Consider the following 72,089-nt stretch of genomic DNA (forward strand, 5'->3'; position numbering starts at 1 on the left):
GCCTAATGCATCTTTTAGTGCATCACCCTGCACAGTGATATATGAAAATGTGTCTGAACCTATCAGTTTACTAAGGTGCTCTCTTGCTGCAGACACTGCTGCATTAATTTGACTGTGTTTCCAAGCCTGCTGACATGAAATCTAAAGCTTTCGCATACCATAACAATCTATCACATGCATCTGTCTCTGGCCACCTGCCATTCCTGAATAAAAGAACACTGCATATTTATTGGAACACCAGGGTGGGGGAATGTTCTGTATACATTTTGTGTACTAAGTATATATATATATGTATAGAGAGAGAAAGAGACTCAGGACAGAGAATGTGCTCACTGTACATATACAAGCTTTGATTCTCGTCAGCTTTGATAACAGGTCAGCAAATAGCGGTCAGAAAATAGAAAATGAAGGTCAGAAAATATCAGTTGTTATGTAAATACACTGCTCAAAAAAATAAAGGGAACACTTAAACAACACAATGTAACTCCAACTCAATCACACTTCTGTGAAATCAAACTGTCCACTTAGGAAGCAACACTGATTGACAATACATTTCACATGCTGTTGTGCAAATGGAATAGACAACAGGTGGAAATGATAGGCAATTAGCAAGACACCCCCAAAAAAGGAGTGGTTCTGCAGGTGTTGATCACAGACCACTTCTCAGTTCCTATGCTTCCTGGCTGATGTTTTGGCCACTTTTGAATACTGGCGGTGCTTTCACTCTAGTGGTAGCATGAGACGGAGTCTACAACCCACACAAGTGGCTCAGGTGGTGCAGCTCATCCAGGATGGCACATCAATGCGAGGTGTGGCAAGAAGGTTTGCTGTGTCTGTCAGCGTAGTGTCCAGAGCATGGAGGCGCTACCAGGAGACAGGCCAGTACATCAGGTGACGTGGAGGAGGCCGTAGGAGGGCAACAACCCAGCAGTAGGACCGCTACCTCTGCCTTTGTGCAAAGAGGAGCACTGCCAGAGCCCTGCAAAATGACCTCCAGCAGGCCACAAATGTGCATGTGTCTGCTCAAACGGTCAGAAACAGACTCCATGAGGGTGGTATGAGGGCCCGACGTCCACAGGTGGGGGTTGTGCTTACAGCCCAACACCGTGCAGGACGTTTGGCATTTGCCAGAGAACACCAAGATTGCCAAATTTGCCACTGGCGCCCTGTGCTCTTCACAGATGAAAGCAGGTTCACACTGAGCACATGTGACAGACGTGACAGAGTCTGGAGACGCCGTGGAGAACGTTCTGCTGCCTGCAACATCCTCCAGCATGACTGCTTTGGCGGTGGGTCAGTCATGGTGTGGGGTGGCATTTCTTTGGGGGGCCGCACAGCCCTCCATGTGCTCGCCAGAGGTAGCCTGACTGCCATTAGGTACCGAGATGAGATCCTCAGACCCCTTGCGAGACCATATGCTGGTGCGGTTGGCCCTGGGTTCCTCCTAATGCAAGACAATGCTAGACCTCATGTGGCTGGAGTGTGTCAGCAGTTCCTGCAAGAGGAAGGCATTGATGCTATGGACTGGCCCGCCCCGTTCCCCAGACCTGAATCCAATTGAGCACATCTGGGACATCATGTCTCGCTCCATCCACCAACGCCACGTTGCACCACAGACTGTCCAGGAGTTGGCGGATGCTTTAGTCCAGGTCTGGGAGGAGATCCCTCAGGAGACCATCTGCCACCTCATCAGGAGCATGCCCAGGCGTTCTAGGGAGGTCACACAGGCACGTGGATGCCACACACACTACTGAGCTTCATTTGGACTTGTTTTAAGGACATTACATCAAAGTTGGATCAGCCTGTAGTGTGGTTTTTCTACTTTAATTTTGAGTGTGACTCCAAATCCAGACCTCCATGGGTTGATAAATTTGATTTCCATTGATCATTTTTGTGTGATTTTGTTGTCAGCACATTCAACTATGTAAAGAAAAAAGTATTTAATAAGAATATTTCATTCATTCAGATCTAGGATGTGTTATTTTAGTGTTCCCTTTATTTTTTTGAGCAGTGTATGTGTATTGACCAAGCATGGTGTATTGCTGATAACTTTGTGTATGCTGCTTCAACATTCAACACTACGCCACCTATTGGTGTGAAATAAGTATTATCATGCGACATCTGGTGAACTAGTACAGCTTCTAGTAGGAAAACAGTTTGTGTAGCATAGAAAATAAAACTGCCTGGTTTACAAATTAGCTGCCATTTATTCTTTCAGAATTTCAAGTTGAGTAAAATCCTCTTTCATAACAAACCTAACAGAAAACATTGGGATATTACATGAATATAAATGTTTTACAAAACATAACTTTTTAGAACTACATATAAACTACATAAAACAGCATAACATTAAAATTGGTGTATTAGACACATTTTATATCTTCAAAGTTCTTTAACATTTCTAAAATTGGATAAAAACCCTCTAAGAAATGATACTATAATTGGTGTCAGGAGAAAAGATGTCGTCTTAAGAAGAATGACATACTTCTCTCTCCATAACACCACCACACTTAAGAGCCATTTAAAACTATTGCAGGTTTGAACTGTGCAACCTGCTTCTCAATTTGAGAATATTTTTTAAGTCAGGAACTGACTGAATCCTGGGTTATTTTGAAGATTCATGTGTCAAGTTAAGATCATTTCAGGCCATGTATACAAGATGGACCAAAGAACAACAGCACATCCTTTCAGCTTTGGAAGTCTCTCTCAGTTCTGGAGTGTCACATATATTTTCCCAGGACTCTTGGGTCCTAGGCATGCACAATGCTCTGTTGTTGTTGTTTTTCAAAGTATCAGTAAATGGCCTCATCCATGTTGTCATCACTGTCCCCTCCGAACTCCTCTCCATTGTCAAAGTACGACATGATATAGTCTGTCTCCTGTGGGAACACAATCAGAGTGGGGAAAAAATGCTACGTATGAGCTCATTCCAACCTTGTGAACTGTGTTTGCTCACTTTCTGTTAAATCATGCATTGGTGTCAATGGAATATGTATGGGGGAAATTGTCTCTAGTAAGGATTCAAGTCAAAGTGATATTATCTCACTGGAGGTTGTGTGGGGCATGAACCCTGATGAAAAAAGTAAGAAAGAGCTTGGATGTGTAACAGTTTGGCATCCATCCCTCTCCTTTCCCTAACCTGAACGAAACGACAACTGTCACCCAGGAAGCATTGTTACCTGTCAATGCGGAGCAATGGAAACAACTACTTCAGGTCTCAGTGGGTGACGTCACCGATTGAACGTTACTAGCGCACACCGCTTACTAGCTAGCCATTTAACATTGGCTACAGATGCTTACCTCTTCAAACTCTTCTTCATCATACTCCTCCTCCCCATCTTGCTGCTCTTCCTCCTGCTTCTTCTTCTCCCCTTCCTCTTCATCTGAGGTCACTTCCTCCTCTTTTTTCTCCAATGTCTGAAATATGACACAAATGAATACAAAATAAACTAAAAGAAAAGGAACATTGATAGTAAAGTAATACACCACCAGGCTTACATTACGTTTGAGGTTTAACAGCAAGAAACATTTCCCTCATCTAGTGTGCCGAGGTTGAGTTGTGTTACATGCCTATAGATGTGGTGAAGAGGTCAATAGAATACAGACTATGGAGTTAATGTCTGATGTACTGGCTGAGTACCTACTATTCCCACCTCTAGTTTATGGATGATCTCCTCTTTGTCCACCCGGGTCTTTTTGCTAGGTTTGGGGTCCACTGGTGTATCCACACTAAGAGAGGTGTCTGTAACAGACGAAAAGGGGCAAAAGCCAATCATTAGTGAAAACCAACTCCCTCTATCTATTCCCCCTCCTCTCCTTTCATTTAAAAGGCCATTCAACCAAAAGCTATATTTATCTCATAATAGAAAATGGCAGATAATTTATGTATAAGTCAGGCAATATTGTCATTGTCAGTAACCAGCAGTAAATTTAATCTTATCCTTCTGTTCAAAGCAGAAGGGCAAATTGATGCATTCATGTCTCTAGGGAGACACAAGCAGTCAGACACAATATTCTTCTGAAGACACCTCTCTCTTCATCACTCCGCCCAGGAAATAGGAAGGAAAAAAATCATGTGGGCGTAATATGCTCTGAAAGAGACAGGTCTTTCGCCAGCAACGTACATGTCATCAAGTCCTGCAGGAAGCAAACTAAACAGAACTGCAAAATGAATGGATTTTTTTTTTGCAATAGCCTTCTGTGATCACATGGTGGTGGGTGGGCTTTCATAGTGAATCTGTATCACTCACAAAAATGTCCTGTCAGTCAATGTGAGGTATAAAACAACACTGTATCATCCACTTACTCTCTTTTAGGGGCTTCTTGACACGGATTCGAAGCTCTTTTGGTAGCCTTTTCCAGTCTGGCGTTAAAAAACAAAAATCAAACATAATCAATCAGCAGACACAGGTTGTACAATAATGTTTTTACACAGCAATGACCTTGTCAAAATGATGGAATGTTGGTTCACATCCGGTAAAGCTGAGGGACTAAAACCTCTAATTGTTTTCCCAATCAGCCTCTATTCAGCAGACCCTAATTGTGATTTCTCCCATCCAATTTCTCCCATTTGAAACGCTTTGGGTCACCTGACAGTTTCAATCAGGACCGTTCACACTCCATTGTGGCTGACATCTCTGGGGCGGCGTAGCGAGTGATTTCATACTGCTTCAGGATTAGATCATTGATTCTATTAATCCCTGTTTAACAGTGTTATGCTGGTAATCAGATCGTACAATGCAATCCTTCTAATACATGTTCCATAGTCTCTATCTCCTTTCAGTTACATTTTTTGAACAGGAGGTATGATGCAGCTGACTCACCTGGATTCCACTCAATGGTGTTGTCTGACGGCTCACTGTTCTGATATTTATCAGAATACCGCTCCACATCTGGAAGTCAGACAAGAAGCTCATTCATTTCTTAAACATAGTACAAGAACAAACATGTCTTTGAAAAGAAAGCCTCTGTGTATTATCATGTCTACCTCATTTGCTGCTCCCAAATGTTCTTATCGAAGCATAATTGCTTGATTGAATAATTGAAAAATATTTCCACCCCTGAATTAGGTAATGTCAGCCAAACCTTGTATCACCTAAAATCTTGTATCATTTTAATAAAATAACACCATCGGGAGCTGCTGACAGTGTTAAGACATTGACTGTCTAATTTCTGCTACGTTTGGATGTCTGTAATGACTCTTTTCATCGCTAACACACAGAGATGGTGTCTTCCCAGGCTTAAGTACCTTTCTTGGAGACGGCTTGGCGGACATAAAATGGTAGGGTCTTCATGTTTCCCCTGAACTCCTGCTTCAGTGCCAACATGTACTCTGCTTCCTCTCCCATCACCAAAGGGACAGGCTTGTGTTCCATGGGCTACATGTGCACAAAAAACATAATACATATTAGTCTAGTCCTTAAAACGACAACAAAAGGCTCAATGCATGCTTTCCCAAAATAGCATGCTCTTATTTGCTCCCAACCAAACACATATCTTAACTGTCTCAATACATTTAAACAAAAAATGTCAGCCCTGGATGTTGCTTAGACAAATAGAAAAATCAAGAGAAAAGACTGAGAATAGCCTCTAAATAAAGCCAATATTTGACAACAATGAGGTGCATCCAAAATGAAAAATGACAGCTACAGGGTCAGTCACATCACCCCTTACTCACAGGGAACAGAGGTGTAGGCTGGAGAATTGAAGGGGGCAGGTTCTCCCCTTTCCCAATCCCGACTGCCTCGATACTGAAGCTCATGTACCCCTTGCCGCGACCTCTGCCGCGGCCCAGGCCAGCCATGGAGCGAGCACACAGCGGGGGGGTTCACAGGTAAATCTGTCAAGGGAGGAAGAATGCAATGGGCACTAAAAGAGTACTGAGTAATAGCACTTATATTTTCCCAAACTATCTGTGTAAAGCTACAGTTGAAGTCAGACGTTTACATACACTCAGGTTGTATATCATTAAAACTCATTTTCAACCACTCCACAATTTCTTGTTAACAAACTATAGTTTTGGCAAGTCGGTTAGGACATCTACTTCATGCATGACACAAGCCATTTTTCCAACAATTGTTTACAGACATATTATTTCACTTTTAATTCACTGCATCACAATTCCAGTGGGTCAGAAGATTACGTAAATAAATCATTCTCTCTACTATTATTCTGACATTTCACATTCTTAAGATAAAGTGGTGATCCTAACTGACCTAAGACAAGGAAGTATTACTAGGATTAAACGTCAGGAATTGTGAAAAAAAATGTATTTGGCTAAGGGGTATGTAAACTTCCGACTTCAACTGTATATAAGCTTATTTTTTATCCTGGCCAGTGCCTTGCAAAAGTATTCACCCTCCTTGGCATTTTTCCTATTTTGTTGTAAACTGTCGAAACTTCCTCTCACTGTCAACTGCGTTTATTTTCATCAAACTTAACATGTAAATATTTGTATGAACATAAGATTCAACAACTGAGACATAAACTGAACAAGTTCCACAGACATGTGACTAACAGAAATGGAATGAAGTGTCCTTGAACAAAGGGGGAGTCAAAATCAAAAGTAACAGTCAGTATCTGGTGTGGCCACCAGCTGCATTAAGTACTGCAGTGCATCTCCTCCTAATGGACTGCACCAGATTTGCCAATTCTTGCTGTGAGATGTTACCCCACTCTACCACCATGGCACCTGCAAGTTCCCGGACAATTCTGGGGGGAATGGCCCTCCGATCCAACAGGTCACAGAAGTGCTCAATGGGATTGAGATCCGGGCTCTTCGCTGGCCATGGCACAACACTGACATTCCTGTCTTGCAGGAAATCACGCACAGAACGAGCAGTATGGCTGGTGTCAGGCGGGAAGGTCATGTCAGGATGAGCCTGCAGGAAGGGTACCACATGAGGGAGGGGGATGTCTTCCCTGTAATGCACAGCATTAAGATTACCTGCAATGACAACAAGCTCAGTCCGATGATGCTGTGACACACCGCCCCAGACCATGACGGACCCTCCGCCTCCAAACCAATCCCGCTCCAGAGTACAGGCCTCGGTGTAACGCTCATTCCTTTGACGATAAACTCGAATCCGACCATCACCCCTGGTGAGACAAAACCGCGACTCGTCAGTGAAGAGCACTTTTTGACAGTCCTGTCTGGTCCAGCGACGGTGGGTTTGTGCCCATAGGCGACGTTGTTGCCAGTGATGTCTGGTGAGGACCTGCTTTACAACAGGCCTACAAGCCGTCAGTCCAGCCTCTCGCAGCCTATTGTGAAATGTCTGAGCACTGATGGAGGGCTTGTGCATTCCTGGTGTAACTCGGGCAGTCGTTGTTGCAATCCTGTACCTGTCCGCAGGTGTTATGTTTGGATGTACCGATCCTGTGCAGGTGTTGTTATACGTGGTCTGCCACTGCGAGGACGATCAGCTGTCCGTCCTGTCTCCCTGTAGCGCTGTCTCACCGTATGGACTCCTCATGCCTCCTTGCAGCATGTCTAAGGCACGTTCACGCAGACGAGCAGGGACCCTGGGCATCTTTCTTTTGGTGTTTTTCAGAGTCAGTAGAAAGGCCTCTTTAGTGTCTTAAGTTTTCATAACTGTAACCTTAATTGCCTATCATCTGTAAGCTGTTACTGTCTTAACGACCGTTCCACCCCTAAGCAAGGGACACAACCAAGCGGCACTATGAAGACCAAGGAGCTCTCCAAACAGGTCAGGGACAAAGTTGTGGAGAAGTACAGATCAAGGTTGGGTTATAAAAAATATCTGAAACTTTGAACATCCCACAGAGCACCATTAAATCCATTATTAAAAAATGGAAAAAACATGGCACCACAACAAACCTGCCAAGAGAAGGCCACCCACCAAAACTCACAGACCAGACAAGGAGGGCGTTAATGAGAGGCAACAAAGAGACCAAAGATAACCCTGAAGGAACTGCAAAGCTCCACAGCGGATATTGGAGTATCTGTCCATAGGAACACTTTAAGCTGTACACTCCACAGAGCTGGGCTTTACAGAAGAGTGGCCAGGAAAAATCGAATGCTTAAAGAAAAAAATTTGCAAACATGTTTGGTGTTTGCAAAAAGGCATGTGGGAGACACCCCAAATATATGGAAGAAGGTACTTATAAATGCCTCCTGAGCTAAGTTCACCTGTCATACCCCATCACAATTCAATCAAAATTCTAAGCTTTTTTACTCCATTGTTTGTAAACAATGTCATAGTAAACAAACACTGTATAGACTAAAAACTAAAAACATGGATAAAACTATAATTTTAGTCTCATGGATGGTCTGGGTACCAGTCTGGAACTATTTTCTTTTGCATGTGACACGGAGTAAAAGGAATGGAATATAGCCAGATAAGGATATAATGAGATGCTTGTCTCCACCCTAACAATAGGATTAGTTGTCCACAGAGTGGAACGGTGGGCTGTCAACTCTTTGGATTGGTGGATACATTTTGTTATTTGAATAATTTAAAAAATATATTAGATTAAGGGTGTTGACATCAACCACTAGTATTCAATGGAGCTTGAGATGCTATGCTAGCTTCATGAATATGCATAGACCTGCTCTAATTTCAACAGGGAAGTGTATCACACTTTTATCAGTACACTCATAGCAACCTAAGCATTAGAAAATGTATATTAGATTAAACAAGCCTCACGAAACAAAATAACAATTTATATTTATCTGGAATAAATGCAACACTATCATTTCGCCCCCATTCAAAAACTCCTCATCTGCTTAATAATTAAGGATATGCTTAAGTGGACAGATTTTGGGCAGAAATAGGGCTCTCTGGTAACCAGGCTACCATCCTCCAGCTGCGTACCAAATCAACGCCAGGTGTTGCAGGAAGGCCAAGAAGATCATCAGGGACCCCGTAGCCTAAGCATCTCTGAATGGTGGGGTCCCTGCTTTGTTGTTGTTTGAATCGCATTCTGCCCCTTTAACAGCTACCAGCAAGTTACCTATCTAGTTTTGTGCGGCTTGCTAACTTGCTCCATCTTACCTTCTAGTGATTTCAGTGATATTAACTTGCTTGCTCAGATAACTTGGTTGCACAGTAGCTACATGACAGCTGTAGCTAGTAAGAACTTGCTAGAAAACGACTAGCGCCTAACGTTACTATCTAGTTAGCTAGATAACGACGTTAGCTAGTGCTGTCAGATTTATCACGACAAAATATCGGTCACCAAGACAACGTGCTTACTAACTAACCATATCAACTTATTCACGACCTCCCACCTTCTGCGCCATAGCTAGCTACTCATCTTTAAATATAAAAAATATTAAAACATCGAAGTTAACGTTAGCTAGTTTACAAATCCGCGGGCTACGTTATTGTTTACCAAACACTATGTTGTTTGCGGAACTCCAGCGACTTGGGGTCGACTACCCTGCGCTACACTGCCCCCTGCTGTATTGGAGTTGAATACATTACAGAACCTCATTCCAGATGCAGTGTCTCCCCAAAAATGATGGTCACACTTTTGTTTGCCATCTGAGAGATCAATATGTCTGTACCATACATTCATTTCGATTAGCTGAATGTCATGGCTAAATGTCATGGCTGAAATGTTATCTAATGATCATTAATGACTAATGACCATTGTCAGGTGCAATTGTAAATGAGAACTTGTTCTCAACTTGCCTACATGGTTAAATAAAGGTGAAATAAAAAATAAAATAAAAAATTAAGGTTTGAGCCACCAAGTAGGAACCTCCGAGGGGAGTGAGTGTGATACAACATAAAGTAGATATATTTGTTCCCTGGTGTGGGAGCTGGGTTGGCATGCATTAGCTCAAAATACTTAATTTTGCTGACATTGTAAAGGTGGTTTGTCTTGGTCTGGATATTACCACATCCTGGTGATGTTTATTATTAATCGTTGTTCTTGTTTCTACAGTTGAAGTCGGAAGTTTACATACACCTTAGCCAACTACATTTAAACTCAGTTTTTCACTATTCCTGACATTTAATCCTAGTAAAAATTCCCTGTTTTAGGTCAGTTAGGATCACCACTTTATTTTAAGAATGTGAAATGTCAGAATAATAGTAGAGTGAAGGATTTATTTCAGCTTTTATTTCTTTCATCACATTCCCAGTGGGTCAGAAGTTTACATACACTCAATTAGTATTTGGTAGCATTGCTTTTAAATTGTTTAACTTGGGTCAAACGTTTTGGGTAGCCTTCCACAACCTTCCCACAATAAGTTGGGTGAATTTTGGACCATTCCTCCTGACAAAGCTGGTGTAACTGAGTCAGGTTTGTAGGCCTCCTTGCTCGCACACTCTTTTTCAGTTCTGCCCACACATGTTCTATAGGATTGAGGTCAGGGCTTTGTGATGGCCACTCCAATACCTTGACTTTGTGGTCCTTAAGCCATTTTGCCACAACTTTGTAAGTATGCTTGGGGTCATTGTCCATTTGGAAGACCCATTTGCGACCAAACTTTAACTTCTTGAGATGTTGCTTCAAAATATCCACCTAATTTTCCTACCTCATGATGTCATCTATTTTGTGAAGTGCACCAGTCCCTCCTGCAGCAAAGCACCCCCACAACATAATGCTGCCACCCCCGTGCTTCACGATTGGGATGATGTTTTTCAGCTTGCAAGCCTCCCCCTTTTTCCTCCAAACATAACGATGGTCTTGATGGCCATTATGGCCATTTTTGTTTCATCAGACCAGGGGACATTTCTCCAAAAAGGACAATCTTTGTCCCCATGTGCAGTTGCAAATCGTAGTGTGGCTGTTTGATGACGGTTTTGGAGCAGTGGCTTCTTCCTTGCTGAGCGGCCTTTCAGGTTATGTTGATATAGGACTCGTTTTACTGTGGATATAGATACCTTTGTACCTGTTTCCTCCAGCATCTTCACAAGGTCCTTTGCTGTTGTTCTGGGATTGATTTGAACTTTTCGCACCAAAGTACATTCATCTCTAGGAGACAGAACGCGTCTCCTTCCTGAGAGGTATGACGGCTGCTTGGTCCCAGGGTGTTTATACTTGCGTACTATTGTTTGTACAGATGAACGTGGTACCTTCAGGCATTTGGAAATTGCTCCCAAGGATGAACCGGACTTGTCTCGGCTTATTTCTTGGCTGATTTCTTTTGATTTTCTCATGATGTCAAGCAAAGAGGCACTGAAGGTAGGCCTTTGAAATATATCCACAGGTACACCTCCAAATGATTCAAATTATGTAAATTAGCCTATCAGAAACTTCTAAAGCCATGACGTCATTTTCTGGAATTTTCCAAGCTGAGGCACAGTCAACTTAGTGCATGTAAACTTGTGACCCACTGGAATTGTGATACAATGAATTATAAGTGAAATAATCTGTCTGGAAACAATTGTTTGAAAAAGTACTTGTGTCATGCACAAAGTAGATGTCCTAACCAACTTGCCAAAACTATAGTTTGTTAACAAGAAATTTGTGGAGTGGTTGAAAAACGAGTTTTAATGACTCCAACCTAAGTGTGTGTAAACTTCTGACTCAACTGTATCTATTTAAGGAGGATAAATACGTTTTTGGCCAAGTCACCCTAAAACAACTACAATCTCAAAGCACTTGGTGATGATTCCCCTCCCATCTGGGGGATTGGTGGATAGGGACACTATCACTTTGATAGAACCTTACAGCTGTGTGTGTGTGTGTGTGTGTGTGTGTGTGTGTGTGTGTGTGTGTGTGTGTGTGTGTGTGTGTGTGTGTGTGTCAGTCTGTCTGTCTGTATCTGTGTGCCTGCGTGCATGCAGCGTGTGTCTGTGAACTTGTGAGCATGCTTGCCTCGGTGAGTGTGTCACCGTGGGAACATTTCTGTAGGAATCCAGCAAATCAGTTGCCATGGCAACTGTGTTCCATAATAGCAACAGTCGCTGAATAAGTATTTTATGCATTTGGGGGAGTACACGTATTTCCTCCTCTCCATCTTTAGTAATGCAAGTTTCTCATTTATTTTGAGCTTTTAATGTGTGTTTCAGTTTAATATACTATTTATAACACCAAGTGAGACCAGACTTGTCAGTTGAAGCAGAACAGTTAGGCTACTTCTTCAATTGTGTGTATTAGGCTATATGTTCACAACGCTCTCACATTCACCATTAGGTAGGCCTACCTGTTGTATACATCTGACTTTGCATTGAAACAATATCTAATCTATACAGCAGGTGACTAATCATGGGCTACCACCAAGGATATGTGGGCCACTTCCTTCCTCTGCAAATTTGCAATGACTGAATTCTTATGACCTTATTTAAGAACCAGGAACTCATACGGCAACAAAATGGGGCCCTGGTGCAGATTAGTTTTAGCTGTGATCACAAGTGGAAATAATAGATGTGCTTACTGCAGAGGTGCAAAACCCCTTGCTACAGAGGTGCTAAAAGGCATAGAGGACTACAGAATCAGTCTATATAAATCTAAATGAAATCACATTTTATTGGTCACATACATACATTTAGCAGATGTTATTGCGGGTGTAGCGACATCTATACCAACCAAGCCATTGAGCCTTGTACACATTCTTTATTTTCCCTTGAGGTAACAGGACAGGAATAGTGTCATAAGCACAGAACAGACAACATTGGGCCCATACTTACAGCTCAATCAGGTTTAAATATAGCCTATCCTTTGTTGATATTTCTTATAATAGGCTGTGTGGAAACTTGTATGCCTATCAAGACACCAAATTGTGTGTATAACATTGTATAGGCTACTGTTTTAATGAACAACAGTCATATGGTTCCTGCACATGATGTCTATATACAGCAGGTCTCTCTCTCTCTCTCTCTCTCTCTCGTGTTTCTTTATCTGTCTGTCAAGCGCAGGGATCATCATAGCGCATCGTCTGCGCGCAACATATCCACCGCGTTCGTATTCACTCCCACCACGCGACCCACTCCCCACCCCCGCTGCGACGCTCCGCGTCTTCTAAACTAGTGGTTGCGGGAGAGATACGGGTGAAGAGGGGGAGGGGGAGAGAGGCTCGACGTTATCACAATATCGGGGGGATATTACAGACTGAAGTCTGGCTTTTATGTCAGAAAAGAAAACATATGCCAAATGGATCTGAATTAAACTTGTTTCATCCATGGTAAGGATTTATATGTTCTCTTTATATCGTGTTTGCAGCGCATGGTGATAGAAGGCTACATTTGCATATTGTAGATTACATAAATATTTGTTGCCATTAAATTATTCCTTATGAGTGGTTAATGTCATGGCCAAATGGCTTGACAAAGCAATATCGACATGAACTGAGAACAGTGTTTTGGTATTCCATGTGAAAAAAAATAAAACAAGTTGAATTTGATGAAAGACCAACAATAAAAAAAATATGCAATTCAACTGAACTTATTCAGATTTTATAATTAATTGTTTCTTACCATATTTGTGTAAGAGATAAAATATGCTCTATAGCCTAAAATCCCGCAGACCAACGAACACGATTCGTTTGGCAGTTGTAATCAGATTGGTTGAGCCTTGCTATATGCAAAGACTAATCAATAAACTGCTACAAAAAGCAAATAGATTCAGCTGATTCAGATTTGCTGTCACAATTTTTCCATATTATAAACACCACATTTCTTGCCTGAGAGGCAACCCCTGTAACCTAAATCATGAACCAATCTGCATTGTCATGAAATTCTGTCACTTGGCTTATTGCGGTCCTATAAAATCAGCCGTATGATGGAATGTGGCAAAAAGAGAAGCAGACAGTCAGCTACATTTTATGTGTGTGAGAAAGGCAATAGATGCAGCGATGTATTTTATTATCTCTGCTAATGCATAGGCAAGGCTACATTCAGTGTGGAGAAACATGTTTTCTATCTGTTGAAACGGCTGTTTCTTTTTACTGGCGCAGTTACTGTTTTTGTCCAATAACCTGGAATAGTATAACTTCCCTGCTAGTTTAATATTAGAAGCAGTACGTCAGAAAACCAATTTACGTAGTGATTGGTCACCGAAACAGGTTTGAATTAGATTTTCTTGGAGCCGATATGATAACACTGATGCTGCGTCTCGGTTTCATTCAATATTGCCAACACCATCACGAACTTGAATTGAAAGCATGAATTCCTTTACATTGCTTTTCTCAGTTCTCGGAAGGTTGGCGTCCGGCAGAACGACCGAATCAGCACCATGGATAGCGATCGTAGATTGGAATGGATTTAAGTTTCTTGCAACATTTCACATAATAGTTTCTCTGAATCTTTTGCTATTAGGCCTGTATGATATTGTAGAATTGTATACATATACACCTGATTAAGTTTATTGGAAACAATAATATGAAACGCTTGGGAACGATGTTTGCTTGTATTACGAATTTACATTATACACAGAAATTTCCCTTGTAATTCATGTTCCCGAGAATAATCATTATACTTCTGCATTATATGTATATCTTTAAATGTATTTCACATAGTGATATTGATTAATAGCTTATGTACTGTAGCAATTAGATGTATAGCTACTGAACTATGGGTTTTGTAAATGTTACAGAGAGCACTGCAATTACTACTCAGAAACAACAGGTTCACTAAGGGACAAGGGCATAAGACAACTATGACACGTGGATGGCTTCTTACAGGCGTTCTATGGAGGAAAGGTTAGGTGTAGGTCACATCCACCCCCACAAACCTGGAATTATGAATAATCTGTCTAGAGGGCCAATGGAGGGCACTGTCAGTGCTATATGCCATCACATCCATCGTTCCAACAGGAAGTGTGGCACACTCTGACATGCACAGCTCACCCGAGATGGGATACCAGGATGGCAGATCAGGGGGTACAACAGGGCCAATTATTGTAATGGGTGTTGGGGTGATGTCAGTTCTTGACACGGTGCAGCTGCACACCAGGGGACAGACATGTCATAGAAGGAATATTCTATTCTACTCTAGAGTACTCAGTCCTGACTGTCTCCGCCATGAGACTGTGTGTCTTCTGAGAGCAGATGGAAATGCATGACTTTAGCTGATAGTGAGTCAGTGAGCTGATAGTGAAGGAAAGAGAGAAAGAGAGCGAGAAAGAGAGAGAGAGAAAGAGAGAGAGAGAGAAAGAGAAAGAGAGGGTAAGAGAGAGTGTGTGAGAAAGAGGTCTGATGATGAACGATAAGCTCTTTGGAATGGGGGTGGGGGGGATTTTAATAATGTTGCCCGCCTACACGTACAAATACACACACACACAGATTGATGTACATGTACTCAGACAAGCTTTTACACACTAACTAAGACATGTATACAGTGCCTTTGGAAAGTATTCAAACCCCAAGACCTTTTCCACATTTTGTTACGTTGCAGCCTTATTCTAAAATGGATGGAAAAAAAACATCCTCAGCAATCTACAAACAATACCCCATAATGACAAAGCAAAAACAGGTTTTTAGAAATCTTGAAATACCTTATTTACATAAGTATTCAGACCCTTTGCTATGAGACTCAAAGTTGAACTCAGGTGCATCCTGTTTCCATTGATCATCCTTGAGATGTTTCTACAACTTGATTGGAGTCCACATGTGGTAAATTCAATTAATTGGACATGATTTGGAAAGGAAAACACCTGTCTGTATAAGGTCCCACAGTTGGCAGTGCATGTCAGAGAAGAAACCAAGCCATGAGGTCGAAGGAATTGTGCAGAAAGCTCCGAGACAGGATTGTGTTGAGGCGCAGATCTGGGGAAGGATACGAAAACATTTTTGCAGCATTGAAGGACCCCAAGAACACAGTGGCCTCCATCATTCTTAAATGGAAGAAGTTTAGAATCACCAAGACTCTTCCTAGAGCTGGCTGCCCGGACAAACTGAGCAATCGGAGGAGAGGGCCTTGGTCAGGGAGGTGACCAAGAACCCAATGGTCACTCTGACAGAGCTCTAGAGTTCCTCTGTGGAGATGGGAGAACCTTCCAGAACCATCTCTGCAGCACTCCAACAATCAGGCCTTCATGGTAGAATGGCCAGACGGAAGCCACTCTTCAGTAAAAGGGACATGACAGCCCGATTGAAGTTTGCCAAAAGGCACCTAAAGATTGTCAGACCATGAGAAACAAGATTTATGGTCTGATGAAACCAAGATTGAGCTATTTGGCCTGAATGCCAAGCGTCATGTCTGGAGGAAACATAGCACCATCCCTACGGTGAAGCATGGTGGTGGCAGCATCATGCTATGGGGATGTTTTTCAGCGGCAGGGACTGGGAGACTAGTCAGGATCGAGGGAAAGATGAATGGAGCAAAGTACAGAGAGAGATCCTTGATGTAAACCTGCTCCAGAGTGCTCATGACCTCAGACTGGGGCCAAGGTTCACCTTCCAACAGGACAAACACCCTAAGCACACATCCAAGACAACGCAGTAGTGGCTTTGGGACAAGTCTTTGAATGTACTTGAGTGGCCCAGCCAGAGCCTGTACTTCAACCTAATCAAACATCTCTGGAGAGACCTGGAAATAGCTGTGCAGTGACACTCCCCATCCAACCTAACAGAGCTTGAGAGAATCTGCAGAGAAGAATAGAAAAAACTCCCCAAATACAGGTATGCCAAGCTTGTAGCATCATACCCAAGAAGAATCAAGGCTGTAATCACTGCCAAAGGTGATTCAACAAAGTACTGTGTAAAGGGTCTGAATACTTATGTAAATGTGATATTTAATGTTGTATAAATTAGCAAACATTAAAAAAACTGTTGTTGCTTTGTCATTATGGGGTTTTGGGTGTAGATTGATGAGGAAAAAAACAATTTAATCAATTTTAGAATAAGGCTGTAACGTAACAAAATGTGGAAAAAGTAAAGAGATCTGAATACTTTCCAAAGGCAGTCAGATGCACACTCTTTTTTTAGAAACCCAGACAGACCCAGGTTTACACACAGATAATGTGTGTAAACCAAACAACAGAGATGTTATAAATGGAAAGTCAGGGAGGAAGAGCAATAATGAAGAGACCTGTTGAGAGATGGGGAAAGAAATTGGTATGGAAAAGCACAGACTCTGATATATTAGTAGCCTGAAATATGTTTTAAGAGGGATATCAATAAATAGTTACTGCAGACCTACAGTATGAAATAAAAAATAAATCAACTGCTTATCAATTACCTTTTGCTGTTGTGCTGTGCATGAAATATGTTGTTTTTGCCAATAGATTATCAATATTTAACGCGCGAACAATAGGAGGTTTTAGTGGATTAGTGGATGCGCTATCTACCCAGATTAAGGCATTAAGTCAGTTGAAACTGCAGTGATAGATAGCAGCTAGGATGATACATGTCATGCTATAGCTGAAACTACCCAGCCAGAAATAGCTTCTACTGCCTCCCTTATCAGAGTGGGAGTGCGAAGTGAGGAGTCTGGTTGGAAAATTGCAGGTGGATCGATGTCAACCCCTCTGTCGCTCCTGTCCTTTCCACAGCCCAGAGCAAGGGGTCAAACTGGGACACTCAGAGGCGGCGACAATCATGACACCACTGTGTGAGTTGGCGTGTGTATGTGTTTGCAGCTGCAGCAGGTTCTACCTGAATATTTTTTTCACAACCAAATCTCTATATTTTATGTAAATGGCATGTTATGGAAGGGTCCATACAATTTCTTTTGTGATTTCACATGTTTTAGAGGAATTTACCCCAAACTGCAAATCACTTCCTCATCCTTGTGTATCTTGGGGGCCCTGAAAAAATTATCAAAACACCCAAATACATCATTTTAGAAACAGCAAAGCTCTCAGTATAGTAATGCAGGTCTTTAGATGTTGTACACTTGAAGTTGTGTCATTCCGAAATGTTATATTCCCTTTTTTGCGACTCAAGCCTTCTCAAGCAGTTCCATTTTCCGTGTAGTCTGCTGCTACAGGTAACTTCCAAAAAAAGGAAATACTGTACTAACATATAGTGTCTTAATTTTTGGGCGACCACCCCATGCTTTCAATATACATTGTATCCCTCATTTAATCAAGTGTTTACTTTATTTAGGCAGTTAGGCCTACCTGTAAAATTGACTTTGGAGGTATCGCTCGAGTCGCAACAAAATGAAATATAGCCTAACGTTGAGGATAAATTCGAAATGACACAATTTCATGTGTATGACATCTAAAGACCTGCATTACTAGACTGAGTGTATGACATCTAAAGACCTGCATTACTAGACTGAGTGTATGACATCTAAAGACCTGCATTACTAGACTGAGTGTATGACATCTAAAGACCTGCATTACTAGACTGAGTGTATGACATCTAAAGACCTGCATTACTAGACTGAGTGTATGACATCTAAAGACCTGCATTACTAGACTGAGTGTATGACATCTAAAGACCTGCATTACTAGACTGAGTGTATGACATCTAAAGACCTGCATTACTAGACTGAGTGTATGACATCTAAAGACCTGCATTACTAGACTGAGTGTATGACATCTAAAGACCTGCATTACTAGACTGAGTGTATGACATCTAAAGACCTGCATTACTAGACTGAGTGTATGACATCTAAAGACCTGCATTACTAGACTGAGTGTATGACATCTAAAGACCTGCATTACTAGACTGAGTGTATGACATCTAAAGACCTGCATTACTAGACTGAGTGTATGACATCTAAAGACCTGCATTACTAGACTGAGTGTATGACATCTAAAGACCTGCATTACTAGACTGAGCGCTTTGCAGTTTGATGTATTTGGGTGTTTTTGGAGCCATTCATGTTTTTTGGGGGGGGCCCATCAAGGATGAGGAAGTGATTTGCTGTTTGGGTTAAATTACTCTAAAACATATGAAATCACAAACAAATTGTCTGGATCCTTCTGCAATATATCATTTACATCATTTTTTGTTGTTGATTTGGTTGTAAATGAAAACTTCTCATTTGACATGCCTAAATAAACACAGTATGACAGGGAAGAAAACATTTGGTGTGAATCATTGAGAGATCTCAGGGAAGGAATCTGTGTCGGGGATTCGTATGCTGCAACTATATTGGATTAGCAGCTCCATGAAGCCCCCTGAGCATCGTTATCTGACTGGAGCAGTGTTGCCAACTCCTCAGTAAGGAAAGTAGCTATTGGCTGTCCTAAAAGTCGCTAAATGATGCCATCGCCTAATTTGCATAATTGGCCATGTGCATGTAATTGTGATGGACGAGAGGAATAACGTTGTGGGATAGACAAAAAGTGAGTAGAAAACACCCTAAATATGTTTAGAACTACAAATGAAATTTCTTCTTTCGATTCTTGTTTTTTTTTATATCACAATTCCAACCCACCTCCTTTATCCTGGCTTGGGACCGGCAAAAGTGACCCAAAGAGACACTCTGGCAGAGTTATTTCGTTTTTTATTGTATTATTTATTTATTTGTTTGTTTTTTAGTTTCGTTTTCTTAATTTGGTTTGGTTTTTAACCTTATGGTCCACTTAGGAGCCTACAACAAGTCACAGTAAAACATTTTTAACCATAATATTTGTAACATTTTTTTGTATACAATCTAAATGGACCCAAAAGAGACAATAGAAAAACTGTCAATGGCAATGTGAGAAAATTATGGTAACTAGTCTGGCCCTAATTCAGGTTAATTGTTTTTTTAAAATGTAAGCCAGGGCAGGATCAGCCAGCGACGGCTTCCTGCATGCGCGATTCATTTGTAGTCTGGACGCGGAAGGGTGAACATCTCCTGCTCTGACTGCAGCTGGGAGGGACTGCTGCGCAAGGACTGGGCCCCGCCTGTGAGTGCTTTAGGACGGGGATGGGGCCCACGGCTCGTTGAGAAGAGTCAGAACGATACGTGCTTTCACGTCAGAGTCTCCAAAAGTCTCCAATAACACCAGAAAAAGTCGCTAGATTTGTCGCTAGTCACTTTTTAAAAAATTTGTCGCTAGAGGGATCTGAATACTCACTAAATATAGCAACAAGGTCGCTAAGTTGGCACCACTGGACTGGAGCACTCACACTGTGCCTGTTTTCCTGGTCCATCTTGGCAGAAATGACTAGTGCCTCTGAGCTGGAATCCATAGATCTTAGACAAGACAGCTCTCTCTCCCTCGTCTGCTGTGGGAAAAACTCTGCTCAGACCCACACAATACACCTGGGCCCGGTTTACCGACAGCGATAGAATTGAGTTTTACTAGTGTTTTAATGATGCAGCCGAATATGTAACATGCATTTCCCAAAACACCACGCAGAGTGCATCGTTGGAGCATGTGTCGACACTGATAGGATCGAAAGAAAGTGAGCTCTGCTCTCAGGTCAGCTTTCTCTATTAAAATCTCACCTTAATAACATTATAATTATTTCACAATAATGACGACGGATCAGCAACAGTACCTCTACGATTGTATCCCTGAGTTGTCAAGAGTATCCCAGATGTAAATGGAAAAGGCCATGTCTGCTCTGCCTCATCTCCTGTTGTAGTGAATCCATACTGTCAAGGACCAGGAGATACATACTATTTGTCTACCTCTTTTCTTCAGCACTACAGAGATGTTTATGGTCACACATTACTTCTTCAGAGGTGTTTGACAGATAAATCCACTGGAGAAATACTGAGTAGAGCCGCAGGCTGCATTCAGATGTAGGATCTTAATTTTCCAAGGCAGCAGGTACTCTTCCGGGAGTCCAATCACAATTACATAACACAACACATTATTACACACTACTCTACCATAACATATCTACGATAAGACCGTAAGGCATTAATTACAGAGGGTAGTGAGTACGTACATCACTGGGGGCAAGCATCCTGCCATCCAGGACCTCTATACCAGGCGGTGTCAGAGAAAGGCCCTAAAAATTGTCAAAGACTCCAGCCACCCCAGTCATAAACTGTTCTCTCTGCCTCCGCACGGCAAGCGGTACCGGAGTGACAAGTCTAGGTCCAAAAGGCTTCTTAACAGCTTCTACCCCCAAGCCATAAGACGCCTGAACAGCTAATCAAATGGCTACCCAGACTATTTGCATTGTCCACCTCCCCAACCCCTCTTTTACGCTGCTGCTACTATCTGTTTATTATCTATCCATAGTCACTTTAACTCTATCTACATCTACATATTACCTCAATTACTTCGACTAACCTGTTCCCCCCGCACATTGACTCTGTACCCGTACCCCCTGTACAGTGAGGCAAAAAGGTATTTAGTCAGCCACCAATTGTGCAAGTTCTCCCACTTAAAAAGATGAGAGAGGCCTGTAATTTTCCATCATAGGTACACTTCAACTATGACAGACAAAATGAGAAAAAAATCCAGAAAATCATATTGTAGGATTTTTTATGAATTAATTTGCAAATTATACATTTTTGCCCCACTGTATATAGCCGCGCTACTGTTATTTTACTGCTGCTCTTTAATTATTTGTTATTTTATTTTTTACTTAACACTTGTTTTTCTTAAAACTGCATTGTTGGTTAAGGGCTTGTAAGTAAGCATTTCACTGTAAGGTCTACTACACCTGCTGTATTCGGCGCATGTGACAGATAACATATGATTTGATTTAATAATACAGCAAAATAACAATATTAAAATGTATGTGTGTGTAGAGTGCGTGTGTTAGCATGTGTTTGTGAATGCTGTGTGTTTGCCTGCACAGTCCAAACTGTTCCATAAAGTGTAGTTTTATCAGTTTTCTAAATCAGATTTTACTACTTGACTGAGTTACATGATGTGGAATAGAGTTCCATGTAGAAATGGCTCTATGTAGTACTGTGCATTTCCCGTGGTCTATTCTGGACTTGGGGACAGTGAAGAGACCTCTGGTGGCATGGCATGTCTTGTGGGGTATGCGTAGGTGTCTGAGCTGTGCGCTAGTTGCTTAAACAGACAGCTCGGTGATTTCAACATGTCAATATCTCTCACAAAGACATGCTTTGTTCTGGGCCAATTGTCATTTGCCCATGTGTCTCTTTGTGGCACTTGACCATATGACAGGACAGTGGTCCAGGTGCGACAAAACTAGGGACTATAGTAGTTGTTTTGTTGATAGCGATGTCAAGAAAGCATAGTAGTGCTTTATTATGGACAGATCTCTCCCCATCTTAGCTTTCCCGTTGCATCAATATGTTTCGACCATGACAGTTTACAATCCATGGTTACACCAAGCAGTTTAGTCTCCTTAATTTGCTCAATTTCCACATTATTAATTACAAGATTTAGTTGAGGTTTAGGATTTAGTGAATGATTTGTCCTAAATACAATGCTTTTAGCTTTTGAAATATTTAGGACCAGTTTATTTCTTGACAGCCATTCTGAAACTGACTGCAGCTCTTTGTTAAGCGTTGCAGTGATTTCACTTGCTGTGGTAGCTGACATGTGCCGTGTTGAGTCATCAGCATACCATGGACACACAGGCTTTACCCAGTGCCAGTGACAGGTCATTGGTAAAGATTTGAAAAAGTAGGTGCCTAGACAGCTGCACTGGGGAATGCCTGACTCTACCTGGATTATGGTGGAAATGCTTCCATTGAAGAACACCCTCTGTGTTCTGTTAGACAGGTAAGTCTTGATCCATAATATAGCAGGGGATGTAAAGCCATAACATATACATTTTTCCAGCAGCAGATTCTTATTAACAATTCTTCTCAGCCAATCATCAGTCATTTGTGTAAGTGCCGTTGAATGTTGTTGAATGCCCTTCCCTGTAAGCGTGCTTCAAGTCTGTGGTTAATTTGTTTACTGTGAAATAGCATTGTATCTGGTCAAACACATTTTTTTCTAAACGTTTACTAAGGGTTGTTAACAGGCTTACTCTGGACGGCTGTTTGAGCCAGTAAAGGGTGCTTTGCTATTCTTGGGTAGCAAAATTACTTTTGCTTCCCTCCAGGCCTGAGGGCACACATTTTCCTGTAGGCTTAGATTGAATAGATGGCAGATAGGAGTGGCAATATAGTCACTATCATCCTCAGTAATTTTCCATCCAAGTTTTCAGACCCTGGGTGCTTGTCATTGTTGATAGAAAACAACATTTATTTCACCTCTTCCACACTCACTTTACAGAATTCCAAATTATAATACTTGCCTTTTATCATTTGGTCAGTTATGTATGGAGGTGTAGGTTCATAATATGTTGTTGTTATGTCATTTCTGAATTTTCAATGAAAAAATCTTTGAAGTAGTTGGCAATATCAATGGGTTTTTTGATGAATGAGCCATCTGATTCAATGAATGATGGAGCTGAGTTTGCCTTTTTGCCCCACATTTAATTTAAGGTGCTTTTTAGTATCATTCTTTATATCATTTATTTTTGTTTCATAGTAATTTCTTCTTCTTTTTGTTAAGTTTAGTCACGTGATTTCCCAATTTCCCCCCCCCCACCACAATTTCTCATCAATCCACAGATCCACAGGTATTTAATAGTTTTTACAATAATTTTCTTAATGAGTGCTTGCTTATTAGTAACTGGAATAAGCAATTTCGTAAATGATTTAAGTGCTTGCGTCAGGATGTTCCTCATTACACATTGCCACATTTTCAACATAGGAATCATTGCAAAACCTCTTGTATGATCACTTATACACTATTTTAGGTCATCTTTGAAACTTTGTTTTTCGTAGATATGGCTATTATATTATGATCATTACATCCGATGGGTGTGGATACTGCTTTAGAGCAGATTTCTGCAGCATCAGATGTGATCAATACAAGTGGATGATTTAGTTCCTGTTCTGTTTGTGAATACTCTGGTAGGTTGACTGTTAACCTGAACCAGGTTGCAGGCACTGGTTACAGTTTGAAGCATTTTCTTGAGTGGACAGCTTGACGAAAGCCACTCAATATTTAGGTTACTCATAAAATATGCAAACTTGTAATGTATTTGAGTTTTAAAAAGGCTTCTAACATTTGTAATTTCCACTTTGACATTTCAATTGAAATGATTGATTTGCCTTAACGAAAAATGTAACAACCCCCACAAATTATAATCTGCATAATAATGAACATTTCCTATTGCTGCAGGATTATTTTACTGCGGTAGCAAACTGGCTCAAATTAAGATCCTACATCTGTATGTATACAGTAGTATCAAATCAAATCACATCTTACTCGTCACATGCTTTGTAAACAACAGGTGTAGACTGACAGTAAAATGCTTACTTACGGGCCCTTCCCAACAAAGCAGAGAGAAAGAAAATAGCTAAATACTAGAAAACTAAAACATGTAATAATAGATACACAATGAGTAATAATAACTTGGCTGTACAAGGACTACCAGTACCAGTTGATGTGCAGGGGTACAAAGGAAGAGGTAGATATGTACATATAACGAAGAATAAAGTGACAAATAGTAAACAGCAGCGTATGTGATGGACTAACTATTTATCAGTATTGTGGCTTGGGGGTAGAAGCTGTTCAGGGTCCTGTTGGTTCCAGACTTGGTGCATCGGTACCGCTTGCCATGCGGTAGCCGAGAGAACAGTCTATGACCTGGGTGGCTGGAGTCTTCAACAATTTATTGATGTATTTATTTAATATTGTAGGGGAACAATATATAGAGAAAGGAGAGTCTCTCTCTCTCTCTGTAATTCTGAAACGCTAATAATCTATAATGGTGGTTAATCCAGTAACTGTAATAATACTTTACTACATTGTTTCAAAGGCATCAATCCACTTTGATGCAGATCATTGTGGATCGTCATCCACTTTGATGCAGATCATTGTGGATCGTCAAGTTGCCTTCTGCCCCAGTCGACAGATTGGGTCTTTAGCATGGGCAGACTAGTGTCAGACCCACAGATTCCCACGCACACACGCACGCACGCACGCATGCACGCAACACAAACACACACACACACACACACACACACACACACACACACACACACACACACACACACACACACACACACACACACACACACACACACACACAGAGAGAGCTGTAGGTGGCAGCCTCGTAGCCACATTCTCAGGATAGAGAGCCTCTCCCTCAGCCCATCTCAACTCAGCACCTGTCAACTGCTTCCCACTCCACCCACGGAGTCCCCTGGCAGCGAGCCAGTAATGACAAAGTAACAACTGTTATTAAACTGCCATTGATTCCCAACAGAATTATTTAGGCAAATAGGCCATAATAAAAAGGGGTGGATTAAATGTAATTGAGTGTATTGATCACAGTCTGAATGAAAGAAAGACCGAGCCCTAGCCATTGTAAGGAATTACTCCGACTCACTCAAATTAAACTGTGTTTGTAAATGCTGCACTGTTAAAATGAAGTGCTTTGTAAATCAAATCAAATCAAATCAAATTTATTTATATAGCCCTTCGTACATCAGCTGATATCTCAAAGTGCTGTACAGAAACCCAGCCTAAAACCCCAAACAGCAAGCAATGCAGGTGTAGAAGCACGGTGGCTAGGAAAAACTCCCTAGAAAAGCCAAAACCTAGGAAGAAACCTAGAGAGGAACCAGGCTATGTGGGGTGGCCAGTCCTCTTCTGGCTGTGCCGGGTGGAGATTATAACAGAACATGGCCAAGATGTTCAAATGTTCATAAATGACCAGCATGGTCGAATAATAATAAGGCAGAACAGTTGAAACTGGATCAGCAGCACAGTCAGGTGGACTGGGGACAGCAAGGAGTCATCATGTCAGGTATTCCTGGGGCATGGTCCTAGGGCTCAGGTCCTCCGAGAGAGAGAAAGAAAGAGAGAATTAGAGAGAGCATATGTGGGATGGCCAGTTCTCTTCTGGCTTTGCCGGGTGGAGATTATAACAGAACATGGCCAAGATGTTCAAATGTTCATAAATGACCAGCACCTGTTTAGTGCAGAATTAGATACCTTCTCATTTGGTGGCGTTTCCTCTCTCTAAAACAATGTGTCAAACACATTCTGTGTATTAAAACACTTACGTTAGGTTTACATTCGAACACCCTTTCAAACACCTGATCTCAGCTTAGGTGCATTACTTTTCATGGTTTCATTACACAATCATGGTGTTTTGAGACATTCTATTTTTACAGTGTGTATTATAATATGCATGCTTAGGGATGGTTAGTTAGACGTCTCAATATGTGTTTCAACACAGCCAAAGAAAGACTCTGGTCTATAATATTGTTGTAACAGAAGTCACGAGTCTCTCAACCTATTTCATGTGAGGTTGTTGGATATTTTGCTACACTCAGGGGGAATGAAGAACAAATAATATCTTCCCTCTTCATTCTGGCTTCCCAACTCCCTTCCCCACAACCACCACTAACTACTTCTCTATCATACCCAGATGATTACACTCTGTGTTTCGGTTTGTATAGCCACTGTCTGTCCCCATGCTCGTTGTTCACCTGGGTTATAAAATAGAGTTGTTTATTAACATGAACAGGGCACATTGAATCACCTTAGCATAGAACTAAATATCCCAGTGGACATACGTGGGAAGCTCATTCATTGCTAGACAGCTGTTTATTTCTCTCTGCACAAGATGCATCTCCTTCTCTCCATCCAAATAGATCACTAGATCCCACTGGTGAGCCACAGGCAACCAGTCCCTCCTCCTCTTGGGTCACAGTGAAAGTTGTGGCTGGATTTTTTTTTGTCGTTGTCTATTTGGTGGATAATAATCAATCGTTTGAGATCATTGAAATAGATTACTTAGAGGAAGGTTTGGTAGAATGAATATTCCAAGAACATCATTATGTTGATTTTCAGTCACAGAAAAAAATATTATAATAATTAAATCAGTATTAGGAGTCATTTAAAAGTTTAGACAAGTCAATTCACCGTATATCCTGTTGGATATCAGATTATAATTTTTTGTCATTGCCTCATCTTTCTGTATCTCACACTTGCAGATTTTGAGATAATCTCACTTTCAAGCACCAAATGATTAATTATTCACTGTTTTACATATAACCATGTTACTGCAGCGGGAAGTTACTCTTTTGCTGATGGGAAGGCAAAAAGTCCAAGTCATGCATAGTTAATTCTCTGCAAAGTCAAACTTTATTCAACTCTGCATAGTTATAGTTTAAGAATACCAGGTAAGTTAGTCAAATAAGCCAATCTTAGCATAGTGGGGTCAAGGATCAGTATCATGCATTCACCAATCATGGCAGAGATGTTGTCAATGTTGAGGGAGAAAAAACGCTTTCCCTTTGAAAAAGACTGTCTAAAATGTTTTTGTTACACCAGATGGGTGCTACATCTTGTTGTCATTTCACCTCATGAGATGGCTATCCAGACACTCCCTGTCTTGCTCTTACAGACACACTTCATATCAAAGGCTTCAATTGCAGTCACTCTGAGATGGCATTGGTAATGCAGTATAACTGTTGTACTGCTGCATACTAGACATTAGATATATGCATAGACCAACCAAACTAACCATCTTAACCACCTTTTAGCACTGCCTGTCTGTACTGTACGTTTAGAATTCTGACATCATTTTGTTTTTCATCACAGGTTCACCAGCTTCCTCTTGAAGATGGCCAGTCAGCGCTAAGCTAACTAGCTGGGTGTAGCAGATTTGACTGGAAGAAGAGGTGCCAAAGGCACCATGGGAGATGGAGGAGCCCTCCATACGGAGGGGAACGCCCTCCTCAAAGCCGTCTTCCAGGGCAAGCTGCGACTGACCCGGCTCCTCCTGGAAGGGGGTGCCTACATCAACGAAGGCAACGAGCGGGGCGAGACCCCCATCTCTGCTGCCTGCCTGGCTGGCTACGAGGACCCCCAGAGCCGCCAGAGGATGGTGCGCTACCTCCTGGAGAAAGGAGCCGATCCCAACATCCCAGACAAGTCTGGGCGGACCTCCCTGATGCATGCCTGTGTCGAGCAGGCGGGCAAAGAGGTGGTGACCTTGCTCCTAGAGAATGGAGCTGACCCCAGCCTCAAGGACTACACAGGCTCCTCCGCCCTGGTCCATGCCATCAACAGAGGTGACAGAGACACCCTCCAGGTCCTGCTGGACGCCTGCAAGGCCAAGGGCAAGGAGGTAATCATCATCACCACCGACACGTCACCCTCGGGCACCAAGAAGACCAAGCAGTATCTCAACTCCCCCCCATCACCAGGGGTGGTGGACACGCTCTCACCCGTGGCCTGCATGTCACCCTCAGAGGTAGCGATCCGGACCTCCAATTCCCCAGCAGCAGAGAAGGTTGAGGAGGAGGACAGTATCTTCAGCTTTGCGCTGACATCAGCCTTACCCCTACCCTCCACTAGAACCCTAGGGGAGAAAAGGCCGCCTCCCCGCAAACTCCTGAAGAGGCTCAACTCTGAGCCTTGGGGGCTGGTAGCACCCTCAGTGCTCAGCAGGGTCCCACAGGAGAGGGTTGATGGTGGACTGGAGGAGGAAGGTGGAGGTAGGATCATCACTGAGATGAATGGTCTGTCAATCTCGGGTCCTGGCAGGCCTCTCCTGTCTCGTCGTCACAGCATCGAAACACATGACCCCTGCTCGCCCAAACTCATTGACCGATCCTGCTCAGAGGACTGCGCAGCCCTTTGTAGCTCCTCCTGGGCTGACAAGGTCCAACAGCACCAGATCCTGTACCGCAGGAACACCGCGCCGGAGTCTCAGGAAAATGCAGGCGGACCAGGGGGGGTGGCTTCACGCACCCTGACTCACCCCAAACTTATACGTATGGAGCACTATGAGTCAGACACACACCTGTGTCCTGAGTCCATCCCTGGATCTCCAGACTCGGGGCGCGTGTCTGTGGAGCGGAGGAAGTACAACGCCTCGCCCCTCTCTCTTCTCACCACCTCCTCCCGGGAGTCCCTTGAGAGCATCCCCAATTCTGTCTCCCCCATCACCATGCGCAGACGGCCCCCAGGCCTCCTGGAGCGCAGAGGCTCAGGCACCCTCCTCTTGGACCACATCTCCCACACCCGCCCCGGGTTCTTGCCCCCACTCAATGTCAACCCCCACCGGCCCATCCCAGACATCCGGGCCAATGGCAAGCCTACTTCCCCCGTCCACTCTGGTCCCAAGATCCTGGTTCCAGTTGCCCCTGCCTCACCCAAGAGAGGCCCAGACTTCAAGATGAAGAAGAAACTGATGAGGAGGCACTCCATGCAGACGGAACAAATGAAGCAGCTCTCCACCTTCCAGGAGATCCTGACAGAGAAGGTCATTGAGTCCAACGGGGACTGAGACTTAAAAGGACATGTGAGGGTACAGTGGTGGATCAATTAGTCTATCTAATTAGTCCATCATTATCCTCAACCAGTGCTTAAACCAGGACTACTAACGTGAATTTGGTTCATTCAGAGTGAGGCCTCAGTCCCATCCTTGTTCTGTGTCAAGTGCAGATGGTTATTTTTATTTTTAGGTGACCTATTTTATTTTGTTGTGTTTCCTTTCTGTGCTGTCACAGAAAGCTGGTTGATTGAGTAATACGGTTTGCAGAAGATGTTCTTCTCATTTCTCCTCAAATTATTTATTAATATACCATTTGCAGTCAACAGAAATAGAAATGTATTTCTGTGTTTTTAGATGTTTACACACTGCAAAATGTGTATCAATGTCTTGCCTATTGTTCCGTGTGCTGAATACATTTTCTTCCCTTCTGAAATCAGTCACCTTATCTATGACACTTTAAGTCAAAAGAAAAAAATCAACAGTAGAGACGCTAGCAACAGCTTACCTTGTCATTCTGAATGCCCTGTCTTCCCGATTTTCAATTCTTGCGTTAGCTGCTTTAAAACGTCAAACTTCAATCCTAAAATGCTCTCATGTTGATGGGTTTGTTTGGGGGAGAATAATGCTGCATTCCATGAAATAGTTTTCAAGACATATTGCCCGAAGATTTCACTGTCATTGTATTGTTGCTGTTATCTACTTTCACTGTATTTATTTGCCTTTACCTTTTAATCACTTGAGATTTTGTGTTTTAGAGAGCAATTTAGCTATATGGTCTAACCACACGCCTGACTTACCCTGACAACTACAGTGGGATCAACATGTGGGACTCTTTATGAGTATCACACTGTAATAATGTTATTATCAATTGATAAAAAAAATAAAAAAATAAAAGTCAATTGAGGTGCAATTAATTTCATACAAAATTCCAAAGAAATCCCATGAAAGCATGTTTGTTTACATTGGAGTGTGTGAATACTGTTAGATAGCTTTTAGAAGAATTAACCTCAAATAATTGCACATTGATGCTGTGCCTTTCCATATGGAAAGAGCTCCTAGCACATATTAACTGTAAATAATGTAAAGATAAGACAAACCTAATTTGCTTATGAAATATGTCCATGTGCAATATGCTGTACTGTAATGTCAATGGATTTCCTTCATCTATGGTGGATGTGAAGTTGTCTTTACAAATTGTACATTAAAAGCAATCTGAAGCACTTCTTAACATTTACTGTACACAGATTTGCCGAAAGGGAGAGTTTTAGGCTCACAAAACTAACATTTACAGTTACTTACACATTTAGATTGTCACTTTTGAATAATTCCCATTTGTATAGTGAGATTTAAGAGAAAAAAGTTTGAAAATGTTTACCAAGCTTACAATGTGACTGCTTGTCCCGCTTCCATTTCAAATATTTCTGTCTTTAATGAAATAATGTTTATGTGCTACAAGGTTTAATATTGACCTCCTGTCGATTGAACTGTAATGTAGGTTACTTGAAATTTAAGAGAAATACAAACAAAAAATACATATTTTTGTATGCCTGTTAGGAAATAGAAAAGTAAATTCTAATATGTAATCTATTTTCACGTTTGAACTTGATTGTAATTTGATTGTGAAATAAACATTTGTTAAATGTTCGTAAGTGAATTATAACAACCTTTAGTTGTCATGTGTCTTTAATATGAGATTTGTCATGTCAATTTGACTTAAGAAGTGTAATCATAAAATTAATAATACTGTACTTTCAGTATCAAGAATCAACCAATCTCCATTCATTTGGATATTTGTTCCAAAAAAATGATATGCTTCATTTTCTGTGATGGCAGGAATCACAGTGTGCAAAACACTTTCCATACTAGTCTTAGGTATTCAGTACAGGTTTGAGACTATTAGCCAGCATGAATGACAAAATCATCTCTTAATTGAGCAAAATATCCACCACGACCAAAATTAATTAGAAGCCTGCCTGACTCCGCTGCACATGACGGGAAGTATTTATTTTAGCCAGAAGTGACCTCCACACATTCATCTGTTAAACAAGATGCACTCCAGCACAGGTGGAAGATGTCTTCTTTGGCAAAGGCCTGGAGGAGGGACTTTAGATTGCGTCATCATAGGCTAAGCGTGAGACAACATACACTAACACTGCAATGGATAAAGGAGTCATTTGGTGAGGTAGACTTAATCTCCATAAAAGCATAACTTTGGACATGGTTAATAAAGTATGTTTTGTGAAAGTGACAAACTTTCTAATAGAGTGGGGTCCAAAGTCAATGGATCCCTTGATAAAGATGAGCAAACAAATACAAAAATACAAATACTTAGTTGTATTGTATGCTCAAATAAATGGAAAAAGTATAGTATTTTATACTAATACAATTGCTCAGAGAAAGAAAGCAATTTTGGATCACCTGTTTTGGCCATCTCTGTCTCCGGACTTGAACCCCATTGAAAACCTGTGGCTTGAATTGAAAAGGTTAGTCCATATGTGCAAACAAAGAACATCTAGGATCTGGGAGGGTTCTGTATGGAGGAATGGTCGAAGATCCCTCCCAATGTGTTCACCAAGTCTCATATGCTAATCTTTATCAAGGGATCCAATCATTTTGGATACCACAGTATAAAAATAAATACAAATTCTGGACTTATTCAAACATCACTATTTATCAGGCTGCATCTTTAAGGACATGGCCGGATTAAGAAATCATAGTTTAGTTGGCGCACATGCTGCCCAAATTGCAGCCTTCCCGACTATTGGAAACCAGTAACTGCCAAAATAAAGGAAACAGTTGAGTAAATGAGTGATTCAAATTTGATGTTATGGTGTGGGGTGCATTTTCCTGGCATGTTTTAGGTCCACTTGTAGAATCTATGCCAAGGCGCATTGTTCTGGCAGCTCGACTTAAGACACTTTATGTTGGTGTGTTCTGTCACGGCCATCTTCCTGGAAGGAATAAGTGGACCAAAGCGCAGCGTGGTGAGCGTACATTACTTTATTTATAATGTCGCCAACAAAACAATACAAAACAACCGAGAAGCTTAAGAGGGCTATAGTGCCACTAACAAAGTCAACTACCCACACTGAAAGGAGGGAAAAAGGGCTACCTAAGTATGATTCCCAATCAGAGACAACTGTCCCTGATTGAGAACCATACCCGGCCAAAACATAGAAATAAAGAAACATAGAAAACAAAACAGAATGCCCACCCCACATCAGACCCTGACCTAACCAAATAGAGAAATAAAACAGCTCTAAGGTCAGGGCGTGACAGCACCCCTCAAAGGTGCGGACTCCGGCCGCAAAACCTGAACCTATAGGGGAGGTTCCGGGTGGGCATCTAACCGCGGTGGCGGCTCTGGTGCGGGACGTAGACCCCGCTCCACCTCTGGCTCACCCCACTTTGGTGGCGCCTCTGGTGTGGGGACCCTCGCCGCGGGCCCCGGACTGGACCGTGGAGCAGACACCCGACTGGCCCGTGGAGCAGACACCCGACTGGCCCGTGGAGCAGACACCCGACTGGCCCGTGGAGCAGACACCCGACTGGCCCGTGGAGCAGACACCCGACTGGCCCGTGGAGCAGACACCCGACTGGCCCGTGGAGCAGACACCCGACTGGCCCGTGGAGCAGACACCCGACTGGCCCGTGGAGGATGCACGGGATGAACCAGGCTGGGGAGACCTACTGGAGGCCTGGTCCGTGGAGGATGCACGGGATGAACCAGGCTGGGGAGACCTACTGGAGGCCTGGTCCGTGGAGGATGCACGGGATGAACCAGGCTGGGGAGACCTACTGGAGGCCTGGTCCGTGGAGGAGGCACGGGATGAACCAGGCTGGGGAGACCTACTGGAGGCCTGGTCCGTGGAGGATGCACGGGATGAACCAGGCTGGGGAGACCTACTGGAGGCCTGGTCCGTGGAGGATGCACGGGATGAACCAGGCTGGGGAGACCTACTGGAGGCCTGGTCCGTGGAGGATGCACGGGATGAACCAGGCTGGGGAGACCTACTGGAGGCCTGGTCCGTGGAGGATGCACGGGATGAACCAGGCTGGGGAGACCTACTGGAGGCCTGGTCCGTGGAGGAGGCACAGGATAGACCGGGCTGTGGGGGAGCACTGGATATCTGGTGCGTAGCCTTGGCACCACTCTTTCAGGCTGAATGCCCACTCTAGCCCGGCACCTCCAGAGCGCAGGCACAGGTCGAACCGGGCTGTGGGGGAGCACTGGAGCTCTGGTGCTTAGCACTTGCACTGCTCCTCTTGGCTGCATGCCCACTTTAGCCCGGCACGTGTGGGGAGCTGGAACAGGCCACACTGGGTTCTCCTGGCAAACTGGGGAAACCGTGCGTAGTGCCGGCGCAGGACTCACCGGGCTGTGGAGGCGCACTGGAGGTCTGGAGCGCCAAGCTGGCACAAGACGTGCAGGGCTGGAGAGGCGCACAGGAGGCCTGGTGCGTGGGGATGGCACAGTCTTCACCAGACGGCTAGCACGCACCTCAGGACGAGTATGGAGAGCTGACTCAGGTGACATCAAACCGAGGACATGCTCCGTAGGGCGAATGTCGTGTCTCATGCACCAACACAGCAGCTCTCTCCTCCAATCTCCCCATCAACTCCTTCACTGTCTCTGCTTCGCTCCCCTCCAATTTCACCCCAACTGGCTCTGGTTCCATCCTCAGCTCCGCCGACCGTCCCGTGTGCCCCCCCAAAAAAATGTCTGAGGGCTGTCTCTCCTGGCCACACTGCTTGGTCCTTTGGTGGTGGGAAGTTCTGTCACGGCGTTCTTCCTGGAATGAATAAGTGGACCAAAGCGCAGCGTGGTGAATTTACATTTTCCTTTTCTTTAAAATGTCGCCAAACAAAACAAGAACCGAAACCGTGCCGCTTAAGTGGGCTATAGTGCCACTAACAAAGTCAACTACCCACACTGAAAGGAAGGGGAAAAAAAGGGCTACCTAAGTATGATTCCCAATCAGAGACAACGATAGACAGCTGTCCCTGATTGAGAACCATACCCGGCCAAAACATAGAAATAAAGAAACATAGAAAACAAAACATAGAATGCCCACCCCACATCACACCCTGACCTAACCAAATAGAGAAATAAAAAGGCTCTCTAAGGTTACGGCGTAACATTTTCTTTATTTTGGAAGTTACCTGTATGTGCTTGTGATTAAATGATTTTTTTTACTATTGATCCTTTGTGGTTAATTGTGCTCTCTGGTGTATTTTGAACATTGAGAGCGGGCTCCTGTGGTAGGATTTTTATTTGATTTTTATAAAACACAAAAATAAATTGTTTATTTTATTTTGCCTCTTGGGCCCAGCCACTGACTCACACAATTCACCGGCCACATGTATTAATTATGTAGTTTATTTTATTAATCCCAATCAATCAGTTACCCACGTGGGCTCCCTACCTCTTCTCCTCCCCCATCTGACGATTAGCAGAGCAGCAGCAGGCAGCTGCAGGCTGTCTACACTTGTTGAGAGTGGGCTCCTGAATCCTTCTGTGGTTGAAGGTTGCAGTAAAACAATAATAAAACATAGAATAAATATTGAATATACAGTTGCAAGAAAAAATATGTGAACCCTTTGCAATTACCTGGGTTTCTGGATAAATTGGCCATAACATTTGATCTGATCTTCATCTAAGTCGCAACAATATACAAATACAGTCTGTTCAATCTAATAACACACAAACAATTATACATTTTTATGTCTTTATTGAACACACTGTGTAAACATTCACAGTGCAGGGTGTGAAACGTATGTGAACCCTTGGATTTAATAACTGGTTGACGCTCCTTTGGCAGCAATAACCTCAACCAAACATTTTCTGTAGTTGTGGATCAGACCTGCACAATGGTCAGAAAGAATTTTGGACCATTCCTCTTCACAAAACTGTTTCAGTTCAATATTTTCTTTTTTGAAGCCATTCTGTTGTTGATTTACTACTGTGTTTTGGGCTTCAATTAGCGGACAGATAGCCTAACATTCTCCTGCAAAATGTCTTGAGAAACATGGAAATTCATTTTTCCGTCGACGATAGCAAGCTGTCCAGGCCCTGAGGCAGCAAAGCAACACAAACCATGATGCTCCCTCCACCATACTTTACAGTTGGGATGAGGTTTTGATGTTGTTGTGCTGTGCCTTTTTTTCTCCACACAAACAACTCAACTTTAGTTTCATCTGTCCACAGAAAATTGCCAGTAGTGCTGTGGAACATCCAGGTGCCCTTTTGCGAACTTCAGAACTTCCGTGTTGTCCTCCCATGAACACCATTCTAGTTTAGTGTTGTATGTATTGTAGACTCGTCAACAGAGATGTTCTGTCTTTAGCTAAGATTCAGTCTAAGATTCTTCTTAACCTCATTGAGCATTCTGCGCTGTGTTCTTGCAGTCATCTTTGCAGGACGGCCACTCCTAGGGGGAGTAGTAACAGTGCTGAACTTTCTCCATTTATAGACAATTTGTCTTACCTTGGACTGATGAACATCAAAGCTTTTAGAAATACTTTTGTAACACTTTCCAGCTGAATGCAAATCAACAATTCTTAATCTTAGGTCTTCTGAGATCTCTTTTGTTCGTGGCATGTTTCACATCAGGTAATGCATCTTGTGAATAGCAAACTCAAATTTTGTGAGTATTTTTTACAGGGCAAGGCAGCTCTAACCAGCATCTCCAATCTCGTCTCATTGATTGGACTCCAGGTTAGTTGACTACTGACTCCAATAATCTTTTGGAGAAGTCCTTAGCCTAGGGGTTCACACACTTTTTCCAACCTACACTGTGAATGTTTAAATTATGTATTCAATATAGACAAGAAAATACCTATAATTTGTGTGTTATTAGTTTAAGCACACTGTCTATTGTTGTGACTTAGAGGAAGATCAGATGACATTTGTTGACCAATTTATGTAGAAATCCAGGTAATTAAAAAAGGGTTCACATACTTTTTTTTGCCTATATAGCCTATGTGAAAGTATGTATCCCATCATGGTAGTATATGTTTTCCCTAGCATTGCAGTACAACACTCATTTACACTCTACTCTATGCATTGCCTTTGGGACTGAGAATACTCCTTGCAGCCCTGATGAATAAGTGTTCGGATGAAAATCAATTGGGCAGCAATTTGCACTGTGACACCACAGAATGCAATAATCTGCCAAAGGAGACAGACGAGGGAATAGGACTTTCCCGTTGGTTATTATTTCCAGATTTGCACTGACAGTGCAAAGCTGCAATGCTTTTTTTAATCATGATTTTTTTCACTGTCACAAACCTCTATGTATGTAAATCAGGGTGACATAAACAGCATCTCTGTTATTTTTAGTGACATTCAAACACAACAAAGACAAAGAAATTGTAATAATTTAAGTTTTTCCACTGTACAACTGACCATGTGACATGTGTCCATGGGACTGCATTCCTCTCAGGAAAATCCCATTAGGAATTCTATCAATGTTGAGGCCAGCTCATCCCAGTTTAATTTGAAACCAGACGGTGTGACCCCTGCATTTCTTTGATTGTGGCGTGAGCTACAGGGAGCGACCTGACTGCTGAATGCTGATACAAAGGGGCTCTGTACTGCAGCCAAAGTACATTTACTGCTTCAGTATACAGAAAATACTATAGCAAGCTGAGGCTTCCATAGGGCTGTTCAATAGCTGTGGATCTCACATAATACGTTTTTTTAGCCTATTTGAGTGCACTTCTTGTTGTGTGTCACAGAGCACATATAGAACAGGCCTTTGCCATATTGATATTAAAAACAAACAAAAAAGTTTTAAAACTTCTTAAGGATCGGTGTCCGCTAGCAGGTCAACTTCTGGTGAAACTGGAGGGCGCGTGAAGTAGGCATTGGTTTGAAGCCGAAAAAATGAAGGAAATTCACATGAGCATCACAGTGCATACTTCACCCATGCTCTATCAAGGTTTTCCAGCACACAGCTTTGACTTAGTACAATATCTATGTTGGTTTATTGTACCTCCAACAATGTGCAGGCAGATTGCTTAGGATTCAAATACAGGAGGTTAGTGGCACCTTAATTGGGGAGGATGGGCTCGTGGTAATGGCTGGAGCAGAATCAGCGGAATGGTATCAAATACATCAAACACATGGTCTCCAGTTGTTTGATGCCATTCCATTTGCTTCATTCCAGCCATTATTATGAGACGTCCTCACCTCACCTATTTTTTGGTGAGTAGATGCCAACATAACAACAGGAGGTGGTGTGTTCGACTCAGTCACTCATATACAGTGGCAAGAAAAAGTATGTGAACCCTTTGGAAATACCTGGATTTCTACATAAATTGGTCATACAATTTGGTCACAACAATAGACAAACACAGTCTGCTTAAACTAATAACACAAACAATTATACATTTTCATGTCTTAATTGAACACACCGTGTAAACATTCACAGTGCAGGGTGGAAAAAGTATGTGAACCCTTGGATTCAAAGGTTTTCTGTACTTGCGGATCAGACCTGCACAACGGTCAGGTGGAATTTTGGACCATTCCTCTTAACAAAACTGTTTCAGTTCAGCAATATTCTTGGGATGTCTGGTGTGAACTGCTCTCTTGAGGTCATGCCACAGCATCTCAATCGGGGTGTTGTCAAGACACTGACTGGGCCACTCCAGAAGGAGTATTTTCTGTTGTTGAAGCCCTTCTGTTGTTTATTTACTTCTGTGTTTGGGGTCGTTGTCCTGTTGCATCACCCAACTTCTGTTGAGATTCAATTGGCGGACAGATAGCCTAACATTCTCCTGCAAAATGTCTTGGTAGACTTGAGAATTAATTTTTCCGTCGATGATAGCAAGCTGCCAGGCCCTGAGGCAGCAAAGCAGCCCCAAATCATGAATCTCACTCCACCATACTTTACAATTGGGATGAGGTTTTGATGTTGGTGTGCTGTGCCTTTTTTTCTCCACACATTGTGTGTTCCTTCCAAACAACTCAACTGTAGTTTCATCTGGGCACAGAACATTTTGCCAGTAGTGCTATGGAACATCCAGGTGCACTTTCGCAAACTTCAGACATGCAGCAATGTTTTTTTTGGACAGCAGTGGCTTCTTCTGTGGTGTCCTCCCATGAACACCATTCTTGTTTAGTATTTTACGTACAGTACACTCGTCCGAGATGTTAGCATGTTCCAGAGATTTCTGTAAGTCTTTAGCTGACACTAGGATTCTTCTTAACCTCATTGAGCATTCTGCGCTGTGCTCTTGCAGTCGTCTTTGCAGGACGGCCACTCCTAGGGAGAGTAGCAACAGTGCTGAACCTTCTCCATTTATAGACAATTTGACTGATGAACATCAAGGCTTTTAGAAATACTTTTGTAACCCTTTCCAGCTCAATGCAAGTCAACAATTCATAATCTTAGGTCTACTGAGATCTCTTTTGTTCGAGGCATGGTTCACATCAGGCAATGCTTCTTGTGAATAGCAAACTCAAATTTTGTGAGTGTTTTTTATAGGCAAGACAGCTCTAACCAACATCTCCAATCTCATTGATTGGACTCCAGGTGCGCTGACTCCTGACTCCAATAGGAGTCTAGAGGTTCACACACTGTTTCCAAACTACACTGTGAATGTTTAAATTATGTATTCAATATGGACAAGAAAAATAAAATTATTTCTGTGTTATTAGTTTAAGCACAGTTTGTCTATTGTTGTGACTTAGATGACTTCTGTCATGTGCGCTCCTTATCTGGCCTCTAGGTCACCAGGCTGCTAGCACTCCTGTCACCATCGTTACACGCATCTGTGCATCATCAGGCTCACCTGGCATTCATCACTTCCCTGATTACCTTCCCTATATATGTCACTCCCTTTGGTTCGTTCCCAGGCGTTGTTTCTGTTCCAGTGTCATGTCTATGTGTTGTTTGTGTTTCTTGTTTTGTATTTCGTTGTGTTTATTTATTTAAACACTCACTCCCTGAACTTGCTTCCCGACTCTCAGCGCACATCGTTACAAAATAACGCCTCACCTAAGGGAAGCATCAGGGAGTGTTTTTTGTGTCAGTGGGAATGACGTCGGGTCCGGGAGCTGCCACAGGCTCTCATGTCTCAGTTGGATCGCCAGGCTTCTCTGCCTCAGCCTGTCTGTCAGGTTCCCACGTCCTAGCCGGCGACAGGTTCCCGACCATCAGCAGGGGTGACCGGTCCGCTCCTGTTCCCTGGGATCGTCCCTTTGGACGGCATCCGGCTACTGGGGTGGAAGAAAAATAAAAAGTAGGTGGGTGTGGGTTCCCCAGTAGCTTATGTAGGTTTGCTACTTGCTTGCTAAGAGTTCCTACTTCACTCCTGTAGTCCTCCGCAAGCAAGCAGTTGCTACATTTAAAGTCAACGCGGTCCACATTGTCCCATAACAAAGTAAAGTAAATGCAGCTCCTGCAACGTTGTAAATATAGTAGCCTATATTCGAAGGGGAGAGAATTGTAAGCAGAATGACTAGCTGACACACTGTTCATTTATGTAATTTCGTCACAGATGGATGACTAACAGAGGTTTCAGGTAGAGTACAAATAACCAGGCTCAACAATACACCACTCACTGGTCAGATCACCTCTTACTACAAACATCCTGTTCTCCTCTCTGAAGATGTCCAGCTCTGTAACAACAAATCAAATCAAGGTTTATTTGTCACATGCCCTGAATACAACAGGTGTAAACCTTAGTGAAATGCCTAATTACAGGCTCTAACCAATGGTGCCAAAAAAAGGTATGTGTGTGTGTGTGTGTGTGTGTAGGTAAGCAAAGAAATAAAACAACAGTAGAAAGACATTTGAGAAAAGAGTAGCAAGGCTATATACAGACACCTGTTAGTCAGGCTTATTGAGGTAGTATGTACATGTAGGTATCGTTAAAGTGACTGTGCATATATGATGGACAGAGTAGCAAGGCTATATACAGACACTTGTTAGTCAGGCTTATTGAGGTAGTATGTACATGTAGGTATCGTTAAAGTGACTGTGCATATATGATGGACAGAGAGTAGCAGAAGCGTAAAAAGAGGGGTTGGTGGTTGGTGGGACACAATGCAGATAGCCCGGTTAGCCAATGTGCGGGAGCACTGCTGGGTCGAGCCAATTGAGGTAGTATGTACATGAATGTATAGATAAAGTGATTATGCATATAAGATAAACAGAGAGGAGCAGCAGCGTAAAAGAGGGGTTGGGGGGTGCACACAATGCAAATAGTCCGGGTAACCATTGGTGATCATTCCTGTTCAGGAGTCTTATGGCTTGGGGGTAAAAACTGTTGAGAAGCCTTTTTGTCCTAGACTTGGCACTCCGGTACCGCTTTCCATGCGGTAGTAGAGAGAACAGTCTATGACTGGGGTGGCTGGGGTCTTTGACAATTTTTAGGGCAACAACCACTAATGGGGTAGTGGTCATCACCCATGTGCATCCTTCTGGAAACTGAATGAAGGACACTTCTCTCCCTCACTGTCTGGGACAGACAGTCTTCTCAGTGCTGGGAAGATTCCGGATGGGGCATCCAAAAGTGCTGGGGGTAATTTCGGTTTAAGATCATTTATATTTATTTTCCAACCAACATTTTGGTTTGTGGCTTTAGCGAAATGTACTATAATACTATTTTACTGCACAATGAGCCATTGTACTATGCTACTTTAAGATGTTTTATGTTTTATATGGTTTATTCATTTAAATCCAGGCAGAAGCTAATCCTTTGATTTTCTCCCACAGATCAAACAGTTAATGATTGGTTCGATGATGCTGTTGATAGGAATTGTAATGATTACAGCACCACAGATAGACAGTATTGGAGGAATCAGTTTAATATTTGTCTAGGGATCCATCATTGTATGTGATGTAAACAATGTACATGTAAAAACAATGTAAACATCTTTATAACTGAATCATGTAGTTTTGAATAACAATGCATTCCAATAGTTTTTTATGCTATTTTTTAAAAATCTTTAATTTAATGCTTCATAATCTCTTAATTATCTAATGACATATATTATCTAATGACTAATGACTAATATATACTGAACAAAATATAAATGCAACATGTCAAGTGTGGATCCCATTGTCACGGCTGGCTGAAGGACTGGACCAAAGGGCAGCATGGTAAGCGTACATTTTCTCTTTATTAAAAAATGACGCCGACAAAACAAAGAACAAAAACCAAACCGTGAAGCTTTGGGCTATGTGCCCTGAACAAAGACAAACTTCCCACAAAACAGGTGGGGGGAAAGGGTACCTAAGTATGGTTCTCAATCAGAGACAACGATAGACAGCTGCCTCTGATTGAGAACCACACCCGGCCAAACACATAGAAAATCATAGAACATAGACTGCCCACCCAAATCACACCCTGACCAAACCAAAATAGAGACATAAAACGCTCTCTACGGTCAGGGCGTGACACCCATGTTTCATGAACTGATATAAAAGACTCAGACATTCTCCATACACACAAAAAGCTTATTTCTCCAAAATGTTGGCAACGAATGTATTTATACATTATTTATTCAACTTGACCAGCGATAATATAGCAAGCAGGAATGAGTTGACGGAGAATCCACGCATCAGGCGCGACTCTCACTCTCTTGCTGCAGTGTCCCCGTGCGAGGGTGCGCATGCCAAAAATGACAATCAGGTCTCTCCGCGACGAACATACAGTCGTGGCCAAAAGTTTTGAGAATGACACAAATATTAATTTCCACAAAGTTTGCTGCTTCAGTGTCTTTAGATATTTTTGTCAGATGTTTCTATGGAATACTGAAGTGTAATTACAAGCATTTCATAAGTGTCAAATGCTTTTATTGACAATTACATGAAGTTGATGCAAAGAGTCAATATTTGCAGTGTTGACCCTTCTGTTTCAAGACCTCTGCAATCCGCCCTGGCATGCTGTCAATTAACTTCTGGGCCAGCATCACACACTGATGGCCTCCCATTCTTGCATAATCAATGCTCAGAGTTTGTCAGAATTTGTGGGTTTTTGTTTGTCCACCCACCTCTTGAGGATTGACCACAAGTTCTCAATGAGATTAAGTTCTGGGGAGTTTCCTGGCCATGGACCCAAAATATCGATGTTTTGTTCCCCGAGCCACTTAGTTATCACTTTTGCCTTATGACAATGTGCTCCATCATGCTGGAAATGGCATTGTTTATCACCAAACTGTTCCTGGATGGTTAGGAGAAGTTGCTCTCAGACGATGTGTTGGTACCATTCTTTATTCATGGCTGTGTTCTTAGGCAAAATTGTGAGTGAGCCCACTCCCTTATCTGAGAAGCAACCCCACACATGAATGGTCTCAGGATGCTTTACTGTTGGCATGACACAGGATTGATGGTAGTGCTCACCCTGTCTTCTCCGGACAAGTTTTTTTTCCGGATGCCCCAAACAATCGGAAAGGGGATTCATCAGAGAAAATGACTTTACCCCAGTCCTCAGCAGTCCAATCCCTGTACCTTTTGCAGAATATCAGTCTGTCCCTGATGATTTTCCTGGAGAGAAGTGGCTTCTTTGCTGCCCTTCTTGACACCAGGCCATCCTTCAAAAGTCTTTGCCTCACTGTGCGTGCAGATGCACTCACATCTGAATTCTGCCATTCCTGGGCAAGCTTTGTACTGGTGGTGCCCCGATCCCGCAGCTGAATAAACTTTAGGAGACAGTCCTGGCGCTTGCTGGACTTTCTTGGGCGCCTTGAAGCCTTCTTCACAACAATTGAACTGCTCTCCTTGAAGTTCTTGATGTTCTGATGAATGGTTGATTTAGGTGCAATCTTACCGGCAGCAATATCCTTGCCTGTGAAGCCCTTTTTGTGCAAAGCAATGATGTGTTGCAGGTAACCATGGTTGACAGAGGAAGAACAATGATTCCAAGCACCACCCTCCTTTTGAAGCTTCCAGTCTGTTATTCGAACTCAATCAGCATGACAGGGTGATCTCCAGCCTTGTCCTCGTCACTCACACCTGTGTTAAAGAGAGAATCACTGACATGATGTCAGCTTGTCCTTTAGTGGCAGGGCTGAAATGCAGTGGAAATGTTTTTTGGGGATTCAGTTCATTTGCATGGCAAAAAGGGACTTTGCTATTAATTGCAATTCATCTGATCACTCTTCATAACATTCTGGAGTATATGCAAATTGCCATCATACAAACTGAGGCAGCAGACTTTGTAAAAATTAATATTTGTGTCATTCTCAAAACTTTTGGCCACGACTGTAGTAACCGTCTATCTGCTTCTCTACCGATAACCTTTTAAGTCGCACGGGCGAAATGGACGGTCAGAAAACTAAAGGCGGAGCAGAGAGGGAGAGAATAAAAAGAGAAAGGCCCTTGCCAAAGATGCAGCTAAATGCTGCAAAATAAGCGACATGTTCACCAGTAAGGGACCAGGTCAGTCAAAAACACTAGCTAAAACACACACAGACACACACACATACACGACACCCAGCATGACAAGCTAAGTAGCCTAGCTAATAATAGTGACACAACGGCCGGTATGCTAAACAGTTTGCACGTCTTATGTCTTTGTGGAGGAATTATATCATAGCAATGAGTGCAACATAGCGATTATATTATGACATTGAAGGCAATATGTTTCAACTAGTAAAAAATAGTAAACCTAAACTATGGACTTGCCAGCATTCGGTCATGACTCATGCCACATAAGCTAGGGAATGTGCACATACACTGTACAGCAAAACAGGCTACAGCAATGTAACCATCCATGAACGTAACACAGTAGCCTGTGTGACACAGCACAGGCAATGACAAAGATCATTAGCGCCATTAGTACCAGCATTACAAGTTACTAGAATAATATACAGCTCTGGGAAAAATTAAGAGACCACTCCAAATTAAGAGACCGCTCTTAATTTTTTCCAGAGCTGTATTAATGTAGCCTACCGATACACTAATGATAGGGAGTATGATAATATAGTATTTTTTCTTTGCAAAGTTGGAGAAGGAAGCAGCAGCACTAGAGCTTCAGGTGCTCCTGCAGAACTGGAGGTGGTGGTCAGTTCAGAGTCAGACTCAGAGCAGGAACCTTCAGGTACAACTTCAGAGCACAAACCTAAACATGCAGGCTATGATTTTAGATGAATATGTGCTTTATTTATGAGATTATCAGTAGGACTGTAATTGGGGGGCATACAATTGATGACTGCACAAGTAATACAAGTTTATGTCTAGGTTATTTACAATGGTAATCTCATTCTGCAGAGCAACCAGATGTTCAGAGAGTGAGAGCATGAGGTTCAGAGCACAGTAGAGGGAAAATAGAAATAGACAGCGAAAGCACTGAAAATCCATTTGATTATTTTGCCCGTCCTCAGTCCAAGGATTTTGACTTATTTTTTCAGTACCACCCAAAACAAACCCCTCAGAGTCATTCCCAATGTCTTCCACTCCAAAGATGGCACAAACAGAAAATGGCTGACATACAATGAAGTAACTCACTCCTTGTTCTGCTCAGTATGTCTTGCATTCGCAAAACCTTCAGCCAGTGATAGTGCATTTGTCAAAGGAGGCATGCAGGCTTGGAAACATGCCCATCAGAGAGTGCAGGAACACGAGAGAAGCAAGACCCATAGAGAAAGCACAGAAGCCTTTTTCCTCAGAGCCAGCAAAGCAGACATCTGTACCCTTCTGAGGGATAAGCAAATGTCAGTTCAACAAGACCTGGTCAGAAAGAGGAGGCAGGTCATGGAACGTGTGATTGATGTAGTTAAAGTTAAAGCAAATGCTTACTGGAATTTGATTAACATGCCACTGTTGAACTGATCAGCCTTGCACAACAGTGGGAAAGTCTGAAACAGTCAGCATTGGAGGAGTACAACACCAGGGCTGCCGCCACCAATGATTAATCAGGGGAAAGCTTTGAGGATCCTGATGAAAGTGTGGAGTTAGTGAGCAGAAGTTTTTCCACATGTAAAAACTGCCCGATATGCTGCTATCTTCTCCTGTCTTAGTACAATTTGCTCACGGATGCGTATCACATCATTGGTTTGGGCTACAAGTTCCTCCTCACCCTATTCATCACTCAGGTGGCTTGTGAGAGGACCTTCTCCACCCTGAAATTCGTGAAGAACCTAAAGAACCTCCCTCACTCAAGAGAACCTTGAAGCGTTCCATTTGATGGCAACAGAAAAGGAGATTCTTATGGGACTTGACAAAGATGACATCATTGACAAGATGGCAGCGAGTTACTGGTTTACAAGTGGTAATTACTTGCTGGTTACTCTGAAGTAGCTATGCTATGACTCTTCCTTAAAACCTCTCTGGCATATGTGGGACAGTAGCATCCCACCTGGCCAACATCCAGTGAAAATGCAGAGCGCCAAATTCAAATAAATGACTATAAAAATTTTACTTTGATGAAATCACACATTCAATATACCAAATTAAAGGTACACTTGTTGTGAATCCAGCCAACGTGTCAGATTTCAAAAATGCTTTACGGCGAAAGCAAATGATGCTACTATCTGAGAATAGCACCCCAGTAAACAAAGTAAACAAAACGCAGAAATAAAAATATAAATCATGCCTTACCTTTGACGAGCTTCTTCTGTTGGCACTCCAATATGTCCCATAAACATCACAAATGGTCCTTTTGTTCGATTAATTCCGTATCCGTATCCAAAATGTCAATTTATTTGGCGCGTTTGATCCAGAAAAACACCGGTTCCAACTTGCGCAACGTGACTACAATATATCTCAAAAGTTACCTGTAAGCATTGTCCAAACATTTCAAACTACTTTTGCAATACAACTTTAGGTATTTTTTTATGTAAATAATCGATAAACAGTGTTCAATACATTTCTGGTCACGCCCCTCTATTTAACAGTACACTTCAAGTTACCCTCGTTCTGGATGGCCGTACTTCTTCATTACACAAAGGAAAAACCTCAACCAATTTCTAAAGACTGTTGAGGTAATTCTGTATATCTCTGTATATTCTCTTTTTAAAAAGTGTAGGCTAATTGTTTTGTGTGACTAGCCTTGTACATTTGTATGTGCTATGATTGGTGTATTCCTAGTGAGTTTTTGAGGGTGACCCATAGCCATAGCATACCTTGAAAACTCAGTGTTCAGATAGGCTACTTGTTGGTCAGTCCCAAATGTTTGTATTTTGTAATGTGGATAACTTTCTTCCCAGATAAACATAGTGGCCAAATGTATAACTAGTTTGGTACCCGTTACATCAACAAATAGGGTTAGCCTACAAAATTAGCAGTCTGGTGGTTTGCATGAACAGGGTGGCCTGGGATGGAGTCAAATTCCCAGCCTGAATTATTGTTTCAGTCCGCCCCAGCCTACAGTGAAGAATGGTAGTGGTAGTATCATGTTGTGGGAATGTTTTTCAGCAGCAGGGACGGGAAGACTAGTCAAGATTGAGGGAAAGATGAACGGAGCAAAGTACAGAGCGATCATTGATGAAAACCTGCTCCAGAGCCCTCAGGACCTCAGACTGGGCGAAGGTTCACCTTCCAAAAGGACAACGACCCTAAGCACACAGCCAAGACAACGCAATAGTGGATTCGGGACAAGTCACTAAATGTTCTTGAGTGGCCCAGCCAGAGCCCAGGCTTGAACCCGATCGAACATCTCTTGAAAGACCTGAAAATAGCTGTGCAGCGATGCTCCACATTCAACCTGACAGAGCTTGAGAGGATCGGCAGAGAAGAATGGGAGAAACTCCCCAAATACTGGTGTGCAAAGCTTGTAGCGTCATACGCAAGAAGACTCGGGGCTGTAATCGCTGCCAAAAGTGCTTCAGCAAAGTACTGAGTAGAGGGTCTGAATACTTATGTAAATCAAATAAAATATGTTAGTGGTTACATACACATGGTTAGCAGATGTTAATGCGAGTGTAGCGAAATGCTTGTGCTTCTAGTTCCGACAGTGCAGTAATATCAACAGATTATCTTACAATTCCCCAACAACTACCTAATACACACAAATCTAAAGGGTTGAATGAGAATATGTACATATAAGTATATGGATGAGCGATGGCCGAGTGGCATAGGCAAGGTACAATAGATGGTATAAAAGACAGTATACACGTGATATGAGTAATGTAAGATATGTAAACATTATTAAAGTGGCAATATTTAAAAGTGGCATTGTTTAAAATGACTAGTGATCTATTTATTAAAGTGGCCAGTAATTGGGTCTCACTGTAGGCAGCAGCCTCTCTGAGTTTAGCAGTCTAATGGCCTTGAGATATAAGCTGTTTTTCAATCTTTCTGTCCCAGCTTTGATGCACCTGTACTGACTTCGCCTTCTGGATGGTAGCGGTGTGAACAGGCAGTGGCTTGGGTGGTTGTCGTCCTTGATGATCTTCCTGTGACATCGGGAGCTGTAGGTGTCATGGAGGGCAGGTAGTTTGCCCCCGGTGATGCGTTGTGCAGACCGCACCACCTTCTGGAGAGACTTGCAGTTGAGGGCGATGCCGTTGCAGTACCAGACTGTGATACAGCCCGACAGGATCCTCTCGATTGTGCATCTGTAAAAGTTTGTCAGGGTTTTGGGTGACAAGCCAAATTTCTTCAGCCTCCTGAGGTTGAAGAGGCGCTGTTGCACCTTCTTCACCACATTGTCTGTGTGGGTGAACCCTTTCCAGTTTGTCTGTGATGTGTATGCCGAGGAACTTAAAACTTTCCATCTTATCCACTGCAGTCCCGACGATGTGGATAACGGCGTGCTCCCTCTGCTTTTTTCCTGAAGTCCACGATCATCTCCTTTGTTTTGTTGATGTTGAGTGAAAGGTTGTTTTCCAGACACCACACTCCGAGTGCCCTCACCCCCTCCCTGTAGGCTGTCTCGTCGTTGTTGGTAATCAAGCCCATTATTGTTGTGTCGTCTGCAAACTTGATGATTGAGTTGGAGGCGTGCATGGCCACGCAGTCGTGGGTGAACAGGGAGTACAGGAGAGGGCTGAGCACACACCCTTGTGGGGCCCCAGTATTGAGGGTCAGCGAAGTGGAAATGTTGTTTCCTACCTTCACCACCTGGGGGCGGCCTGTCAGAAATTCCAGGATCCAATTGCACAGGGCGGGGTTGAGACCCAGGGCCTTCAGCTTGATGATGAGCTTGGGGTACTATGGTGTTGAATGATGAGCTGTATTCAAGGAACAGCATTTTACATAGGTATTATTTTTGTCCAGATGGGATAGGGCAGTGTGCAGTGTGATGGCGATTGTGTCATCTGTGGACCTGTTGGGGCGGTATGCAAACTGAAGTGGGTCTAGGGTGGCCGGTAAGGTGGAGGTGATAGGATCCTTGACTAGCCTCTCAAAGCACTTCATGATGACAGAAGTGAGTGCTACGGGGCGGTAGTCTGGGATTTCCTGTAGACCCTGCCACATACATCTAGTGTCTGAGCCGTTGAATTGCGACTCCACCTTGTCCCTGTACCGGCATTTCGCTTGTTTGATTGCCTTGTGGAGGCAATAACTACACTGTTTATATTCAGCCATATTTCCAGACCTCTTTCCATGATTAAATGCGGTGGTTTGCGCTTTCAGTTTTATGCAAATGCAGTCATCTATCCACGGTTTCAGATTAGGGTGGGTTTTAATAGTCACAGTGGGTACAACATCTCCAATGCACTTCTTTATAAACTCACTCAACGAGTCAGCATATAGGTCGATGTTGTTCTCTGAGGCTAACCGGAACATATTCCAGTCCATGTGATCAAAACAATTTTGAAGCGTGGCTTCCGATTGGTCAGACCAGCGTTGAATGGTTCTCATCACTGGTACATCCTGTTTGAGTTTCTGCCTACAAGACGGTAGGAGCAAGATGGCATCGTGGTCGGATTTGCCGAAGGAAGGGCAGAGGAGGGCTTTGTTTGCATCACGGAAGTAAGAGTAGCAGTGGTCGAGAGTATTACCCTTGCGTGTAGTGCAATCAGTATGCTGATAGAATTTAGGTAGCCTTGTTCTCACATTTGTTTTGTTAAAATCCCCAGCTACAATAAGTGCAGCCTTGGGATATGTGGTTTCCAGTTTACATAGAGTCCAGTGAAGTTCCTTGAGGGCCATCTTGGCGTCTGCTTGAGAGGGAATGTACACAGCTGTGAATTTAACTGACAAGAATTCTCTTGGCCGGCATTTCTAGGTCGGCTGAGCAGAAGGACTTGAGTTCCTGTATGTTATGATTACACCATGAGTCATTAATCATAAAGCATACACCCCCGCCCTTCCTCTTCCCAGAGAGGTGTTTATCTCTGTTGGCACAATGCACGGAGAAGCCCGGTGGCTGAACTGATTCCGACAACATATCCCGACAGAGCCATGTTTCCGTGAAACAGAGAATGTTACAATCTCTGATGTCTCTCTGGAAAGGAACACTTGCTCGAAATTCGTCTACCTTGTTGTCAAGAGACTGGACATTGGCGAGTAGTATACTTGGGAGCGGTGGGCGATGTGCATGTCTATGGAGCCTGACCAGGAGGCCGCTCCGTCTGCCCCTGCAACGGCGCCATTGTTTTGGGTCGGCTACTGGGATTAGTGCTGGGTGGTGGTCCAAACAGAGGATCCACTTCGGGAAAGTCGTATTCCTGGTCGTGATGTTGGTAAGTTGATGTTGCTCTTATATTCAATAGTTCTTCCCGGCTGTATGTAATAAGACTTAAGATTTCCAGGTGTAGCAATGTAAGCAATAATACATTAAAAAAAACTAAATACTGCATAGTTGAAGAAAGGTGACCATCTCTGTCGGCACCATCTGTGATATTTCTTATTTTTTTTATACATTTGGAAACATTTCTAAAAACCTCTTTTTGCTTTGTCATTATAGTGTATTGTGTATAGATTGATGAGGGGGAAAAACGACTTAATACATTTTAGAATAAGGCTGTAATGTAAAAAAATGTGCAAAGAATCAAGGAGTCTGAATACATTCCAAATGCACTGTATGTCATTGTCAAGGTAATAAATATCCTATGATGTCCTGTGTTGTTTCTGCAGACTGTGAGCTACCCAAAGGGTCCAGAGGGAGCAGATATGGGTGCTTGGGTTCAACAGAACCACCTGCCCCCGCAATACATTCCAGTCATCCCCTGAAAAACGGACCTCAGTAAATAAAACACTTATTTTTGTTGTTAACTATGTTTCCGTTGAAAGCCGGGTAATGGCTAACACATCACTGTGACCACGCTATTATATTGACGGTGTATGTTGTTGTCCACAGCTTCTCTAATTATGTTAACTAGCTATATGGTTAATAATATCATAGCATCATTTTTAAATGTATTTGTAAGTTATTTATATTTGTTCTTTAACTGACAGCCAGAATTGTGTGAAAATATTACATTTATCAAAGAAAAGGAACCACAGTTTAACCATGTTAGTTTTGTCAATGATTGTTATAAGACAAAATACTTTGTTGAAAGTTGATCTGGCATCACTTTTTAGAATATTAAAACACAACCCAAATTAATGTGACTGGATGTCCCGCAAAAGATCATTACCTCATTGTCCACACAATAACATTTCCGTAGGAAATGCTCAGGAGTTCTGGAGTCTCTGAAGGGGCTGAAAACATTGTTATAAGGAGAGATCTTTGATGCAATTTCTCTTTAGGTTGAGAGGTGGATGGAATATACAGCAGCCTGCCCTGGAGATTATTAGGATATCATTTGGGTATTCTTTAACATTTATTTTTGCAATTGTATAATTCTTGTTTACAAACAAGTGATGTAGATCATGTCGACCATAATGAACAGATGTGACTATAAGGAGTACAGCTACCACCCGTAGTGTCTTTTAATAGCAGGTTAGGAGAGCAAAACCCTAACCCCTTTCCTAACCTTAAGTCTCCTAACCTGCCACATTAATTCTCCTAACCTGCTACTAAAGTCTCTTCTGGTCGTAGATGTACTTCTTTTAGTCAGAACCATAATGACCCTGACACACGGGCAAGGGGAGGTGTGTCTGTGTCACACACGGCCACAGCACAAAACACTTGAATCCATTTATTTATTCAAATATCGAGTGTATTCTTTCAGATGTTTTATGTTTCCATTACATAATAAAAGGTCCACATATCATAGACCATATCATCATCATTTGACCACATCAAATAGAAAACATCGCTTAAACTTTATTGACAGAATATGATGCAAGCCATTGGAGTCATATTGTGACAGTATTGCGTTGTGTTGTTGAGAGTATTCCATGCTCTGTTTGACACAACATCTAGTACTCCTTCATCTTTTAAAAAGGGGTATTTGAAGACTCGCTTCATGACCATGGCTAGGTTAGCACATAGCTTATCCATTAGGACTGTATTTTAAACACACAGCGGGTAGTTCATCTCATGAGTCTCTTTCTTACTTATATGTGGACCATGCACTGCCTTTCCCTGGAAAATATATACTAGGAGAAAAAAAAAGATAATGAAATGTCCCATTCCAGCTGTCTGATCTACGCCAAGCCTTACAATAATTTTTACGAGGAGAAATGTTTAAAAGTGTACGATAATGATAATAATATGAACTAACTGAACATCAATGCTGCTGAAAGTAAAGCATGTAATAACAGCGGAGCACTTCATACAATGTATAGACAAAGTGGTCCTGGGATAGATCAAACAACTCTTCATAAAATATGATCCTACTGCTTCTAAGTACTAGAAAACAAGATATAGAAAGTTGAGAATGCTTTTGATAGTAAATAGAAAAACCCCACACATTTTTGCACATTTGTGGCACAGGAATATACAGTGATCAATAAACAAAATGACAAGCTTCACAATATCCATGGCTTTTTGTTAGTTTTTCTATATAATGCATACCCACCTTGAATTCAATGTGTCTTATTCCACAAAGGAGGAACGCATATGTACAATAAATACGTCATTATTATAACTACAGCCGTTCAAGATAATATTACCTGACAATTTCTTAAGTTAATTATATTTCTTGATTTTTCTTTTTCCCCATTTGTTTGTAAAAAAATGGTTAGAAATTAAATTGAATAGACAGGTCAGCAAAATGTAGTTTTTTAAATGTTTGAAACCTTACAAAAATGACATCTGAAAATGCTATTTTTCCTGTGTTTTTTTTCTTTACGTTCTATAAAACAAAAATGTTAAAATGGTGCATCTGGCATAGTTTGAGAAAGAGAGAAATATTGATGATGAAGTAATTCCATAACGCATACATACAACAAAGAGGACAAAGATAACTATCAAAAACAGTGAGGCTGAAAATCACCCACGGGTCACTGTTGTCCATCCCAAACAGTGATCTAGCTGTGGGGTGTTCTGTGTTATTGGACTACGGCAAACCCTGGGTCGTGTTCATTCGGCACGAACAGTAGGAAAGGTTTTCAGACGGACAACAGAAATGAACGCCCCTATAGGACAAGTGCAGGTAGTACTACCTCTGTTTAAAATATTTGCTTCAGTTTGGTGCTTACTGAACACGGCCAATACAACATCTGTTCCATCTGGGTGCAACAAAAATAGTGCTTATACTACTGTATATGGGAGTAAGGCTACCTAACTAGTTGGGATACTAAATGGATAAAATAGTAACATTCAGCACAAATACTTGAATGAACTTTGTCTTCCCTGTGTCTCAAAATATTGCACCTGCTTTTGAAGTTTATCATAAAGGGCAAGGAGTAATCCACTGCTCTCTGGCAATATGTTTAATGTTATGTTTTAAAACTGCAGGGTATAAGAGGCAATAACCAGGCAACTCCTGCTTGCAAGAAGAAAATTAAATTGGAATTAATATTTCCTGCTGCTTTAAAATGGATGCACTAGTATTTGTTACTTCCAAATGTTATCCTGAAATAGGCATTGCTGAAATAGAGCCACAATTATCATGAGATGGAACAATAATCAATTCAATAATAATCAATCAATTCACCCTGGATTCCTGGTGGACAGAAACAATATCCCTACTCTCTGTACCTAAGTGCTCTGCATGTACAGTCCTGTGCATTGGCATAACCCATCATGTACAGTAACAGTCAAAAGTTTGGACACACCTACTCATTCCAGGGTTTTTCTTTGATTTGACTATATTCTACATTGTATAATAATAGTGAAGACATCAAAACTATGAAATAACACATGTGAAATCATGTAGTAACCAGTGTTAAACAAATCTAAATATATTTTATATTTGAGATTCATCAAAGTAGCCACCCTTCGCCTTGATGACAGCTTTGCACACGCTTGGCATTCTCTCAACCAGCTTCATGAGTTAGTCACCTGGAATGCATTTCAATTAACAGGTGTGCCTTGTTAAAGGTTAATTTGTGGAATTTCTTTCCTTCTTAACGCGTTTGAGCTAATCAGTTGTGTTGTGACAAGGTAGGGTTGATATACTGAAGATGGTCTTTTTCCCAAATAGGGCTAAGTACATATTATGGCAAGAACAGCTCAAATAAGCAAAGAGACACGGCAGTCTATCATTACTTTAAGACATGAAGGTCAGTCAATCCAGAACATTTCAAGAACTTTGAAAGTTTCTTCAAGTGCAGTCACAAAAACCATCGAGCGATATGATGAAATTGGCTCTCATGAGGACCACCACAGGAAAGGAAGACCCAGAGTTACCTCTGCTGCAGAGGATAAGTTCATTACAGTTACCAGCCTCAGATTGCATACCAAATAAATACTTCACAGAGTTCAAGTAACAGACACATCTCAACATCAACTGTTCAGAGGAGACTGGTCTGATGTGTCCAAATTTAAGATTTTTGGTTCCAACCACCATGTCTTTGTGAGACGCAGAGTAGGTGGACAGATGATCTCTGCATGTGTGGTTCCCACCATGAAGCATGGAGGAGGTGATGTGATGGTGTGGGGTTGCTTTGCTGGTGACACTGTCAGTGATTTATTTAGAATTCAAGGCACACTTAACCAGCATGGCTCCCACAGCATTGTGCAGCGATACACCATCTCATCTGGTTTGCGCTTAGTGGGACTCATTTGTTTTTCAACAGGACAATGACCCAAAACACATCTACAGGCTGTGTATGGGCTATTTGACTAAGAAAGAGAGTGATGGAGTACTGCATCAGATGACCTGGCCTCCACAATCACCCGACCTAAACCCAATTGAGATGGTTTGGGATGAGTTGGACCGCAGATTGAAGGAAAAGCAGCCAACAAGTGCTCAGCATATGTGGGAACTCCTTCAAGACTGCTGGAAAAGTATTTCAGGTGAAGCTGGTTGAGAGAATGCTAAGAATGTGCAAAGCTGTCATCAAGACAAAGAGTGGCTACTTTGAAGAATCTCAAATATATTTTGATTTGTTTAACACTTATTTTGGTTACTACATGGTTCCATTGTGTTATTTCATAGTATTTTTCTTTCTTTTTACAAGAAAATAGCAAAAATAAAGAAAAACCCTTGAATGAGTAGGTATGTCCAAACTTTGACTGGTACTGTATATCCTGTAAATATCTCTTTCTATAGAACTGTTTGATTTATGTCGATATTCAAGTTGCATTTGTCATTCTGTATTTATTTATTGTCTCCTGTTCAAAGTACCTTTCAGATACGCAAACACTTCAGAAGACACCAAACATCTAAATAGCTTAGAGCAGGCTAAATAGCTTAGAGCAGGTTTAAAGCTAATAGCTAGCTAGCCACTCTCCCTGACCGTTTTCAAATGCCTCCCAGACACCATGGGGATAATGTTGACATAAGAAAGTTCAAATAGTATCTAAACGGAATCCATAACTTTGAATGACAGGGTAGAGTGAACAATAGAAAATCCTATTAGCTAAGAGATGAAAACAGGGGAGAGAGGGAACCCCTGTGCCTCTTCCCCCCCATTCCCACTCCTAAATAAGTACAAACCATGATCCTATGGGAAACGCCTTAGATTTTGAGTCTAAGGATGATCCCTCCCACCAAATCCAATACCTGTATCCTCTCCAATTAAATAAAAACCTTATTCATCTGATCTCTCAGTACGTTCACATGAGCTCTCGTCCAATCAAATCCCTCTAAATGATCTCTCCAATCAATACCCCATCAATTATATATGCTTTAGGATACTAACTCCTCAATTCCATCACTTCTGAACTACAGCCCCCAGGCTGCCTCAGATGAAAAGGTGAAAGGATACAGGGCAACTCTGCTATAGGTTCAGTTTCTGTGCCTTCATATCCAGTGGGAGTAGTATTTTTTCAGCGGTGCATCCAATCCAAGTCCAGATGGTGCATTGGGCTGTCTCTCTTTGTGGGATATGTATCCATCCTTGTTTCAACAATCCGTTAGAAAAGCATTGCTTCAGACAACTCTGGGGTCTCAATCATCCTCTTTTCTCCCCACAAATCTTTGAAGAAAGCTCAAAGGCTTGAGAGTATCAGGTCAAAGTTAAACCATCACAATCACCTTTTTAAAACAAAGGTTTGGCTGGTCTGGTAGAATTTCTCTTCCAATAATTCACAACCAAATGTGGAAAAACAGGGTGATGGTTGAATTCAGAAATCAGAGAAAGAGCAGGGATTTGAGAGTGGTGCAGTTCTCAAAAAGATAGCTTGGTAATTCCAGACATAACAAAGACTTGAGTTCGGTAAGGAAAGCTCAAGCGAGACAAAATATTGCTTCAAAAACAAGCACATAAATCCAAAACAAAAGACACCCCACACTCGGGACACTGCCACAAGCATATAAAGACAGGGGTTCTCCACAAAGATGGGCACGCTCATAACTGGTAGCGGCAATGTAGTAACAACATCCATAGCACTAATGACGATAGTAATAACAAGAGGAATTGAAAGGGGTTTGCATCACGTTCAAATGAAAAGTCATTTCAGAGTTTGGTGGCCTCTTTTGACTCGTTGATTGTGTTCTTCATACAGGTTAGTTTGGTAGGCACACTAACAGGCACTGCATGCGATGAGGGTTGAGGTGTGGTGTGGGGAAGGGTTGTGGTATTGCGTCGGGGCGGGGTGAGGTTCATTTCTGTCCGCTGATGGACTGGGATATGGAGCGAGGCGGGATCATGTCCAGCAGGTATTCCCTCTGGCGGTCAGCCAGGCTGGACCCCTTGTGGCCGACCACATTGCCTGGGTTCAGGTAGGCAATGTTCACCCCTGGAGAGGGAGGAAGAGGGAGGAAGGCAGTGTGAGACTGTCAGAAAGGCCTGCCTCAGCCCCATCCCCCGGTCTATAAAGTTATTTGGCTAATCTCAGCCCCATCCCAACCCCTGGTCCATACAGTTGTATGGCGGATTTCCGTCCCATCCCCAGCCCAACCCCTGGTTTATAAAGTTATTTGGCTGATCTCAGTCCCATCCCCTGGTCTATAAAGTTCTTTGGCTGATTGCACACCAATATCTCTCTACCTGTACATGACCATCTGATCATTTATCCCTCCAGTGTTAATCTGCAAAATTGTAATTATTCGCCTACCTCCTCATGCCTTTTGCACACAATGTATATAGACTCTCTTTTTTTTCTACTGTGTTATTGACTTGTTAATTGTTTACTCCATGTGTAACTCTGTGTTGTCTGTTCACACTGCTATACTTTATCTTGGCCAGGTCGCAGTTGTAAATGAGAACTTGTTCTCAACTAGCCTACCTGGTTAAATAAAAGTGAAATAAAATAAATAAAAATAAATAAATCTCAGTCCCATCCCCAGCCCAGCCCCTGGTCTATAAAGTTATTTGGCTGATCTCAGTCCCATCCTCAGCCCAACCCCTGGTCTATAAAGTTATTTGGCTGATCTCAGTCCCATCCTCAGCCCATCCCCTGGTCTATAAAGTTATTTGGCTGATCTCAGTCCCATCTCCAGCCCATCCCCTGGTCTATAAAGTTATTTGGCTGATCTCAGTCCCATCCTCAGCCCAACCCCTGGTCTATAAAGTTATTTGGCTGATCTCAGTCCCATCCTCAGCCCATCCCCTGGTCTATAAAGTTATTTGGCTGATCTCAGTCCCATCCTCAGCCCAGCCCCTGGTCTATAAAGTTATTTGGCTGATCTCAGTCCCATCCCCAGCCCAACCCCTGGTCTATAAAGTTATTTGGCTGATCTCAGTCCCATCCTCAGCCCAGCCCCTGGTCTATAAAGTTATTTGGCTGATCTCAGTCCCATCCTCAGCCCAGCCCCTGGTCTATAAAGTTATTTGGCTGATCTCAGTCCCATCCCCAGGTCTATAAAGTTATTTGGCTGATCTCAGTCCCATCCTCAGCCCTTCCCCTGGTCTATAAAGTTATTTGGCTGATCTCAGTCCCATCTCCAGCCCATCCCCTGGTCTATAAAGTTATTTGGCTGATCTCAGTCCCATCCTCAGCCCTTCCCTTGGTCTATAAAGTTATTTGGCTGATCTCAGTCCCATCCCCAGCCCAGCCCCTGGTCTATAAAGTTATTTGGCTGATCTCAGTCCCATCCCCAGCCCAGCCCCTGGTCTATAAAGTTATTTGGCTGATCTCAGTCCCATCCCCAGCCCAGCCCCTGGTCTATAAAGTTCTTTGGCTGATCTCAGTCCCATCCTCAGCCCAGCCCCTGGTCTATAAAGTTATTTGGCTGATCTCAGTCCCATCCTCAGCCCTTCCCCTGGTCTATAAAGTTATTTGGCTGATCTCAGTCCCATCCTCAGCCCATCCCCTGGTCTATAAAGTTATTTGGCTGATCTCAGTCCCATCCTCAGCCCATCCCCTGGTCTATAAAGTTATTTGGCTGATCTCAGTCCCATCCTCAGCCCAGCCCCTGGTCTATAAAGTTATTTGGCTGATCTCAGTCCCATCCCCAGCCCAACCCCTGGTCTATAAAGTTATTTGGCTGATCTCAGTCCCATCCTCAGCCCAGCCCCTGGTCTATAAAGTTATTTGGCTGATCTCAGTCCCATCCTCAGCCCAGCCCCTGGTCTATAAAGTTATTTGGCTGATCTCAGTCCCATCCCCAGGTCTATAAAGTTATTTGGCTGATCTCAGTCCCATCCTCAGCCCTTCCCCTGGTCTATAAAGTTATTTGGCTGATCTCAGTCCCATCTCCAGCCCATCCCCTGGTCTATAAAGTTATTTGGCTGATCTCAGTCCCATCCTCAGCCCTTCCCTTGGTCTATAAAGTTATTTGGCTGATCTCAGTCCCATCCCCAGCCCAGCCCCTGGTCTATAAAGTTATTTGGCTGATCTCAGTCCCATCCCCAGCCCAGCCCCTGGTCTATAAAGTTATTTGGCTGATCTCAGTCCCATCCCCAGCCCAGCCCCTGGTCTATAAAGTTCTTTGGCTGATCTCAGTCCCATCCTCAGCCCAGCCCCTGGTCTATAAAGTTATTTGGCTGATCTCAGTCCCATCCTCAGCCCTTCCCCTGGTCTATAAAGTTATTTGGCTGATCTCAGTCCCATCCCCAGCCCAGCCCCTGGTCTATAAAGTTATTTGGCTGATCTCAGTCCCATCCCCAGCCCAGCCCCTGGTCTATAAAGTTATTTGGCTGATCTCAGTCCCATCCTCAGCCCTTCCCCTGGTCTATAAAGTTATTTGGCTGATCTCAGTCCCATCCTCAGCCCATCCCCTGGTCTATAAAGTTATTTGGCTGATCTCAGTCCCATCCTCAGCCCATCCCCTGGTCTATAAAGTTATTTGGCTGATCTCAGTCCCATCCTCAGCCCAGCCCCTGGTCTATAAAGTTATTTGGCTGATCTCAGTCCCATCCCCAGCCCAACCCCTGGTCTATAAAGTTATTTGGCTGATCTCAGTCCCATCCTCAGCCCAGCCCCTGGTCTATAAAGTTATTTGGCTGATCTCAGTCCCATCCTCAGCCCAGCCCCTGGTCTATAAAGTTATTTGGCTGATCTCAGTCCCATCCCCAGGTCTATAAAGTTATTTGGCTGATCTCAGTCCCATCCTCAGCCCTTCCCCTGGTCTATAAAGTTATTTGGCTGATCTCAGTCCCATCTCCAGCCCATCCCCTGGTCTATAAAGTTATTTGGCTGATCTCAGTCCCATCCTCAGCCCTTCCCTTGGTCTATAAAGTTATTTGGCTGATCTCAGTCCCATCCCCAGCCCAGCCCCTGGTCTATAAAGTTATTTGGCTGATCTCAGTCCCATCCCCAGCCCAGCCCCTGGTCTATAAAGTTATTTGGCTGATCTCAGTCCCATCCCCAGCCCAGCCCCTGGTCTATAAAGTTCTTTGGCTGATCTCAGTCCCATCCTCAGCCCAGCCCCTGGTCTATAAAGTTATTTGGCTGATCTCAGTCCCATCCTCAGCCCTTCCCCTGGTCTATAAAGTTATTTGGCTGATCTCAGTCCCATCCCCAGCCCAGCCCCTGGTCTATAAAGTTATTTGGCTGATCTCAGTCCCATCCCCAGCCCAGCCCCTGGTCTATAAAGTTATTTGGCTGATCTCAGTCCCATCCTCAGCCCAGCCCCTGGTCTATAAAGTTATTTGGCTGATCTCAGTCCCATCCCCAGCCCAGCCCAGCCCCTGGTCTATAAAGTTATTTGGCTGATCTCAGTCCCATCCCCAGGTCTATAACGTTCTTTGGCTGATCTCAGTCCCATCTCCAGCCCAACCCCTGGTCTATAAAGTTATTTGGCTGATCTCAGTCCCATCCCCAGGTCTATAAAGTTATTTGGCTGATCTCAGTCCCATCCTCAGCCCAGCCCCTGGTCTATAAAGTTATTTGGCTGATCTCAGTCCCATCCTCAGCCCAGCCCCTGGTCTATAAAGTTATTTGGCTGATCTCAGTCCCATCCTCAGCCCAGCCCCTGGTCTATAAAGTTATTTGGCTGATCTCAGTCCCATCCCCAGCCCAACCCCTGGTCTGTTTACTCACCAGGGATGCTGTAGAGCTGGCGGCGGTTGTCGTGATGCTGCTGCTGCTGCTGCTGTGCCCGGCTGTGCCCACTAGTGCCCAGCTGTCCACTGCGCTTTCCAGTCATGCCCAGCAGGCTGCTGGCCACCGAGAGCTGGGAGGCCTGGGCGAAGTTGGAGAGGACACCCCGGGCCGAGCCAGACAGACCCCGTTGGAGGGAGGCCTGTGACTGGGTCACCTGGGGCTGTGGCGCCTGGAGGTCACACACACACATATCAGATGGAGAGTCCATTTGTCAGCACGGGACATCCTCAACAACTAAAGGGGGTGTGATGATGGTTGGGGAAATGTGAAAGTATCAATGCACATTCCAACCCTTGCTTGTAAATACACTTCCCAATTGATTTTGTGATTGCTTTTTAACGACCACTCAAACACATGCCAGTCCAGTTCAAAATGTCAACAATGGCATATGTGGTTTTTGATATACCTCAATTTCAATGCCCCCCCTTAGACGGGGATTAAAGACAGAAGAGAAATTGATCATTGCACAAGACGGTGGTACATTTTTGTAAAGTTTTAAAAAGTTCAGATTTAATTCATTTGAAGTGTTTACAAAGTAACTCAGCCAGTCGCTCCCGAAAATGTACAACCAAATCTTATAAATAGGGGGTTTAATATTACACAAGACGGAGGTTTATATGGTTTATAAGCTATAATTCAGTCAATATTTGATCAATTAAAAAAAGATTGATCAAGTATCAATTATGCAGCTGTTACAATTGGACCTTTCATCAACTTTGCTGAACAATGCTAGATGACAGGGTGTCTGTTGCAGCAGGTAGCACTTACTAACAGCGGTGACAGTGACATACCTGTCTGTGTGTGTGATGTCTGCTCATAGACTCCGCCTTACTGACGCTCGGAACAGTTTGAGCTGAACTGGTGGCAAGAGCGGCTTGCAACTGGATTCTCTGCTCAATCTCCTGTGACACATTTAGTAAAATATGGTTACACACACACACACACACACACACACACACACACACACACACACACACACACACACACACACACACACACACACACACACACACACACACACACACACACACACACACACACACACACACACACACACACACACACACACTCCCTATAAACAATGGTTGCCTGAACAGAGCAACGGGGAACCAATGGAATGCTGACCTGCTCCTGCTGTAGAGCCTTGACGAAGGCGTTCTTCAGCCTATTGGTGTGCTCGGCCTTCAGTGCCTTCTTCTGATTGGACGACATACAGGTCTCGCAAAGTATGCGCCCACCCTTCTCCTGCTTCCAGTGAGGGGTGAAGTCCGTCTTGCACTGGGCACACGAGAAGGGCTCCATGGAGGAGGGCAAACGCAGTTTGCCTAAAGAGAGAGCCACAAGAGTTCAATGAGGGGGGAAGAGCCCAATTCCAAACCAACTCATCTGATAACATTGTTGGTTTGATGGTTGTGTGCAGGACAAATGGCTAGCTAGGCATCAGCAAAAGGGTTCCAGTTCCTTCCCTCACCCTGACTGTCAATGACACTCTGCACAACCTCCTCCAGGCCCACCATGTAGATAAACTCGCTGTTGGCCGCTGACGGCAGGAAGTGGAGGAGCGGCGCTGGCGGCTTGGGAGGAGGGATCTCCAGCAGGGTTTTCTCCAGCTGCTTCCTCAGGGCAAGTTTGGCGGCTGCCTGACTGCTGGCTGTGTCTGCCATGGAGGAGCCCACCAATGTCCCCCCTGGGCTGTGTGTGGCTGAGGGGCTGGCTGCCCCCACCCCCGACACCCCGCTGACTCCTCCCGCGGCTCCGGCCGCCTGCATTTGGGTCAGGTTCATGTAGATGGCAGAGGAGGAGGAGGAGCCAGAGCGCTGAGAAGCTGCCACCTGCTGGGTGGAAGACTGCAAGTAAACACAGAGAACCATACCCGTCATTCAGAACAGTGGTTTTACGTTTAAGTCTGATGGCACGACAGCTACATTTATCTGCTAAAAATGATACAACAACCCTCAAAACCTGGCATCTGAGTGGAAGCAACTGATTTTGAACCTCTATGACAGTGGTATTCAAACTTTCCCAGCACTTTTTCTATGGACATACCCTGTCCATAGACTGCTTACAGATTAAGGAACCAAATATGTGATTTTGTAATTTGGGTAAACTATCCCTTTAGTTTGAGAGAACCAATAAATACAATTGAATTAGTTAGCATTAAAAAGTTTGCATTATCCCCCATAATAATCTGTACTCTTATTTCATTATTTTCCACTGCTCTATGATGATTATGACCAATAACAGGGATGACGTTGGGGTTTTACCTGCTGGTAGCTAATGGCGTTGTTAGAGCTGCCAGTCAAGGAGCGCATGCCACCCTGCTTCTGCTGTGCCAGCCTCTGGCCCTGCAGCTGGGCAGGGTTGGGCGCTATCACCCTGCTCTGTGACATCATCATCTGAGACATGGAGCTGTTGGTGGCTGACCTGATCACCGAGTGACCCTGGGGGAGGAAAGAGGAGAAGAAGGAGGAAGAGAAGGAGAAAAAGATCATAAATAAGACATGGATGGTGTTTTTTGTCGGGTTTTCAGTGTCCTGTCATTTTCCTGCTCATATTCACCAGAGATGATTTAAGAGGGTAATGCCTCTTCATACCACGAGATGGCACCACTGTGCTATTATTGAAACAGGAGACTGCTTTATTGTGAGATGGTTCTCAAGCAAAATATTAAAAATCATTGTTCAATCCCATCCCCCAACTTTGGCTTCCTTGCGCCTGCCCAACTTGCATTGTGACCGACCCAAGGCACAAAGGGAACCCAAAGATAACCAGTACTGTAGCCCACCTGTGCAATGCTGTAGCCCACCTGTGCAGTGCGATGGTTCTGGGGCTCTGGGGTGTGGTGGCCAGGGCGACCAGACATCTTGCTCATGCTCTGAGCACCGTGGACGACACCGCTCTGGAAGGCAGACGCTGTGTTCTGGACCACAGAGACCTGAGGGGGACGGAGGGTAGAGGTGATAGAGGGGTCAAACATAGAATAATACTAATGTAATAAGGTTATTTACCTGACACTTTTATCCTAAGCAACTTATAGGTAAGCCCTTTTCACTCTATATTGGGTGAATATAGCAGATTTGGTCACTGATATGCGCATTAATTGGATAGCAGTATAGTAACATACTATACATTACGTCAGAGCTCTGGGTATCCGTTTTAAAGCGGTATATTTAATTTTATTTAACCTTTATTTAACTAAGCAAGTCAGTTGGGGGTGTAACGCTCTGGGTGTAGAGGGTGCAAAGTCAGGCGCAGAAAGCAGAGAGTACAGGGTAGTGCTATTTATTGCACACACGGCGAACATAAGTCACCCCACGAAACACAGGGCGCACACAAAACAAATGCCCCAAACACGGGGACTCAAACAGTCCGGAGAAAAACCCACGAACGAGACACGTCAACATCGAACGTGCTCAGAGCAACACAAAACAATCCCACACAAGGAGCAGGCGGGCCTACTGGCTAACATAGCCCGACTAATCAGCCTACACACAAAACAGGTGAAACCAATAAACAGAAAGGGGAAAAGGGATCAGTGGCAGCTAGTAGGCCGGTGACGCCGAGCGCCACCCAAACAGGAAGGGGAGCCACCTTCGTTCGGTAGGAGTCGTGACAGGGGGCTGGGATTAAAAATAAAAATATAGGACAAAACACACAACAAGAGAGACACCACAACACTACATAAAGAGAGACCTAAGACGACAACATAGCATGGCAGCAACACATGACATGGGAATCAACTGACAGACATTCCAAGCGGGAGCACCACCTGCAACAAGAAGATGCCCCCATCCTTCGTGCCAATTGGGTTACTTTGGCATTAATGATTGTTATGTTTGATGTACAATTACGGCGTCATACCCTGGGTTGTTGTTCTGAACAGAAGGAGCCTATATTCGGCGTAATGTGAAGAAAATGATCTGTGAATTAGCACCCGAATGCACCCATGGCTCCATTCCATGCGCACCAAAAATTCTGTTCCTCTGAAGTGCCTTGTGAAAGCCTAACACTAAAAATCAGATTATAGAACTTCGCTACTCATGTTGGCAATATAATAATCTTTAAAATATGCACACCTAACCCTGATTGCAATTTGTAAATGGACCATTTTTGGATTGCATTAACAACAGTAATTGTGTGATGGTGTGGATGCGGGGCTGTGTTCCAAACCCCCAAAATACAAGGGTGCTTGCTTCAGTTCCTTAACAGTACAGCTAGGAGAGCTCAAAAGAGAATCTAATTGTTGAAGGCTCTTTCCTTGTCTCATAAACGTGTATTTAAATGACTTATGAACTTTGCACACATAGGTGTGGTGTGTAGCAACTTGGAGACACCAATTTGACCTCTGACCCTGAAATTGTTTTGTCTTATACTGCATCTACCCCAAATGTTGCATGGATATTCTCATTGTGTTATTGAATGTGTCCAGAGTATTTCCATATTTCTTTATCAACAAATGCTGCAGAAAGTACAATAAATGTCAAATGCAGATAAAATGAACCGCGTAATGTTTGGATTCTTGTGTCAGGTGAACTGTTTGTTTCCCCATAATCTCTAAAGTGTTCCCTTTCAATTGCTACAATGGTTATGCATATGCTTCTTTTTTATGTTTAGGCCCTATCCGTATAGGCCAATTCCCCCGAGTGTAAAGTGTTAATGCATAAGCAGTACGTCAGTGAGAAAAGGATGAGTGAGTGAGAGAGTGATGAGTGCAGTGGCTGAGAGAATAAGAGAGGGTTGAGTGTAGTGGCTGAGAGAGAGAGAGAGAGAGAGAGAGAGAGAGATGAGTGTGGTGGCTGAGAGTGTGACAGAGTGAGCAGTGGATGCCAGAGGGATGAGCGAGTGAATGACTGAAGCAGATGAGTATAGAGGATGGATGGGACAGCATTGGGTGGGTGACTGACTGACCTTCTGCACCAGGTTCTCCTTCTGCATCTGGCTCTGCCTCAGCTTCTTCAGGAGCACCAGCCTGGCCTCCTCCAGCCTCAGCTCCTCTCTCAGAGCCCTGATCATCTTCTGCCTCTCCTCCCCTGTCTTACCCTGAAGCACACACATAGAAACAAATGAGCACACATACTGTACCCACTTCTGCCATTCCTCTCCATACCCACATATACAACTATAAAACATTTTATCTATTCTACTTGGTTTTTGTGTATAGATTATGTGTTATAGCTGATACCAATGATGTATAGATGATATAATGTATTATAGCTAATACCAAATTAATATCTGTACTGTTTGCCTACAGTGTCTCAAAACTATCTGAGTGGTCCACAATGTATTTTTTTTAAATGAATGTATTAACTCTACACAACTATGCACTATTCTAACACTCATACACACAAAAAGACAATATGCACATACTTCAACATTTGTCAAGACTGCGCTAATATGCGCTGTAACACACACACACACACCCTAAACATCTCCAGGTTCGCTGCCCTCAGGCGTTCTTCCCCTTGGCTGGGCCCTCTTGGACTGGACGCCTCATTGTCTGACAGGACGATCACATCAGGGGAGGGTGTGTGTCGCTCCCGGTCCGTGTCACTGTGGAGGAACACACACACTTTCAACTCTGACTGACTGATTCTTAATTGTAAGAAGGATTTCTATTTTCCCTCCTATCCTCTTGTACTCCCTCCCCCTCTCTCCTCCTCCACTCACCCTTTCCGGGCGCTGAAATCCACTGGCTCCTCGCCCATGTTCTCCTTCCCGCTCTTTCCCACCATGCCATGGGCTCCCACAACCTGACCACGGAGGCTCCCATTGGTCTTCTCCTCATAAGCCCCTCCCCCTGAAGATCCATGACCCTTGACCTCACCCCTTAGGGCCCCGCCTCCTGAGACCCCTCCCAATCCTCCCCCCTCCAGGCCGGCCAGGTCCTTGCGTTTCAGATAGGCCAGCATCTTGAGGCGCTCCATGGCTTGGTGGCCCTCCATCTTGATGCGTTTGGAGAGCAGCTCATCTCGCTCACTGCTCGTGGCGCTGCCTGCAGGTGAGGAGGAGTCCAGGCCTCGCTTCAGCAGGCTCAGCCGCACCGCCTCCTCATTCAGTCGCTCCATACTGGACTGGATGGATGAAAAAGAGAGACAGGGATAAAGAGATGGAGAGAAGTACATAGGAAATCTCTTAAGTTAGCCATGATTATTTGTCCTAATGTGGCCGATGTGAAATGGCTAGCTAGTTAGCGGTGGTGCGCGCTAGTAGTGTTTCAGTCGGTGACGTCACTTGCTCTGCAAGGGCCGCGGCTTTTGTGGAGCGATGGGTAACGATGCTTCGTGAGTGACTGTGGTTGATGTGTGCAGAGGGTCCCTGGTTCGAGCCCAGGTTGGGGCGAGGAGAGGGACGGAAGCTATACTGTTACACTAAGATAAAAAAAATATGATTATGACATATATTGAAATGTGCAACTCAAACAATGAAAACCTCTACTCAAGCAAAGAAAGAAGATATCTTCACTTGTACGTACAGTGGGCATACTTGAGCTAATGATACACTAGCAATTTTACTTATTTTCACTAGTACATTGGTACTGGAATTTGTCAACTAACAAACGAGCAACAAAGAACTCAACCTACTGTCAGTCAAATCAACAATGGCAATGCAGACATAAGGATAACTAGATTTAGCAAACGTTTTGCTTCACAATTCTAAGCTCGTAAGTGTAAATGGTATTCATCAAGCTATCCAGCTAGTTTAACATACAAAAAAACTATCTAAAAGAAAAACGAAAAAGGCTAGCTAGCAAATTAGCCTGTTAGTCTGATTGACATAGCATGGGTTTCGGTTAGCATGCTAATGACGATTAGCATGCACCCCGGGGTGGATATATGTCCATTAACATGACAAACTGAATACAGTAAAACACTGAGTGTACAAAACACTAGGATCACCTGCTCTTTCAATGACATTAACTGACCAGGTGAATCGAAATGAAAGCCATGATCCCTTATTGATGTCCCCTGTTAAATCCACTTCAATCAGTGTAGAATCTACACTGTAGATGAACGGGAAGAAACAGGTTAAAGAAGGATTTTTAAGTCTTGAGACATGGATTGCGCCATTCAGAGGGTGAATGGGCAATGCAAAATATTTAAGTGCCTTTGAACAGGGTATGGTAGTAGGTGCCAGGCGCACTGGTTTGAGTGTATCAATAACTGCAACGCTGCTGGGTTTTTCACACTCAACAGTTCCTATGTGTATCAAGAATGGTCCACCACCCAAAGGACATCCAGCCAACTTGACACAACTGTGGGAAGCATTGGAGTCAACATGGGCCAGCATACCTGTGGGACCCTTTCGACTGATCAAAATTCCTCAGCTTATAATAAGTTGCTCATTTTCAATGGAAAAAAAAAAAATGTTGCAGCAGCCACAGTGAAGGATAGCTGACAGGTCTGCTGCTCTCCCACCATATTGTTTGTTTTGCCACCTCAGACAGCGCTAACAGTTATCTGTTATTACCCCTGTCCCATAACCATAGACTAGCAGCAGGCTAACACAGTACAGCACACACAGCTATCCTATTGAATTAAGAGTCAAATAAGCATGTGTAACAACTGTTACAACTCCAATAATCACTATTCATACGTCTATCCTAAAAGTTCATATTTCCATCAAAGCCAACAGAAAACAATGGGAGAAATACTTTCTGTCCTTTAACATGGTTGCAGGTACAGAAAAAGGCACACACACATTTTTTCCTTCCTGACCTTCTCCAGTCTGAGTTTAAGGGGTATGTAATATGATATGTACCCAAGACAAAACATGCTTGAGGGCTTTATGTATCTATATGGATGTATACTGTACCGTGTGTGTGTGTGTGTGTGTGTTACTGTAACATGCTTGGGCACACATGCACACACATGCGCATAGAGACAGTCAATTAATTCATATGTCATGTCCTCTATCAGGCCCTGAAATGGTTCACCGTGTGTGTGTGCAAATCCGATTGTATTTGACACACTTGAGTCATACAAAGGTTGGTTGAGGATGCACAGGCAGACAATGTAGGTTGTGCCACAGGGAGTTAGTTTGCCCTGCAACTTCAACCAATGATACGCTTGAAGAAGTTGGAGAGGGATGAGGATTGGCCAGGAAGAGGGGGGGAGGGGTTGTCAGGGGACTAGGATGGTGGACTGGTTATAATTAGAGCATAATGCCTTGCTATGTAGAAATGGTAGCACTCTTGTGTACACACACTAACACACACATACTACCACACCCATTTATAAGGGAACACACATAGTACGCTTTTTCAATGTAGCAATTAATAAATACAAAAAAATATGTTTACTACTCTCTCTCTCCAGGTCCAGAGAGTCATCATGCATGAGACATGGAAGTTACCACGTCCTTTACAAAAGGAAAAAGGAAGTGTTAACCCACATAGAAAACTGTGGAGAGAGAGAGAGACAGAGAGAGCAAGAGCGAGAGAGATGAGGAGAAGGTAGAATAGTGAGTAAGTGTGAGTAAAACCAAACGTGGCTAACAAGCCAATCAGAATTTTCTTGTGGTGTGTGTTTTTGTGTCTCTGTGTGTACATGTGACCATCTTTACCCAGCACCTCTTGCCCCCCCCCCCCCCCCTTCTCTGTCCCTATTGCTCCTTATATAATGTGATGACTGTTTCCCTCAGCTGCAACAAACCACCATCTATCTCTCTCTCCCACCAGTCTCCTCCCACAGCGCCCAACCCCAACACGCATCGACACACATGCACGCACACACACACCACACTCTGGGCACGCTGCCAAACAACACAAGTCAGACGCCTCCATACCGCGAGAGGAAGAGAGGAGGAAGAAAAAGGGGGTGCTAAGATGGAAGGATGGTAAACGAGAGGGGATGATCAGCATAAGCACAGACACACACAGACATACATAAACAGCACACAGACAGACACAGACAAACAGACAGACAGTCAGACTAACATTCCCCAAAGCTACATAATCATTATCCTGCAAAGTGAATCTACTGTTGAAGTGATGTAGAGGTTGGACAAAAATACATTCTACTGGGACCAGCACCCTCGGATAAAAGATGCAGTGATATACAAAAATCTGTCTTACTGTCCTTTCTCTTTTATACAATGATCATATTGGCATTCAAAATAAACAATCCTACAGGGACAACGGACAGACTGCTATGATACAGTATATATATCATAGTCACTGTAGCCTATATCCTGTAAAAGAGAGCTACACAATACAAGACTTTGACACAGTAACAGATAAAGAAAGATATGTACAGTATTCTTCAGCCATACCCAGCCCTGTGAGAAGACACGCACACACGGACGCACACACACACACACACACGCACACTGGGATTTCAGAGACCATGCCAACATAAGGCTCCTTTGTTCCCGTTCCTCAACCCCCACCCCTCCTCTATTTTCCTACAGTTGTGTGATGCCAACAAAGCACCCGTATAAACACTCCCCTCCCCCCCCCTTCCCTGTCCTGACTCCACTTCCCTCCATCCATCCCTCAAAAAACACTGGGGAGAAAATACAACTTTGTTTTATCGTAAACATATGCTGCATAGTTGTGTTTGCAAGACCCCGAGGGGGGAAGGGAAGTGACGAATAAGGGCTTATGTCGTACTGTTGGCAATATAGTCCCAAGGGCTTTGATTTATGTAGGGACCAAGTATGTGCATGTACGTGGTGAATGAGGAGTAGATTACAAACAGAGATGTGATTTACTTCTTTAACCTTATTGTTGCTTGGTAGTGCAGAAGCAGCTTTTAGAAACCCACCAATCTCGGCCTAACCTGTCAATGAGAGAGCACAGGTTGTATGCAAATAATGAAGTACTGATGATCGCCACACTTTTGACAACACATTGTTAGCAAGGTGCAACCGAATGGAAGAAAGGAATCAGCCATGATCCCATCCATGTCCTGACTTAATGTGGGAGAACCCTGAGCTAAATTCTGAAAAAACACCAACACCAAAAAATCTTGTTTTAGCCTTTGTTCCAACATAATACCATATAGCAGTGGATCCCAAACTGTGGGTCAGGACCAGGTGGATCGCGTGATTACATTTTTTTGCGCATTGCACATATTTAGAAATACATTTTTGGAATGGAAAAACGCTTTCAGTGTCAACTTAAATGACTAAAAGCAAATAGAAAGTATGTAGAAAAGATAATGGACCTATAGAATAGCCTATAATCTTTGAGAACATACAACAAAATAAATGCTAGACTATCAGGCCCCCATTCATTTTGTTATCATGTTTGAGCATAAGAACACAGCATTAGACATGCAAAAATGTGTAGAATTGCAGGAGATTAGCTAATAACAGCAACAAAAAGAATCTCAGCTCCATGGCAACATTTGTAGAATAGCTGGAAATTAGGTTTAAAAATATAAATGTGTCTGTCCTCTGCTAAGGCGATATTTTTTACTTATTCTTTGGTCTGTGTAATATTAAAACGAGCTACTTTTATGTGTGTTGTGTTGTGATACTTTCATAAACTTTCATAATTGCCCCCGAGGGGATAAATAAAGTTGTATTTAATTTAAATTAATATGTACTGTCAGACTGAATCCCTAGAATGACTCTAAGGCTAATCTAAAAATTCTATCATCATTATAAATCACCATTATTACTATAATAATATGTAATGATCCGTTCATAAAGAACATGGGTGGTTCATGCCGGGTCACTGTGGTCATTAGGAGGGAATCAAACACAATCATATCTAACTCCATTCAAGATCAGTGTGTTTACGGGGGCGAGGAGAGAAATTAGGACAGGACACAAATAATTAACAGGGCCTTAAGTTTATCTATCTCATAAATGTAGCCTGATGAAAACTGTATTGACTGAAAAGAAAGGGGGAAATATATGAGGACATGGCAGTGATGGCATCAGGGGTTGTTGTCTACAACCAATAGGGTTTCATCACACGATCAACCCCAGAGTACAGAGGGTTCCTGACATGAGACTGGTTAGGAAACAGTGTCCATGGGAAACCAAGGGGTAGCTGGTCACCTTGACAAAAAAGTCAGATAAAAAAAAATAAAAAATAAAAAAACAGAATCTATTCAATTGGATGAATCCATTTACTCACACAATGAATCTAGCACAAAGCAAATGCAAAACACACACAAACACACAGTCCAACATTACACTGTGATATCATATCACACCTGTTAGTGTCAGATCACATAATCCAGACAAACGAACCTACACACTGTCACCCACACCCATCCTCCTGCTCCCACTACACTACAACAACACTTAGGAGGCCCAGTTCTTCATCACACAACACTTATCACATGGTTGCCATGGCAACTATGGCCTGTCTATTTATAGACCGCACCACTAATCAATTTAATTTCTGCGGTTGCCTAAGCAAAGGAGGGAGCAAGGGACAAAGGGAGCAAGAAGAAGAGGAGGAGAGAGCAGAGATGTCAGAGTTTTGTATTCTGTTTACAGTGGAGATGCTGCATTTCTTAGAAAGACATCCATACCTTTGTCCTAATGATACGTCAATCACATTTATTTATAAAGCCCTTCTTACATCAGCTGATGTCACAAAGTGCTGTACAGAAACCCAGCCTAAAGCCCCAAACAGCAAGCAATGCAGATGTAGAAGCACGGTGGCTAGGAATAACTCCCAAGAAAGGCCGGAACCTAGAAAGAAACCTAGAAAGGAACCAGGCTATGAGGGGTGGCCAGTCATCTTCTGGCTGTGCCAGGTGGAGATAATAACAGAACATGGCCAATATGTTCAAATGTTCATAGATGACCAGCAGGGTCAAATAATAATAATCACAGTGGTTGTGCAACAGGTTAGCAGCACCTTAGGAGTAAATGTCAGTTGGCTTTTCATAGCCGAACCATGATTGATTGAGACAGGTTTGTTAAGAGGATTTTGAAATGGACCAAGATGGACAGACATGTACATGCATATTATGAAAACGGGCAATTCCACAGGTAACGATGCTGAGACTCCGATTTTTCACTTTAACCCTATCAGTCCCAAGACCCCAACATCAATTGTTGGGATGTTTATTATATTAAGCCAATTAAGTGTTTTAGGCCTACCGTTTTATTTTCAGGACAACCATTGCGCACAAGTAAAACTCAAATCAGTTTGACAAACAGTTGCATTCATGAGTTTTATTGACAAATGTCAATTTAAAAAAAATGGTCAGCCAAAGAAAAAACCTGATAAAATGGAATGCTGTAA

At 43.1% G+C, this 72,089-nt stretch overlaps 3 protein-coding genes across 14 annotated transcripts in view; 1 reads left to right on the forward strand and 2 right to left on the reverse strand.

The window, feature by feature from the left end:
• Positions 1 to 2,187: 2,187 nt before the first annotated feature.
• LOC139424651 (DNA-directed RNA polymerase III subunit RPC7-like) lies at positions 2,188 to 9,402 on the reverse strand. Of its 7 annotated transcripts, none has more exons than XM_071176734.1 (8): positions 9,018 to 9,402; positions 5,678 to 5,839; positions 5,249 to 5,378; positions 4,824 to 4,892; positions 4,307 to 4,363; positions 3,654 to 3,742; positions 3,301 to 3,417; positions 2,188 to 2,879 (listed from the first exon to the last, which is right to left on the reverse strand). In XM_071176734.1, the coding sequence occupies exons 2-8, from the start codon at positions 5,801 to 5,803 to the stop codon at positions 2,793 to 2,795; spliced, it is 675 nt and encodes a 224-aa protein (XP_071032835.1). In that variant the 5' UTR covers positions 5,804 to 5,839; positions 9,018 to 9,402; the 3' UTR covers positions 2,188 to 2,792. The 7 variants fall into 7 exon arrangements, with proteins under 7 accessions (XP_071032835.1, XP_071032799.1, XP_071032844.1 ...); XM_071176698.1 differs by having other exon boundaries at positions 3,645 to 3,742; positions 9,018 to 9,398; XM_071176743.1 differs by having other exon boundaries at positions 8,838 to 9,387.
• Positions 9,403 to 27,457: 18,055 nt separating this feature from the next.
• Positions 27,458 to 29,326, forward strand: LOC139380369 (ankyrin repeat domain-containing protein 34A-like). The gene has a single exon (XM_071122992.1). It carries the CDS (start codon positions 27,458 to 27,460, stop codon positions 29,054 to 29,056), a length of 1,599 nt encoding a protein of 532 aa, XP_070979093.1. The 3' UTR covers positions 29,057 to 29,326.
• A 21,690-nt stretch (positions 29,327 to 51,016) lies between these two features.
• LOC139424704 (transcriptional repressor p66-beta-like) overlaps positions 51,017 to 72,089 on the reverse strand; it is a 24,148-nt gene continuing 3,075 nt past the window's right edge. The window contains exons 2-11 of one of the 6 annotated variants that reach the window (XM_071176834.1): positions 65,543 to 65,946; positions 65,296 to 65,425; positions 64,784 to 64,915; positions 62,682 to 62,810; positions 62,140 to 62,316; positions 61,347 to 61,707; positions 61,001 to 61,200; positions 60,667 to 60,777; positions 59,813 to 60,044; positions 51,017 to 56,125 (exon numbers count right to left, since the gene is read on the reverse strand). In XM_071176834.1, coding sequence (XP_071032935.1) covers positions 55,989 to 56,125; positions 59,813 to 60,044; positions 60,667 to 60,777; positions 61,001 to 61,200; positions 61,347 to 61,707; positions 62,140 to 62,316; positions 62,682 to 62,810; positions 64,784 to 64,915; positions 65,296 to 65,425; positions 65,543 to 65,940 — 2,007 coding nt within the window. In that variant the 5' untranslated portion in view covers positions 65,941 to 65,946 and the 3' untranslated portion in view covers positions 51,017 to 55,988. Of the gene's footprint in view, positions 56,126 to 59,812; positions 60,045 to 60,666; positions 60,778 to 61,000; positions 61,201 to 61,346; positions 61,723 to 62,139; positions 62,317 to 62,660; positions 62,811 to 64,783; positions 64,916 to 65,295; positions 65,426 to 65,542; positions 65,947 to 72,089 lie in introns of all 6 variants that reach the window. The other 5 variants (XM_071176826.1, XM_071176817.1, XM_071176806.1 and 2 more) reach the window with 5 other exon arrangements.

The sequence above is a fragment of the Oncorhynchus clarkii genome, chromosome 2, assembly GCF_045791955.1.
Source record: "Oncorhynchus clarkii lewisi isolate Uvic-CL-2024 chromosome 2, UVic_Ocla_1.0, whole genome shotgun sequence".
Lineage (NCBI taxonomy): Eukaryota > Metazoa > Chordata > Actinopteri > Salmoniformes > Salmonidae > Oncorhynchus > Oncorhynchus clarkii.

Excerpts from the sequence above, each read along its gene's own strand:
- LOC139380369 (XM_071122992.1), top strand. The coding sequence starts at position 27,458 with ATGGGAGATGGAGGAGCCCTCCATACGGAGGGGAACGCCCTCCTCAAA.
- LOC139424651 (XM_071176698.1), bottom strand. The coding sequence starts at position 5,803 with ATGGCTGGCCTGGGCCGCGGCAGAGGTCGCGGCAAGGGGTACATGAGC. Across the intron at positions 5,379-5,677 it reads AGCCTACACCTCTGTTCCCT|CCCATGGAACACAAGCCTGT; the intron begins GTGAGTAAGGGG and ends GTGCACATGTAG. Across the intron at positions 2,880-3,300 it reads ATGAAGAAGAGTTTGAAGAG|GAGACAGACTATATCATGTC; the intron begins GTAAGCATCTGT and ends GTGTTCCCACAG.